The sequence below is a fragment of the Malaclemys terrapin genome, chromosome 19 (genome assembly GCF_027887155.1).
Source record: "Malaclemys terrapin pileata isolate rMalTer1 chromosome 19, rMalTer1.hap1, whole genome shotgun sequence".
NCBI classification, from domain to species: Eukaryota; Metazoa; Chordata; order Testudines; family Emydidae; genus Malaclemys; species Malaclemys terrapin.
In genome coordinates, this window is record NC_071523.1 from 3,409,111 (window position 1) to 3,480,989 (window position 71,879).

The window sequence follows — 71,879 nt, forward strand, 5'->3', positions numbered from 1 at the left end:
GGCAATGGGTGCAGTGGGGTGCCTGGGGGGATGGGGTGAGGCGGCAATAGGTGCGATGGGGCACCCAGGGGGATGGGGAGGTGCCGCGTGCACTGGGCGTTCCCGGACAGACGGGGGGCGGGGCCGAAGGGCGGGGTTGGGGGCGGAGCTACCTCCGCAAGGCGCGCAGGGAGGCGGGGCCAGGAAGTTCCGCTATTCAGCGGACCCAAGCTACAGCCTCTCTTGTGCCGGCCCCTCCGTACGTGCGCGGTGACGTAGCGTGCGTGCCCCTGCTCCCGAGCGCAGGCGAACCCGCACAGAGCTGCCAACGCCCGGCGGAGACTCTGAGGTGAGGGAGTGCGGCGGGGAACGGGACCCAGCGAATCCCGGGGGGGCCCAGCCCCGCGCCCGCCATGGAGGGGGGGTCGCGGGCATTCCCGCGCGAGGCTGGGGGGCCCTTCCCGCGGGGAGCGGGCGGGCCGGGCCCGGGTGTTCGCTCAGCCGCCCCCGGAGCAGCGGGGATCTGGGCCCCCCGGGCGCAGCGGGGCCGGTGGGCCGTGGCCGTTTGTCTGCGGGCGGGGCTGCAGTCTCCGGGCCCCGGGAGCTGGCGGGTGTTTCCGAGGGCAGGGGGCGGATACGGGGGGGCACTCGCTCGCTTCCCCCTCCCCCGCGGCGCCGACTTCCTGCTTGTGCCGAGCCGCCGACATTTTACAGCACTAGGGAGGGATGTGGGACCCGGCCTCTCCGCTCGCCTCGCCCCTCCCCTCCCCGGGCCGGGGCGCTCGCGCCTGCCGTGCGCCCGTGTCCGCTCCCGGCGTGGGGAGGGGCTCCGGCGGCCCCCTGCTATCCCGGTCTGGGGGGGGTAGGGGAGGAACACGCCTTGGTGCCTCAGCCCGCCTTGGGTCTGCACTGCCATCCTGCTGACAACAATCCGCAGGGAGCCAAACGCGCAGGCCTCTGTATTAAACCAGTTATAGTGGGCTCACGGGGCACCCCCAACACGGAAGGCTAATACTGCCACTCTCCTGGGGGCAGAGACTGGGGGCCGAGGGCTCAGCCCCTGGCTATTTCCTGGCATATGCTGCACATACAAGCTTTTGAACTTTAAATTCAGATTTCCAGTACTTCACTGCTATGACCAGCTAGATGTGTAAAAGGGACAGAAACCATCCTGTCTTTCTCTAAGGTAGATGCCACAGATCATGCATCAGCCACCTAATGACACTTGTGCAGAGAAGAGCTGGCTTAATAGTACTTTACCAGCTTTATCTTTTCATTTCCTGCTTCTTGTTCATTGAATATTTTAACTGTAATATGACATTAACTTTTTGGTATACTTGTATGTTATGGGTTTAGCCTTTCTGGTCCATTGTAATGCCCTAGAATATATGAATACTCTTTTGTCTAAAGGGATTGCAGGATTGTTTTTTACTTAAGTAACGAACAAAAGAGAATGAATGAAAGTAGCTTCCTTCCTAGATATTTTAAAGTTGAACCACTTGAGCTGCAACATTAATAGAGTTCCTGTAAAAATAACCAGTAGTTTCATTTAACCTCGTTTCTTAATTCAAAAATAGTCATTGACATCATCTGAGTTATAATTTGTCCGTGGAAGCCGTTTTCTTTGCCTTGTTCTCCCTTGCAGCCCAGTCATGGGCTATCTCATGTAGTGTAAAAGCAGGTGCGCATAGGATAGCATACTTTTCCCTCCAATACAGTGTACATTTTTCGTCCTTTTTTTTAACTCTTTCCATAGTCATGTCATTTTGTTTCTGGCTAGAGCTACAAGAGAATAAGATTCAGTGCTGCTTGGAGGATAGGCTCCTAGATCACTTATAAATCCCCTTTACTCCTCCCAAATCTCAAATGTATTGTGAAAGTGATACATATGAACTACTGTTGTGTGCAGCCCCCCACCCCCTGTTTGTATTATAAGTGTTCTTTTGGCAACTCAGACTGTGCTTGCATTAGCCCTTTTTCGTGTGTGAAAAACTTCATGCTGGTGTATATTTACTAGTAGTACAACAGTGGAAATGCTAGCAAGGGCAAGAGTCCAAGCAGTAGCCACTATTCAAAGTGCTCTATGGTGAAAATTCTTGGAGCAGATCTTCAAAAAAGGATGGTATGAAGTCTGTTGCCTTGTCTACAGTAACACTCGTGAAACTCCACTGGATGTAGTGTTAACAAAGTTGGGAATTTTTTAAGCCAGAAGCATAATGTAAACAAGACCACATTGAGGAAACCATGTTGGCTGACAGTAATACAGTCAGAAATAGTTTAGTTTGGCCATTTGAGTCCTTTGTCTCAGGTTTACCTGTGGGTATGGCTTGCTTCTGGGAAAATGAGGTGCATTTAAACTGTATGGCATTATAGATTGAAGTGCCCAGGAAGTCGTGGGTGGGTGGTTTTTTGGAAAGTGGGTTTGAGAAATGGGTCAAGAAATATCATGGTACTGCTTAGAATAATGCAGTAGATTTATAAATGTTCAGAGCTATCGTTTTCAGTCAGTAAAGGATTAACTTTTTCATAATAAAATAGAAATTATTTTGTTAGTGTCCTAAAATTTCTATCTGAAGCTTTTGGTCACTGGAAATACGTGAATATGGCAAACTTCAAAGTACAATCTTGTAAAATGGCAGCTTATGCTAATCTTTGTTTTCCTTTGAGTGTGGTGAAGGAAAAATTAGCATAGAAAAGTCCATATTGACATGTACAAGATTTATACATGTACGAGCACAGAATTGACTCAGCGTGTTGGAACCAGTAGATCAATATTTCCATTATTACCATTCTTTGTAAAGAGAGCACCTTGTTTTAAAAGTCTCTGCATTGAGTAATTGAACAGAGAATGGTGACAAACATTGCTTCTGATGCAAGATGGAACATGTCCAAGATTTAACTTGCTTATATGGTGAAACTTTGACAGAGCTGTATGTGCATATATGTAATGTCTTATGGTTGTGTTTTTCATGACCTGTAACTGATGCATTTAGTCTGATTACCTTGTAGCTGGGTGTATGGTTGGCATGTTGTTAGAATAAATTTGTTTGCCTTAAAGTGACAGTTTGTTCCAGACAGGTTCCCCAGAATCTTTTTTCCCCCAGAAAATCTGAAACTAGACTTTGATCATGAAATATCCCTGATTTGCTGAGGTTTGAAATTATTTGTAGTAATAAATAATGTAGCTGGCAATATGACAACCAGATCATTTAAAAATGGTCTCTTTTGCAAGATTAGAAGCACAGAGAAAATTAGAAATGAGGAAGGTAAAATGATTAGGAGATCAGAGAAGATATAATCATTGTACAAAATAATGAATAGTATAGAGCAGGTAATCTGGGTGCTTTTTATTTGTCCAGTCTCTTAGTACAAAAACAATGATAAATTGAAAAGGAACTGATATAGAGTCACATGCTTATAGAATTAGTTCTTTAAGTATCCATTATGGAATATTTTGCTCCTTCCAGTAAAATATCTAATATGGGTCACTTTCGGAGACAAATACAAGACCAGATGGATTGCTGGTCTGATTCAGTATAGCAGTCTTTTTTCCTGCTAGACATTTGATCTAGTACCAAAACTAAAATGTCCTAGATCTTGTTAGCCATACCCATAAATATTCTAAATTTAACTTTTTAGCATTTGAATGTGTGCAGATCTACAAATCAGAAAGATGTGCCTTGATCCCTGCTTGGAACCTCCTAACATACATACTAACAGTACTATAAGCCCATAGCTCTCAATTTTTTCCAGACTACTGTACTCCTTTCAGGAGTCTGTCTTGCGTACCCCCAAGTTTTACCTCACTTAAAAACTATTTGTTTACGAAATCAGCCATAAAAATACAGAAGTGTCACAGCACAATATTACTGAAAATTGCTTACTTTCTCATTTTTACCATATAATTATAAAATCAATTTGAACATTAATATTGTACTTACTTTTTCAGTATATAGAACAGTATAAACAAGTCATTGTATGAAATTTTAGTTTATACTGCCTTCATTAGTGCTTTTTATGTAGCTAGGCAAATATCTAGATGAGTTGATGTACCCCTTGGAAGACCTCTGCGTACCCCCAGGGATACGTGTACCCCTGATTGAGAACCACTGCTATAATTAACATTACAATAACAGTAGCCTAGATAGATTTTGTTTAATTAACTTGTAATATCAACAACTTGTCAATGACTTTCTGTTCTTTAGGCACCCACATCCCATTGAAGTTCAAGGAGAGTTGGGAATCTAATTTATTTAAGCTCCTTTGAAAATCCCAGCCATAACATGGCATATAACCCATACAGGGTTATATGCCGTGTTAGCCAAAGGAATCGGTGAGAGGGAATTGCCACCAATTCTGATACTTTAGCAGACTCTAAAACTGAGTGTCACGTGTATTGTCGGGTTTAAATTTGGTGCAGAACTGTGGATGTCTTGAGTTTGCACAGCCATATGGGAATACAGTCCATCTCCTGCTGCTGCTTTATAAGGCCTTCTGTGGCCTATGTTACAGCTTCTTGCACGTCCCTCCCTACAGTAGTGTGGGTATAAATGTCTAAAATCAGTGGGAAGAGCATAGAGGTGTGAAGAACTTAGTTTAAGGCAGGAGATGGTCTGTGGTTTTCTGCTACATATCCTGTAGTTCATTGAATTGCTGGGTGGAAAAAACAAGTCCACACACCTAGTCCCTAGACATACAGTAAAGTTAAACTGATGCAAGCAAGGTGCAGAATTTTAGAGATACCAATATTTAATTGTTTGAACTGCTGCTTCTCTGTCTCTTGCTAATGATTCCCACTTTAAAGAGAAGCAGTTTAAATCTCCAAATTGGACACAGCATCCTCAATTGATGATCAGGTCACCATGCAGATCCTTCTTCTGAATGAAAAGGAATGAGATGGAAGAGGGGGAGAGAGATCTTGATACCATTATTACATTTTTTAGAAAGGTAGAAGAAAGACACACAAAGGTTTTTAAATCAACACTTCTGAATTTCTGATGTTCTGCTGGTACTTTACCTTCTGTTCTATTTAGGCTCTCTTACCACACCATCACTGTGTGAGCATCCAACTTTTTGTACATGGTCCTTTCAACTGTTTAAGGAATAGACAATAAAATTGAAAACTGATCACATACCATTCGTGAAACATCATTTGTTTCATAGTATCTCCAGAGGCATTATTCGGGATCTGGGCCCCATTATGCTAAGTGGCATGGGCCTTTTCTGTGTTTTGAAAACTTACACCACTCTAACTAAATCTAGAAATGCCAGTGTCCTTTTGCTTAATATTGGCAAAGTTATGTTATGACTGCTCCAAAAAGCTTGCAAAAGAAATAAGACCAAATATAACAAATCAATGTAACAAGAAGTGGGAGGGAATAGACAAGGCAAGAGAAGATTAGGAGTGTAGCTGTCCGTGGTTTCAACTTTTTTGTTTCAGTTCAGAACCATATCTACCTTCTATTGCTATATAATATAGCTGTGGCAACAGCTGAAGTTGTCTTAGTTACTTCCTTTTTAACCACCTTTCAAACTGAAATTTACTATGCCCGGTCTCTGTCCAATAGCGAAATTCTGTTTGGAAAAGATAAGCAAAAATACTTCTGTTTTTGTGAAATTAATGGGAAAATTCTTCCCCTGGCCAATCTACTTAAATCTGCAATTTTTTATTTTTAAAACCGTTTCAGGCTGATAGAATTGGGTGAAGGAGATTGAAATTTTGCATGGGAATAGCCCTTAAGAAGTGTCTTCTAGTTGCTTGGTAAAAATCAGTCTTGATTTGGTTGCTTTTTTAAGCCTTTGCTCATGTGCAGTAGAGTTGGTTTGAGTTCAGCAGGTTTGACATTCCAAGTGCAGTGTGTCCATGCTGTGGAAGTGCCTGATCCTCCTGCACTATAAGCTTAACTCCGTTTTCTCCTGACCTTCCGCAGAGGTGGGTTTTAGAGATTTTTAAGCAATTATCAGAAACATGGTCTTGTAAGAATTGCTGTTGCTCTTGGTTGAGAAAAGGCCTCTTTAGCTTATGCAGCAATTCTCAAACTTCATTGCACCTCGACCCTGTTCTGACAACAAAAATTACTGCATGACCCCCGGTGGGGGTATGAGGGTGGAGCCTGAGCTCCGCTGCCCTGGGCAGATTGGGGAGGAGGCAGAGCCTGAGCCCCACCGCCCCAGGCCGAAGCCCTTGGGCTTGGGCTTTAGCCCGGGATGGCGGTGCTCGGGCTTCAGCCCCGTGCCCCAGCGAGTCTAATACTTGCCCTGGCAACCCCATTAAAATGGGGTCGTGACCAACTTTGGCATTCTGACCCACAGTTTGAGAACCGCTGGGTAGTGAGCACAAAACTGGGAGGCAGGAGGTCTCGAGTTCTAAGATTTCCTCTTCCACTTTCTGGCCTCAGTAATTGCTGTTTCTTCCTTAGGGGGGCCTCTGCATATACCTACTCTTGGGATAAGTCACCAACAGCATTGTAAGCTTCTGAATGTTATCAGGTCCATGCTCACCACAGCACTTGAATGGTCAGCACCTGGTGTTGCGCAAGGGAGGTATGACTCTCAACTGCTTCACTTCCTTCCTGCGGTTAGGCTGCATGGAGAGGAACCTCTCTCTTTAGTCTGGCTTTTGGCCAGGTTTCTAGCCCTCTTCAAATTGAGTTGGTTGTCTTTGACAATGTTACAAATTTTTAAGTAGTCTGATGCTTTCAGGATACTTTTTGTGCTATCCTCCTTTCATACACTTGAGTGAAATCTGACACCACAGCTACTCAAAGAAGGAGGCAAATATAATTTGTCATTTTACTGATGGGCCTTTAGTTATCTCACAGATTACAATACTACATTGTGGTGGGATAGAATGCCTAGAAGACACACACACAGAGCACGATATTCTGGGACATCCACTGGACAGAGAGCTGAGAGGAAGGATGATCAGTCAAAACCAATTACATGGGCATGGTCTTATCCATGCTTCAAAAAATGTGTGCTCAGCCAGCGACAGGAAGCCAGTGTGTCAGAGTAGGGCACTGGCAAAAGTTAAACACTGTTAGCTTTCATGGTTACTAATAGTGTTAATCGTGGGGTAGGCAGACCCAAACAATGTCAAGAGCCAGCCAAGCAACTAACCAGTTACAGACTAGCTGAAAAAGTTGTGAATAGGTATTGGAATTGGTGAACAAATAATTACATACACAAACTGTAAAAGGGCACAAAATTAATAAATCTGACATTTTTACCTACTGTTATTGCAAGTAACACTGAATATCACTAAACTTAAGAGGCAAAACATTTTATTTTTCACTTTATATACTTTGTGTTTAACAGCACTTCATTTATGGTCAGTTTCCTCAACCTTTCACACAGCAGTAAGGCAGAAAGAAATCTCTTTAACAAAAGAAAAGGCGGAGGAGGGAGAGACTAAAATTGAGACTGGAGGGAATGTGTACAACCTGAAATTACTTGCTTATTTTTTTGAAAAATAAACAAGTTAATGGGGGTGGTGTGTGTCCCCATCCCTGTAACGTCTTTGGTGGGATGGAAATTAGGAAGATAATATCAGTTTCTTAAGGCATTGTGAACAAGCATTTACATGGGATTGTGTGCCATTTTACTACACATGCTGTTTTGGTGATGAAGATAAACCTTCATTTTTATTTTTTGTAGGTGCTTGTAAGCTGCTGAAATTTTCCATGCTTGGTCTCAATTTAGAAGTCACTTTTGAAAGGGAATTTTGCTCAAATTAGCTCTAAACCAGTTTGAATTAACAGAGGTAAAAAAATGTACTTGTGTTTTTAGGTAGCTTTTTTCCATGCAAAACTGGAAGCAAAACTTCAATATCAGAAGTCTTCAGGTAAGATGAGGGGGAGGGATAGCTCAGTGGTTTGAGCATTGGCCTGTTAAACCCAGGGTTGTGAGTTCAATCCTTGAGGGGGCCACTTGGGGATCTAGGGCAAAAATTGGGGATTGGTCCTGCTTTGAGCAGGGGGTTGGACTAGATGACCTCCTGAGGTCCCTTCCAACCCTGATATTCTATGATTCTATGCTCTTTGGTTACTTTGTGAACTTTCAAAATAAGTACAGAAAGTAACTGAGAGTATAGCTTCACTTCAAAAAGAGGTTGTGTGCTTGTCTCAGGTTAGCTAACTTGACTTTAAATAGCAGTGAAGACATGGCACCTTGGCTTTTAGCTTTCCTTAGCAGCTAAAGTTAAAGCTTATAGGGAATGGGGGGAGAGTTGAACTTGAGCTGCTAACCAGAGTTAAAAGCAGTTGCCTTCACTACTGTTTCACTTCAAGTTAGGAATACAATTTTTTTGTTTTTTTTTGTTTTGTTTTTTTTTTTGGGCGCATTAGAGATGTACTCTGAGTTAAGTGTCTTGCCATCATTGCAATCCAAGTTACTAATTGTGCTACTTAAATACCTAGCTAATAGACATAGGAAAGTCTCATGCTCAGCAGAAATAAGGCAGCTCGAACTTGTAGATTCTACATGTAAATAGCTTTGAATTTTCATTTTTTATTGAAAATGGAAACTAAAATATGAACTTTAGTAATGTTAACAGTGCATTAATTTATTGGAATCTGTCAATTATATAGTTAACACTGTTGGTTAATACTTGCGTTCTGGGAAGGGTCAAAGTGTTCAAGGGAGGTCAGTATGAGTGGAATTGGGATCCATGTGATTCCACAGTGTCCCTGATTCCATGCATTATGAAGCACATTTAGCCTTGGTTTCTAGAAAAGTAATACAAATGCTGTAAATAGGCCATGAAGTCATTTAAAACATAGTTTTGCATCTGAAACCACTTTCAAAAATAGTTTCACTTTGCTCTAATGAGGACTTATTAAATATGAGCATTCAACAAGCAAAATGCCTCACTAAGCAAATTCCTTACTTGAGTAATTTGTGACTTAATCTCAGATCTTGTAATAGAGTTGTGTTGCAAATGAATTTTGATATCCCAAAGAGCTTGATTAAATAAGTTCTCAGTTCCCAACAGGCAGTTATTTACCTGTAGTGAACTTTTAAGTTCAGCCAATCCATGCAATGAAACGGCCGCGGTTACATCCTCCATAAAAGAGGAAGCTGTGATGCAGCTGGTGCTCAACAGGAAACTAATACCGGATGTGTACACAAATTTGACGGCTCAGTTTCCTCAGGCTAGATAGATGTATGTACATTTTAACCTAAAAAAGAGGCATTGATGCAAGTGTAAGTTACCAAACTTAGACTCAAGGCTTGAAATGGAAAAGCTAGGTCTTCCATATAAATTTTAATTGCTTATACTACATATGTGAAGGTAAAAACTTAATAGCTTATAGCTTCTGATTTTAGGGCTAGAAGGGATGTGATTGTCTGTCTGATCTTTTGCTAACAGCCCATAGAATTGCCTTCTAATTCTTGCAATGATCCCAATAACTTGTGGTTGAACTAGAGAATATTTTAACAAGTCTGCAATGTGTGGATGACTACGTTGCCTTAGGAACCTTTTAGCTTTTTTGTTTTAAATTGGGAAGTAAATCAGGAAACTTGCATTTTAATTTAATTACTGATAAGAGACTGTGCTTAAATAAGAAATCAAGGCATCTACTTCTGTAACTCTTTGAGCTGTGCATCAACCTGTTTTGTGTGCTGGTAGAAACTAAGTGACACTTAATATTCCTGACCACTGAAGCTCCTTCTGTAGGAATCTAGTAGTTTTGCTGAGCTAAGGGGACAGACTTTATTTATAATGTGCTATGTACTTCATAGAGCAGATCGAAATGGTCCTTAAGTAAAAAGGAAAGGAATAGAGAGATGGACTGGGTAGAAAACATGGGGAGGAGGCAAACACAGGAAGGAAATGTTACATAAATTTCATCTTAATTATAGTTAATAACACCCAAGGTCCCCATCCTACTAGATATACACACACACGGACACTGTTCCTGCCTTGAAGTACTTACTATCTATAAAAGTATGAACAAGTATTTTCCTGCTTTTCTCAGCAGATGATGCATTTTTTATTCGGTGTGAGGAATTTGCTCGTATCCTGTGTAGGACTAGATTATTTTTTTCCTCTTAATCTGTGTGTGTGTGTGTGTGTGCACTCTTTGTTTTTTTAATCTGAAGATAATGTTTAATTTTCCTTTGTTAGACTTACACTAGGTGTCAGGTAAGACTTTCAGAAATGGAGGTCTAAACTTAAGATCCTAAATCTATATTTGGAAATCGGGCCATTTATTTATTTAGGTGCCTAAATATGGCCTTAAAAGCTGAAATGTATATATGATTTTCAAAAAAAATTGTGGCCCAAGATTTTTTGGACAATAACCAGCATGGATAAATCCTTAAACCTGACTCTTTGGCCTAGTCTTCACTTACCGGCTGGTCCGGCGGCACGCCATCAATGTTCTGGGATCGATTTATCGCGTCTGGTTAAGACGCGATAAATCGATCCCGGATCGATCCCGGAAGTGCTCACAGTCGGCGCCGGTACTCCAGCTCGCCGAGAGGAGTACGCAGCGTCGACGGGGGGAGACTTCCGGCCGCGTCTGGACCGCGGTAAGTTCGGACTAAGGTACTTCGAATTCAGCTACGTTATTAACGTAGCTGAATTTGCGTACCTTAGTCCGAAGTCCGGACTAAGTGGGGACCAGCCCTTACCCTCTTCTCTTCCCCCCCCCCCCCCCCCCCAAAAAAAAAAAAGGACTTTTGAATGTGTCTTTAAAAGGACACCACTGTATTTGGGTATTTGGGAGTATTTTATACATGTTATTGAAAAGGGGTTATTTGGCATGTACTTACTTGGAAAGATTCAGTTACAGGTTTAAATTCCACAAAGGAATTTCCTTTTTTGTGTATCTTTGTTGATGTTCCCTGTTGTATTTAATTATTGCACTTGGTATCTTTTAGAGCAAGTGATTCTGAAACTCTTTGCTATCACACCTCACTCTCCTGTCAAAGGAGATTAGTTCAGGCCCCATGTTCATATTGGCTGAAGCTATAAAGTTTATAATTAAACAATCAGAAGCTCATCCATTTTGTTACAAAGTGTCATTGTGTGTGTTTAGCATTCCTAGTTGTGGAAAAACCTATCCAAACTAAAATTGGGAGTGGCCTTCAGTGAAATTTTGGGGTAATGTTCCAAGGGGAGAACAACAGAGTGGGAGATAAAGGAGATTAAGGCCTGGGAGCTGCTATCTGCTACAGCAGGGGTAGGCAACCGATGGCATGCCTGCTGTCGGCACGCGAGCTGATTTTCAGTGACACTCGCACTGCCCGGGTCCTGGCCACCGGTCCGGGGGGCTCTGCATTTTAATTTAATCTTAAATGAAGCTTCTTAAACATTTTAAAAACTTTATTTACTTTACATATAACAATAGTTTAGTTATATATTATAGACTTATCGAAAGAGACCTTCTAAAAACATTAAAATGCATTACTGGCACACAAAACCTTTAAATTAGAGTGAATAAATGAAGACTCGGCACATCGCTTCTGAAAGGTTGCCGACCCCTGTGCTACAGTTTCCTTCTGATGATTGCAGGCTGGCTGTAGTCACCAATAAGTGGAGCACATAGAGTGGAGAAGAGAGTTATCTTGTTCTCAGTGCTGGTATTGTAGTGACTCCCAAAGATGGCCAAGAAGAATCATTGCAGAGGAATTGTTAGTCTCTAAGGTGCCACAAGTACTCCTGTTCTTCTTATTGCAGAGGAAGTGCTGCTGGGTGGGTGACTGGGTGGGTAACTAAAGCTGGTACAGACGTACAAAAATCTGAGAAGCCCATGCATCAACTTACATTTTTAACTTACCCTCTTGAAAACAGGAAGTGAGTTCCAGGCCTCGCCCAGATACTCTCCACTCCCTACCAGTGCAGCCTGGCCACACAGCTTGAGAGAGCCTACCCTATAGCAAATCCAACCAAAAAATACAGATCAGCCTATCTTCCTGAATGGATCCCATTGGAGAGTTAGTGTGGCATATTCATAATTTAGATCTGTTTTAAATTGGTTTACCCTTAGTATTTGAGCTTGTTAGTTGTGACCTGGTGTCACTTTTGAATATACTGGGTAACTTAGTTGGAGTTCTATACTCCTTCCATTTTCATGTAGAAATTGAATAAAATGAACCAGTAATTCTCACTAAAGCTTAGTCTATGCTCAATTCACTTCTTAACCAACTTTCTTTTGCCCCTTATCTTCTCTGACCTTCAACTTCTTTCTTTTGCCTTATTTTTCCCACAACTAAGCACATGAATATTTAGCTATTTCTTGCATCGGGTATATTATAGTATTGCCAGCAGCTGCAATGGTGTTGCTCTTGCCACCGATGGGGATTGCATCTGAATCCTTATGTCTTTAGTGCAATTCTGCATCCTAGCATGAATGATTCACCATAAATCATTTTAAAAGTAGCGTAGTCTAGCCCCTATCTTCTTATGGATCAGTTTCTCTAAAACAGTGATACTCAGACTGAGGCTCTTTAATGTGTGCTGCAAAGACCTGCAGGAGACATATTAAAACACTGTGCTTTTACTATGTTATTAACCAATTAAGTTATCTACTTGCACTAAATTATTAATTTGCTGTGAGAATTTTATATATTAAAAATATATAGTATTATAGTAAATGAAACAATGAATTCACACTACTGTGGCTCTTTCGGGTAATGCTGATTGCTAATTTGGCTTCTGAACCGCTGAGGTCTGAGTATCACTGCTCTAAAACACTCCCCCCTCCCTTTTTTTAAAATAAGAATCCTGTTTCTTAAATCAGGACTGAGTTGGTCTCCATCTTGTCTGCTTTTCACTGACATGTTTGTTTTTTTTCTCTGAAACATTATTCTTGTCCCTCAGTCATACTATAAGTGATTACAGTCGTTATAGTTGGTATGGCAACACCCATTTTTTATGTTCTCTCTGTGTGTATATATGTGATATATCTTCCTACTGTATTTTCCACTGCATGCATCTGATTAAGTGAGTTGTGGGTTTTAGCCCACAAAAGCTTATGCTTAAATAAATTTGTTAGTCTCTAAGGTGCCACAAGTACTCCTTGTTCTTATAACTAAATGCTAAACTCTGCCTTTGTATGCAAGTGCCATAGAATGTAGTGAAAATATTAAGTGAGATTGTGTAGGTCATTAAATATTTCTCTGATCACTGGTCTTACCTCAAATATGTAGTCAAATTGACCTGAATGAAAGGACTACATTTACCAGTAATCCTTTTGAACAAGAACTTGTCCTTTGAAAATACACTAACCCTGCACTCTCCTGGGGGGCCAGATTATTGAAACGAAGTATTGGGCACATGAATGGAGTGTGTTCCCTAAGATGTGGCATCAGATTAGACGTTGGAATTTTTGCAGCTTACGTATGCTTCTTACTCTACCAAGTCTACATAGGTTAGCAAATTCCTGTTTTTTCTGGTGCTAGCCAAAGTATGACATGGAGTAGAGGATTAATGACATTATCTACCATGCCTACATAAGTCTTCACCATAGTGAAGGGCTTAAGGTGTATGAAAAGAGCAGTATAAATGGCAGTGCTGAAGGAGTGAAATGCCAGATGGTGCTTTATATCTTGTTCTAAGAAATTCTTTGCTACCATTTCCTAAAATTGGCTTAATTCTTATGCACCCATGGCTCAAAAGATAAGGTTGCAGTGAGGATTCTATTGCAAACCTTATTTTTAGCAACCGCTGAAAATGTCTAACAATTTCCAGATTTGTTCTGAAGACAAATAAGCATTTGAAGAAAAACTGGGAATTCTTCACTTCTGTCACATGGATGGAGAATAACTTGTTACAAAAATGCAGATTGCATTAAAATACTTGGGTTGAATTGAAATAATTGACAGAAACTGCCTAAGCAGAAGGTAACATTGACAACCAAATTAGGGCTATGTCTACACTACAGACTTTACAGCAGCACAACTGTACTGCTGAAAGCTCTCCCTGTCAGGAGAGCCTCTGCTGCCGACACAAAGCTGTCCGCACCAGCACTTTTGCCTGTGACACTCATGTCGGTCAGGGTGTGTGTTTCACACCCCGATTGACAAAAGTTTTACCAACAAAAGTGGTCGTGTAGACCAGCCGTTCTCAACCTTTTTCTTTCTGAGGCCCTGCCCAATATGCTATAAAAATTCCATGGCCCACCTGTGCCACAACTGTTTTTCTGCATATCCAGTAGATTAAAAGCCAGGGCCGAAGTAGGTGGTGGCAAGCAGGGCAACTGCTTGGGGACCCATGACATGGGGCACTATGAAGGTAAGTTGCTCAGACTTCAGCCCCAGGCAGTGGGGCTCGGGCTTTAGCTTTCTGCCCTGGGCCCCAGTGAGTCTAACACTGGCCTTGCTCTCTGGATTATTTTGACAGACTCCCTGAAATATGCTTGTAGCCCCCTGGGGACCCGGACCCCTGGTTGAGAACCACTGGTGTAGACAAAGCCTAAGTTAGTTTTGTTGTGGCCCAACCCTGTACTCGTCAGTTAATTTGCATTGCCGCATCTGTAAGTGATATGGACTTCTGGACACCCTTCCCAGAAAGCTGCTTTCTGGACTTTTTTTCTTCATGCTGTTTGTCACCAGTTGGAGGCAAGATGCCAGCTGATACCATAACTTGACCAATAGGTGTGCTGAATAGAAAATATCCACTGGCCTAAGGCTAAAAATTACCTAGTGTATTAACCAGTTTCTTATGACCTATTTGAGGCTTGTGTGAAATTGAGAGTGTGGGGCTACCTTGGCCAGAGGGCTCCAGTGATCGAAGATGCTCATTCTGTAGTTGAGACTGCTCGATGAAACTGGGTTGATAATGACACTTAGTGCTTTTCTGTGAGAAAGTAAGCAAAAAATCTAAATATTTTCTTTTGTTCCCTTAGATTCAAATTGGATTTGATATACTAACGGACTTCAGCTATGCAGACAATTAAATGTGTGGTCGTGGGTGATGGTGCTGTTGGTAAAACATGTCTCTTAATTTCTTACACAACAAACAAATTCCCATCGGAATATGTACCAACGGTGAGTATAAAGGGTGAAAATGTCATTGTTTTTGGGTGTTGGGGGGCGGGCAAAAGGAAAATCATAATTCTGTAGTTTTTATGGTCTATATACTGTTACTTTCTTGTGCTCCTCCCAGATCTTTACTTTTATCACATCTCTCCCTCTCTACTTGGTACCCAGACCTGACGTCTCATGACAAGCTAGGAAGCAACATATTCAAGCCACATTCTGCTTATAATAAGCAAAAGTTATAATAACTTCTGTATTGCTTCTCTTTGTGTGTTTTGAGACATTGGCATAAGTGAATTCTTGTTCATGATTTATCTGTTCCTGCTGCATAGCCTTCATCTGAAGACCTAACCCTCTCATCTGTTGACAGTACAGTTGGGTGCTGTAAGTGGGATTATTTCAAGTTCTTTTAACTTTAAGTGGGGTATGAGCAGCATACATGCTTAAAAGATGTAATTTTAAATAGGGATGATTCCTGACCATTCATTTTTTTCCAGCCTCAAATGCATGTGCTCACGCTGCTTCTCCTGTCTTTGGGGAGTGTTACTGTCCCTCCTCATATTCCATCTGCAAGATCTTGAGCCTGAGGACAAGAAAAAAGGCAGAACTGCCTACAGGCTCTCCTACTGCAAGAGATTTTGGCAATCAAGTCTTATGGTTCGGAGGCTTCCAGTACCTCAGTTTCTATGATGGACCCATGTTTGTCTCATGACCCATCTAGGGACTAAGAGATAGTGGAGGTAGCCATATACTTAAGATTGCAGGAATCAAGGCAAAGGAATTTGACCAGCAAGGATCAGAAGGTCTGTTGGTACAAGGTATCAATATACTTCCCTCTCCAGTTTAAGCTTAGAAGAAGCATGGCAAAGTTGTGGCTGCAGAGGATCTATCTGATAGCTCTAGGAAGCATTACCCCACAGGTCCTAATCCTCTCTGTGGTCTTGAAACAAGAGAGGGAGGTATCTAGAACCCCTTCTTCCTTTCCTTTGGAGGAGGAAAAAAATCACTAAGTGAGAGTGCTCAGGTGGCAGTACAAGCTTTGGTTCTATTGGAACTGATTCCCTAGTTCTCCTTCAAGTGATTGTGCGCACCTACATTTCATTGTAGGGGTGTGTGTGTGTGTGTACGCACGCACGCAATGCACTTGAGTTGGAGACTTTTGCCAGCAGTACCACTAGTCAGCGCATGTGCCCCTGCACTCCTTGTGGTCTCAGGCAAGGGCATAAAAGGGGCATGTTCACCGCCTTCCTCTGACTTTCTTCTCACTGCTTGTGGCAAGAGCTGGAGCTCCATGTAGCCTTAGTTTTGGTCAACCAGCTTTAGAAAACTCTCTATAAAGTTGTTATAGTGATTCAATAAGTGTAGTTTAGCCTATATAGTGTAGAATAGTATAGTTATATATACTTTTTATTACTACCTGGAAGATTTACTATGAAGAAATCCCTGGTTCTAAACAATGTGTCACATGCAAGGCTGTTATCCTGGTCAGGTGGGCACAAGAGAGAGAAACAGGAGAAGGCCACAGATGGGGGGCCCAAAGCCAAAACCTGAGCTCTGTGTGTGTGGGGGGGGGGAGGGGGAGTGCAAAACCGAAACCCAAGGACTTCAGCCCTGACAGCCCCAGGGTGGGGTCTGTAACCTGAGCCCCTGCCACTCAGGGCTGAAGTTCTTGGTCTTTGGCCCTGGCCTTGGGCAGTGGGGCTTGGGATTCAGCCCCAGGCCTCAGCAAGTCTAATGCCACCCTTGGTGACCCCATTAAAATGGGATTGCGATCCACTTTGGGGTCCTGACCCACTGTTTGAGAACTGCTGCACTAGACCCTCTCTCCAATACAGACCTCAATATCCCCCTAAGAAGAGACCAAGATCTCCTAGACGTCAACAGCTGTCTTTAATGTAGTGGGCCCTTCTCATCAGACATCTTCAAAACAGTCATTTTGACATTTTGTTTGAAGACAGTATATCAACAATATCTCCTTTTGAGTCACGTCTATCCTTTTTTTACCGTGCTTGGGAAAACATTACATCAGACAAGTGGGTCATGGTTAAGGAGGGATATGTTATCCAGTTCCTTTTAGCAATCCACGTTCCTCGTCCCTCTTCAGGGCCCCTCTCATGAGACTGTTACTTCAAGTGCTGTGGTCTTTTCTGGAATTGGGAGCAATAGAAGAAGTTCCTTACCAACATGAAGGGAAAGGCTTCTATTCCCCATACTTTCTGGTTTCGAAGAAATCTGGGGGCTTCCATCCTATTCTAGGCTTAAGAAAGCTGAACAGATTCATCAGAAAGATCAAGTTCAGGATGGTCACCCTCGCTTCTTCCCTGGAGATTGGTAGCTGTCCTCGATTTTACAAGATGTATACTTCCACATTGTGATACGTCCCTCCCACATTAATTACCTTCAATTTGTGGTAGGCACCAACCACTACTAGTACATAGTGCTCCCTTTCAGTTTGTCATAAGCTTTAAGGGTCTTCACCATGTGTATGTCAGTGTTAGCAGCACATCTGTCATTTAGGCATTCAAACTTTCATTTACCTGGACAATTGGCTGATGTGGGCAGCATCAAGAGACCAGATTCAACATCAGAGTTATCAGATGCCTGTCATTAAGTCGTCATTTGTCTACATCTGAAACTAAATTTGGAGAGGTCTCAAGTGCAACCCACTCAATGTATATCTTTAAGAGGGGCATACCTCAATAGTCATGGCTTCTCTCCCAGTGTAAAGGTATAGAACTATAGCAGCCTTTCCAATGGCCCTATAACAGTGTATACCTGCCTGCAGCTCCTAGGCCTTTGTTCCATCATAGATGCATTTCTTCTTCCCTGGTCCAATCTGCTCCTATATGCATTCCCTCCAGTTCCTCTCATTCCCAGAATTCTCAGGAAGCTGAAACAGGACAAAGTATTGTTGATCATCATTTCACGAGCATGGCCAAGACATTGTTGGTTCACGGATCTACGTTGCCTCTCCATCTGTTCACTGAGAACTTCACCACTAGTGGCAGATCTTCTGCTTAGAACTAGGGTGAATCTCTGCACTTACCTTACTGCATGGATAATCTCTAGTTGAATATGCAAGAGAAACTGTGATCCCGATAGGTCCAGACCATCTTGGTGAGTAGTAGAAAGGTCCGCTAGAACCCCACACAAATCAAAGTGGAAGAGATTTTCCCCTTTGGGCACAGTCCCACAAAATATTGCCACGTCACAGTCCAGTTCGTGCATAACTGCAGTATCTCCTACATTTGAAATCCTCAGGCCTCTCAGATAGTTCTTTGAGAGTTCACCTGGGTTCTATTTCAGCATATCTGCCAATAGATGGATTTTCCATCTTCTCTGATCCTCTTGTGTTGAGATTTTCAAAGGCCTAGTTAAATACTTACCCTCCTGTGTCTGAGATTTAAATGTAGTTCTCTAGATTCGTGGGTCCCCCTTTGAGCCTATGATGACAACTTCACTGTCTGTGTTGTTTATGAAGATCACATATTTAGTGGCAATCACTTCCATGAGGAGGGTTTCAGAACTTAAAGCTCTTCTTGCTGACCTTCCTTTTACAGTCTTTATTAAGGACAAGGTGTTCCTTAATACACATCCTAAGTTTATGCCTGAGGGAGGTCAGCCTTCCATCTAAATCAAACCATTAACCTTTCAGTTTTTTTCACGAAATCCTATTCCTCTCAGGCCGAGGAAACTCTCCATTGGATGTTCATAGAGCTCTGGCATTTTATTTGGAGTGTACTAGATTCTTTAGATAAGAGGTTCTCAAACTGGGGGTCGTGATCCCTTAAGGGGTCTCGAGGTTATTACATGGGGCGTCACAAGCTGTCTGCCTCCACCCCAAACCCTGCTTTGCCCCCAGCATTTATAATGGTGTTTAATTATATTAAAAAGTGTTTTTTTTATAAGGGGCGTCGCATTCAGAGGCTTGCGGTGTGAAAAGGGTCACCAGTACAAAAGTTTGAGAACCACTGCTTCAGATCTTCTCCAAGACACTTTGTAACCTTTGTTGAAAGATGGAAGGCACCAACATGGTCATAGCTTTTCTACACATTATGCCATCATGCAAGCCTCTCATGATGGCGCCGGCTTTGGCAAATTGGTGCTACAGTCTGTTTAGATCTCAAGTCATTCCACCTGAAAGGGAACTGTTGTTGAGTCACCTACAGTGGAATGTATATGTGCACAATCACTCAGAAAAAAGTTACTTATCTTACAGTAACTTGTGCACAACACATCTCGAAGAACATATACACTCCATGACCCTCCCACCTTCCCCGCTAGTCCTAACTGAGGAAGGAATGGAGAAGGAGACGGCGACTGCGCCTCTTCTATGCCATTGCCTAAGAGAAGGAGCACATGTTCTGCCAGGTGGTACTGCTGGCAAAAATCTCCAGCTTGAGTGCACGGAGTGTGCACACACCTACAGTGGAATGTATATGTGCACAACACGTCTTGAAGAACAACAGTTACTGTAAGATAAATAACCATTTTTTCTGGAGCTCCTTAACAATAGGGCAGTCTCTTCCACAAAAGAAAATTACTCTGATCCACTCCCGTATCTGGGACTATAGGAAGACTCCTACCTTCTTAATCTTGGACTTGGGGGCTATCCAGGTTGGCCTCTAGCATCCAATGTGGACCTGAAGCTGTTGGAGGTTAGGCTCAAAGCCCAAGGACCTATGCATATGCATTGATCTGCAACTCCACCTTCTAGCAAGAGTGAATCTTATTACAGACATTGGAGGGATTGAGTTTGAAGCTTGAATGATGTGCTGGCAATCTCTGTGATTCTACCTATACCACAGGAGGAGGATGGAGAAACTACCCTCTTGCAGATGATACACTGTGCTCAGATCAGGGTTTAAGTCCACTTTTGAACCCAGGGGAGATGGCTCACTGTTTTGTCTCTGAAAACTGCATTCCTTATAGCTGTAACAACTGTAAGAAGTGTCAGTGATCTTAAGGTTCTTATGACTGATCTTTTTATGGTTTTCCATGAGAATGTGGTCCTTTGCAGTCATCCCAAATTTTTTCCTAAATTGATAAGATTAATATAAGATAACAAAATGATTATATCTGTTAGTATCTCTTCCAGCTTTGGGTTCTTAAACCAGTCATTCTCAACCTTTCCAGACTATTCCCCTTTCAGGACTCTGATTTGTCTTGTGTACCCCCAAATTTCACCTCACTTAGGTTAGGGTTACCATACTTAACAAATAAAAAAAGAAGACCCTCCACGGGGTCCTGGCCCCGCCCATTTCCCAGCTCCGCCCTAACTCCGCCCCTTCCCCACCCTAACTCCGCCCACTCCCAGCCACGCAGAAAGGGCTGCCCGAGCACTACCGGCTTCACGGTTTGCCGGGCAGCCCCCAGACCCTGCGCCCCCGGCTGGCGCTTCCCCAGCGCAGCTGGAGCCCGGGAGGGGAAGCGCCCAGCTGGGGGCGCAGGGTCTGGAGGCTGCCTGACAAACCGTGAAGCTGGTAGCGCTTGGGCTTCGGGCAGCCCCCTTGCCTTCGGACCCTGCGCCCCCAGCCAGGCACTTCCCCTCCCGGGCTCCAGCGGCGCAGGGTCCGGAGGCATGGGAGCTGCACAAAGCTGGTAGCGCTCGGCTCTTAAACAGAGCCGAAGAGTCGGGGAGGAGCAGAGCTGCCGCGGGAGGGGAAGTGCCCGGTCGGCATTTTCCTGGACATGTTCGGCTTTTTGGCAATTCCCCCCAGACGGGGGTTTAATTGCCGAAAAGCTGGACATGTCCGGGAAAAAACGGACGTATGGTAACCCTACTTAGGTAGACGTTGCAGGGAGTAGTCAGAAGGCTCCTGCAGGGCCCTCAGTCAGCAGAGGGAAGGCAGCAGCTGAGAAGGTTGAGCTCTGGGTTGGAGGTGCTAGAAGCTGACTGACAGACCCTCTGAGAGGAGAGGCTGTGCCCAGCTAAAGCTGGGTTGAAGACAGAGATTGTGTTCTATTTTTAAAGACTGTTGTTTGAGACTACCAAGAAAGAGACTGAACTAGGGTTGAGACCTGGGGAGCCATTGTGTACCCAGGGGGCTACATAAATCAGACCCCTTTTGGGGGATTGTTTAAAAAAAAAAAAAAGTGTGTGTGTGTGTGGGGGGGGGGGGGGGGGGGGAGGGATAGCTCAGTGGTTTGAGCATTGGCCTGCTAAATCCAGGGTTGTGAGTTCAATCCTTGAGGGGGCCACTTAGGGATCTGGGGCAAAATCAGTACTTGGTCCTGCTAGTGAAGGCAGAGGGCTGGACTCGATTATCTTCAAGGTCCCTTCCAGTTCCAGGAGATGGAGATATCTCCATTAATTTAATTTATTTTATACGACTTGCTTACAAAATCAGGCGTAAAAATGCAAACTATTACTGAAAAATTGCTTTCTCATTTTTACCATACAATTATAAAATAAATTGAATATAACTATTGTACTTATATTTCAGAGTATGGTGTATGTATATAAAGCTGTATTAAACAAGTCATTGTCTGTATGAAATTTTAGTTTGTACTGACTTTGCTAGTGCTTTTTATGTAGCCTGTTGTAAAACTAGGCAAATATCTAGATGAGTTGATGTACCCCTTGGAAGACCTCTGCATACCCCTAGGGGTACATGTACTTGCATGCACAACTACTTGCAGCAGATGTCAAGAGGGCTTTCTACCATAAAAATTCACCGTCTCTTCATTGCATATGGTGATAAGGGAAATTTATTACTGCTCAGTGCGTGTCCAAGTGGATCAGAGTCTGTATTAAAGAGGTCATAAGATAGCCAGCATTCCTGTGCCCGAAGGGCTCATGGCTCATTCCACTAGGGCTAAGACAACTTCAGGGGCTTGACTACAATGTATTCCCATAGTAGGAAATCCATAGGGCTTCTACGTGGAGCTCAATACATACTTTTAATAAGCCTTATGCCTTCCACTAAGCCTCAAGATATTATGCACGTTTGAGAGCAGTATTCAGTCTTTGTTTATCTAGGACTCCTAAGCCCACCTTTCTGGGGAAGGGTAGCACTGCTTGCTAAATTCCCAGCAGTTATTGTAAGGTAAGTGACCTTAAAGAAATAAAAGTTACTTAGCAGTCGCTGGTGGTGGTCAAGATGGGCAGTATGAACATGCGGAAGCCTATCTTCCCTTCTTCCTTGGAGTTCTGTTATTCTCGAGCTTTGAGGTTCAGGGGGAAGGATCCTTGGTTGTTATGTTACATCCCCTTTTCTAGCCTTGCATGCAGCATGTTCAGAGTCTGAAAGTGGGTAGGGTCTGCTTGCAGGAGCCCCAACAAGCACTACTGCTGGAATATTCCATTGGCCTGCAACTCTACAGGCCCATCTCCCTATAGTGTGAATGCACAGAGGCTTATTTCAGACTCCTGTTAATGGACAGTGACTTTCATTTTTCTTGCCAATGCTCATAGTAATAAAAGAACACAGGCAAAAAAATATAGAAATACAACAGCCAGTATTGTTTCTAAAATGAAAACGAGTCATCCATTTGTCGTCAGCCAGCCTTAATGTCTCAAAGGAATTTATAGCTGAAAAAGAAACTTGACTGAGTGCCTGCAGGGCTATTTTCTGCTGTGGTGCCTGCAACAGTGTTAAATGATCAGTTGTGATTCCTGGCAAGGAAACTTTAAAAGCAGCTAAGGGTTCTGTGTGGGATTGCTGAAATATGCTTTCTTACCCCCACTGGTATTTTTTACCTCAGAGGTAGAATCTGGGATGATTGTAGTTATGATGGACAGTAAGTCTCTACCCCTCCCCCCACCCCCCCCCCCCCCAAAAAAAGCATACCAATAAGAGTAGAGAGTAACTGGCTAGACATGACTCATTTAGTCAGTCATATTATTCTAGCAAGAAAAAAAGTGGAGATCCTCTTTTGCTGGTTGTGCTCAAGGAGAAGGAAGTGTAAAGCAAGCTGACAAGAGCTGGGAAAGTCAATTTTTTGTCAAGGTCCAAATTTCTTGATGAAGGTCTAGTGAAGGTTCAGACTCCAGAGGAAAAACAACAATTATAATAAGTAAAAAAAGATTTTGGTGTCCATTCAAAGGCGTCTGGCAGTCCAGATTTGGCCAGTGGTCTGTCTATTGACTACTCTTGGAGTAGAGTGACGGAGAACGGGGATTGCCACTTTTTGCATACACTTGGTTTTTTAGGCACTAGTGTATGCTGTGAACTCAGACTTTCAGCTTACCCCTGTTAGCTACACTGGTGCAAGTAATGGTTTGCACTTCTGCACCGCACGAGCCATTCATGTAGCTACAATAGTGAAAACCCCAGTATAGACAAGGCTTTCATCTGAAACTGATGCATTGTCACTATACCAGTGTGGTGGATCCCCTTTCTCTTTCACTCTATTCCACCTCCTCAGCTTCCATCACTCCCCTCTTCCTAGAGCACGCTCAGCAATAGAAGGAAGGGGAATACTGCAAAGAAATCCAAGATATTCACCGCCTCTGAGAATACCTTTGCAACAAAGGAGCTATAGAGATAGTTCCTCAAGAAGTATCTGTGGGAGAGGGAGTAGTGGGGTATGATTCTACCTTGGGTGCTTGCTGATACCAAAGAAGGTAGAAGGCCTCTCTGAATCCAAGATGAAGCAGATTCATCAGGTCCCTCAAGTTCAGGATGCTGAGCTTGAAGAGTCATCCCTACCCTGTCCTAAGCTGGCTGTGCAGGTCTTCATCTAAACAAAATGCTAGCTTCTACATCAGGGGTGGGCAAACTTTTTAGCCTGAAGGCCACATCTGGGTATGGAGGTTGTATGGCGGGCCATGAATGTTCACAAAATTAACAATTCATGTTCAGACAGGGACAACACAAGTTTGTTTCAAAATCAACACTATTAAAATAATTTTGTTGAACAATACGCTGTTAGAAAATTACATTACTGGGCTGCTTGTTGATTTTTACCACACAATTGTGCTTCTGTCTGAACACAAATTGTATGTTACCCTGGATTCGTTGGGCATCAGCTTCCAGTCATTGGAACTCATTGAGATTCACCAGACCCCTGCTCTCAGAATCTCCTCCCACGTAGGTCTCAGCAGCCCACAATCAAATCGCCTTTGGGTGCTAGGAAAGTCACTTAAGTCAACAAGTAGCAGACACCTGGACTTGCATGTTCCAGGCTCTCTGATGGTGCATGAGGCATGTTTGGGTTGTGTAGCCAGAGTAACATGCGTATTCTCACACACAGGAGCACCGGGCAGCTGGAGCGGGGCAAGCTCCCCACCCCACTCCCCAGCTGGAGTGCTGGGCGGGTGGAGTGGGAGCGCTGGAGAGGGCAGTGGAGCTCGAGGGCCAGCTCAAAAGGTCTGACAGCCTGGACGTGGCTTGTAGCTTGCCCACCCCCGCTCTACGTAGCCATCTGACAGTTGCATTGGAAATATCTGACAAGTTTCAGAGTAACAGCCGTGTTAGTCTGTATCCGCAAAAAGAAGAACAGGAGTACTTGTGGCACCTTAGAGACTAACAAATTTATTAGAGCATAAGCTTTCATGGACTACAGCCCACTTCTTCGGATGCATATAGAATGGAACATATAATGAGGAGATATATATACACACATACAGAGAGCATAAACAGGTGGGAGTTGTCTTACCAACTCTGAGAGGCCAATTAAGAGGGAAAAAAAAAAAAAAACCTTTTGAAGTGATAATCAAGCTAGCCGAGTACAGACAGTGTGATAAGAAGTGTGAGAGTACTTACAAGGGGAGATAGTCAACGTTTGTAATGGCTCAGCCATTCCCAGTCCTTATTCAAACCGGAGTTGATTGTGTCTAGTTTGCATATCAATTCTAGCTCTGCAGTCTCTCTTTGGAGTCTGTTTTTGAAGTTTTTCTGTTGTAATATAGCCACCCGCAGGTCTGTCACTGAATGACCAGACAGGTTAAAGTGTTCTCCCACTGGTTTTTGAGTATTTTGATTCCTGATGTCAGATTTGTGTCCATTAATTCTTTTGCGTAGAGACTGTCCGGTTTGGCCAATGTACATGGCAGAGGGGCATTGCTGGCACATGATGGCATAGATCACATTGGTAGATGTGCAGGTGAACGAGCCCCTGATGGTATGGCTGATGTGATTAGGTCCTATGATGATGTCACTTGAATAGATATGTGGACAGAGTTGGCATCGGGGTTTGTTACAAGGATAGGTTCCTGGATTAGTGGTTTTGTTCAGTGATGTGTGGTTGCTGGTGAGTATTTGCTTTAGGTTGGGGGGTTGTCTGTAAGCGAGGACAGGTCTGTCTCCCAAGATCTGTGAGAGTAAAGGATCATCTTTCAGGATAGGTTGTAGATCTCTGATGATGCGTTGGAGAGGTTTTAGTTGGGGGCTGAAGGTGACAGCTAGTGGTGTTCTGTTATTTTCTTTGTTGGGCCTGTCTTGTAGGAGGTGACTTCTGGGTACTTGTCTGGCTCTGTCAATCTGTTTTTTCACTTCAGCAGGTGGGTATTGTAGTTTTAAGAATGCTTGATAGAGATCTTGTAGGTGCTTGTCTCTATCCGAGGGATTGGAGCAAATGCGGTTATATCTTAGAGCTTGGCTGTAGACAATGGATCGTGTGGTGTGTCTTATGGCTGACTTAGAACAACGCTTCCTTAGCTCTCGTCCCCTAACGCCCCTACTCTACTTGCGCTACATTGATGACATCTTCATCATCTGGACCCATGGAAAAGAAGCCCTTGAGGAATTTCACCATGATTTCAATAATTTCCATCCCACCATCAACCTCAGCCTAGATCAATCCACACAAGCGGTCCATTTCCTGGACACTACTGTGCTAATAAGCGATGGTTGCATAAATACCACCCTATACCGGAAACCTACTGACCGCTACACTTACCTACATGCCTCCAGCTTCCATCCAGGACACACCACACGATCCATTGTCTACAGCCAAGCTCTAATTTCTCTTAATTAATTGGCCTCTCAGAGTTGGTAAGACAACTCCCACCTGTTTATGCTCTCTGTATGTGTGTATATATATCTCCTCATTATATGTTCCACTCTATATGCATCCGAAGAAGTGGGCTGTAGTCCACGAAAGCTTATGCTCTAATAAATTTGTTAGTCTCTAAGGTGCCACAAGTACTCCTGTTCTTCTTTTTTTGGAAATATCTGTAATTGTTGGGGGAAAAGGTACTATTGGTACAGAGGGCAGGCCTTTGAGCTATCCATGGCACCAAAGGTGTTCAAAGTGCTTAGCTATGGTAATTACATATCTTACCCTACCTGACCCTTTGGCTCATTCAAGCATGATTCAGCCAGGCACTTGCATACTTATTTCTAGGTTGACATCCTCTGTTGCAGACTCTTGGTCTGCAAATAAAAAGTATGCTTGTTTTATATTGGAGGATATCTTACAAGGAGGAGCAGTTCTGGCCCCAACTCTGTCAGAAGCCTTTCTGCCAGAAGAAAGATCTGAAAAGCCATGTCTGTCTTAAAGAAACCATGTCAGGGAACAGTGTTTTTCCTCACATTGGTGTCTCTGTTCACATATGACTATAAATACCTACACGTGAGGCCTCTACCACACTGGGTGTCCCTAAATCACACCCTGAAAATGGACACCTTAGAGAGACTGTTCACCAATTCTTCACATACTACAACAGCTCAGATGGCAGGAGCCCAGGGACAATGTAATGAAAGCTTTCTTCAACCCACTAGCTTCCTTAGCAATTATCTCCACAGATGCTTCCAAACTGGGCTAGGAGCCATTTACATGAACAAGAATCATAGAATACCAGGGTTGGAAGGGACCTCAGAAGATCATTTAGTCCAACTCCCTGCTCAAAGCAGGACCAATCCCCAGACAGAATGTCGCCCCAGATCCCTAACTGGCCCCTTCAAGGATTGAACTCACAACCCTAGGTTTAGCATACCAATGCTCAAACCACTGGGCTATCCCTCCCCCCAAGAAGTCCATGGCCACGTAAATGCACTGGAATGCCTCAAGACAGACAAAGATTCCCCATTTCTGGCCTAGAGGCAAGGACTCTATTGCTAAGCACTGTACAAACAAAAAGACAATCCGGGCCCCAAAGAGCTTACTTCTTATCAACTTCCTCTCTTTTAGGATCTCCTATACTCCAGAGGTATGATCAAATTCTCCATTCCATTTTGGAGTTTCCAGACTTGATAGCATGTATCCTAGGAAGCAAGCTTCCACAGAGCTAGCTTACTCTCTTCAATTTCAAGCAGTCTTGCTACAATCTAGGAATTCCACCCAAAATAAAATTACAGTAAGACATGAAAGAAATTTTCAACACGGGCAGGTCACTAATTCAGCTGCAGTACTCCTGTCATCCTTCAATCAATCTGGCTGCCATATCAGGTTATCGTGCTCTAGCATGGAGTTAGCGTTCTTTCATCTCATCACTTTGATGCCTGAAAAGCCTCACACACTTTACTACTGCAAAAGAACCAGTCCCTCTTTTTGGAACTTTTAAACAGTGCTAACAAAACTGATGGAACCACTAGGAAAATGCTCTTTCCTGCCTGTCCTCCAAGGCAGCATTCTTAATAACCATCACTTCTATGAGAAGGTTTGATGAATTTCAAGCCCTGATAACTGACCTACCCTGTAATTCTTGTGTGAAAGGACAAAGTGTTAAACCATACCCAAAGTTTATTCTTGAAGTGGTCACAGATTTATCGTCTACTGAGACATCCAGTAGCAAGTGTTACCCACTGGGCCTTATGACAGCATGCATAATAGTCACAGTGGTGATCAGCAACCTCTGAGTACGGGGAATACTTATCTGTCCACTTCTGGTTCATCTACTTATAAGGTATTTCAACTACTAGAGGATACAGACCATTATGGAGTTCACTCTGAGTGGCACACTGCTTAATTGTTGACCACCCAATGCCTACACATACCATAATTCACTTGGGAGTAGTACTTGACCCCAAAGAAGGAATTATTTGCCTGCCAACACTTCAGATTTCATCAGATTATAGAAGAAAGCCAAAACTGGGGCCACTTCCCCTTTGTCGTAATGAGGGTGCTGCTTACAATTTCCTGGACCTTTATAGAAAATGTGGTGGTTATAGCAGCGTCTTCTGTTCACACAGTAGCCCAAGAAACATTCCTTCCTTTCTTTCAATGGTAGATTTCCCAAAGTTTTGAAAGGATGTAGTAACAGATATCACAGCAGGAGTGCAATTGGGCAGATAGTTGCTGACAAAGGAAGTGGGGGATTCATATGCAGTTCAGACCTTTAGCAGGATGTCTCCTATGATAGACACCATCTTGAGGGGATGGGAAAATCGCTAGGAATCTCTTGACATAAGGCTGGTGGTCAAGAAAAGAAAGTTCAAACTATACATTTTCTGCAGCTGAGGAGACTGGCTATGGTTGCAGCAATGCTAGTCAGTATTGGAGGATCAACAAGGATGAAATTAGATAAACATGAGAACAAAGGTTCACAGGGCAATAATAGTTTTCCAGAGGCCAGAAATGATCAAGTCCCTTGTCATGTGGCTTGAACCCTTAATAGACATAGCTTAATTGATGCTTTCCCCAAATTTTAAAATTTCACTGTCATAGAAGCTCATAGTTGAAAATGTGCAATTACATTGTAGACTTGGGAGAGATGGTGGATATTTTTGGCAGCTGAATAAGGTAATTAATTATTTTGGTGCCCAGAAAGGTAGGGAAGGATGGGTGTGTGGGTAGGGGCAGGGTGGGTGGACACTGGAGCATCTCGTATTAAGAAAGGTGTATATTTCCTTCCCATTTTGGGCAGCAGTGACTCTGTTTGGAAGTGGAGTGCTTTGAATGTCCCACTTCCTTTGTCAGCAACTAGCTGCCCAGTTGTACTCCTGCCCTAATATCTATTACTACATCCAGCAGTAATGGGGGAACACATGAACTTAATTCTGCTAAAATGATCACAAGTGAAATGGTTAATATTGATACTTTACATTGTGTTTCAGAGTTCTTACTCCATTGAGATACTGTTTCAGGTCTGCATGCTCCAGTAGACTTCTCTTTATTAATTTATACTCAGTTCATATTTGGAAGGATTTCTTTGATGTATACGGGTTTAACTTTTTTTAAATGAAAGGTTAGATTATTGACGTACTGTTTTTTCCCAATCCAGGTGTTTGATAACTATGCTGTAACAGTGATGATTGGTGGGGAGCCATATACCCTAGGCTTGTTTGATACTGCAGGTGAGAGTGTTAACTTTTCTGTATTTACACTAACTCTGTAACATTTAGGTACATTCTAGGTCCTAGTTACGCACAATGAGTTCCTTGTAGAGAAAACTGTACTAGTATGCAACAATCTATCTTGCCAGCCATCGTGGCAGACTTATCGCGGTTAATAACAACTTTCCAATTTTTTAAAGGTGACTTGGTAAGTATTTTTTTAAATTTGAGCTTGTGCCTTCTTTATCTTATGATGAATAAAGAGTCTGATAGGCTTTTATTCTCTTTTCTACCTTTTTAAATCTTAAAACACCCCCGAGATGTCAATTCATTCTTCTCTGGTTTTTCTGGAGGAGCTCTGGGAGGCTTGCATAAACTAGGATAAAAAAGGTGTTTTTAATTAATATATTTTTCAAAGTCCTATCTGCATTAGAGTTCTAAAATGTTAGCTGTCACATTTAAAAAACAAAACTCATCTTGGTCTAGGTAAACCCTGAGATGACTGAAAGATATTTGAACAAAAACCTTTATTAGACAGCTGGGAGTGTTGAATCTTGAATTGAGGGTTCTTTTCAAAATGTTAGCCATTGAAGTTAAATAAGAGTCGTTAAAACTTCTTAAAAATCCTGACTAAAATTCCTTCCTATTCGTTGCATAACTTTCATTCTTGAGTCCATGTGGTACAGTAATTTTACTAGTTTTTCCAGTAGCCTGTCTTCTGGCCTAGATAGAACCCGAATTTGTAAGGTCAAAAATTTGCTTGTGTTTAGGCATCAACCTGTCGTGCTGCCTTTATCTGTCATAAAGAAGTAAAATCGGCAGGATACATGCCCAATGTTTGAATTATTCATTAAACGTGACCTTCAAAGAAAGAAATGGGTGTCTGCCTGTTTTTTGCTGGAGCATAAAGGCTAGAAAGCTTTATATTTTAAAACGTGTGGTTTTTTTTTACCTCAGTTTCTATGTATGGTCTCCACTGAAATGCTCTAGGGTGACTGGACAATCGGTGATATTGTATACGGGAGTGACTAAAAATTCCATCCTTCTTGCTCAACTTTCAAACTGTTTAAAACTCTGGGTTTTGTTAGCCCCTGTAATTCCAGTGCCTAAAGAATTCTTGATCTGGAAAAAAGGGTCAATACTGAGGTGTCAAAATTTGCAGATGTTACAAAATTACTCAAGACGGTGAAGTCCAAATCAGACAGTGAAGAGTTACAAAGAGATCTCACTAAACTGGGTGATTGAATTTCATCTTCCATTTTGTTACCCAATGTTGTGGAGGCCAAAAGTATAACTGGGTTCAAAAAAGAATAGGTCCATCAATGGCTATTAGCCAAGATCTTCAGGGATGCAACCCCATCCTCTGGGTGTCCCAAGCCTCTGATTGATTGTCAGAAGCTGGGAGTGGACAACAGGGGATGGATCACTCAATGGCCTGTTTTGTTCATTCCCTCTGAAGTGCCTGGCATTGGACACTGTTGAAAGACAGGACACTGAGCGAGATGAGTCATTGGTCTGACCCAGTGGGGGCATTTTTATGTCATTATGAGGTGAATGAGCGTGAAGATACTTGATGCTATCCAAGACCATGCTTGTCCCAAAGAGATTAGTCGATCTAAAAGACAATGAGCAAATAGGAACAAAACACACACATAGCAAAGACCAACTAACTCTTCCCAGTTCTGTTGTTTGTGAACCTACAATTTCAGCACAGTATGTAGTAGATTTGTTGATTAATCCTTAACTATGTAGCACAAACAGTGTAGATGGGAGCAATGAGAAGTAGTTCCAAAAATACACAATGATTCAGATTAAAATAGTAGGGACATTAATGACCTTTTCAGTTAAGTTACTGTATTGCTAGAAACACTGAAGGAAAATGAGGACTGCTCTTATTTAGATCAGTTTATGGGAAAGGTTTGTTGATGTCATTAATGCTCTACAAATTGTAAAATATTTATAGCAAGTCTTTGACTGCATGTTATGAGGAGTTAATGAGAGAGACTGGAGCTGTTTACCAGCTCAACTCTAAGCTAGGTCAGTTGTACAGAAAATAGTTAACATCAAACAGCAGTTATTTGTCCATGTTGCAAAACCCAGTATAACTGATGTCCTTGTTAAATCTCAGTAATTCAATATTGAATGGGCCTTGGAGACCACTTTTTTTGCCACGAGAGGCAGTTCCATATTAGAACTGATTTGCTGAGGATGCATTAATAGTTAAAGCACAGAAGAGCAGCAATCTAGAGATAAACAGGTGACTTTGCTTTCTAAATCTGTGAATCCAGTACCTTTCAACACTTAACTGTTTCTTAAAACACTTCTTTAAATCTGCACAACACTTTCAAAAGACGAGCCTAGGAGCTTAAATTTGTAATTTTGCTAGACACTAAAAGTAATGATTTTAATAAAGACACTGGATTTATAGCTTATTACAGCAATCTGTAACCCATTAAACCCCCCTTTTTGTCCTGTGACTAAAGGGGTGTTAACAGGCTACCTCACCTTAAATGTTCCCTTAGTTTAGCGTAGGTAGTTAGAACATATTCTGTCTGTTCAACCTTGTATTTAGCTGTGAAACTCTGAGCACCTTTCTCAGTCCTGAGGAAGAGCTCGGTGTAGCTTGGAAACCTGTCTCTCTCACCAGCAGAAGTTGGTCCAATAAAAGATCTTCCCTCACCCACCTTGTCTTTCTAAAAAGAAAAAGCAGAGATGTTGATCACTTAGGATTAAGTACCAAACTATTGAGTTGGGCAAAATCTAACTGTGCCCTGCAGAGAGGGAGGAACCATCTCATAGCCTTGAAGAAGAGAGCCTTGTGGCATCCCTTTAGATCACATCCAGGGCCCTCCTTGAGTCCTCTTAAGGCATTTAAGGTAGTGCTGTCATAGGATTTGGATCCTTCATAATCCGAACTACTCCCCCTTAAATCTGTAGTTTCTGTAACAACACTATTATCAAATAGTCTCCATCTCTGCTTCGCTTTTATCTTTAATTGATAAGGCCTTTATTCTGTAATCTGCATCTGATATTAAAACATTTTCTCACCACTCTGACTTCATTTTTTGTATCATTTCTGTAACTTCATTTTTTACTTAGGCTTTTTACACGGGAGCAATGTGCGTTGGTGACACAAGGCTTTTTAATGAACAAAGATGGCTTCCAGCATGCTGCTATCAAATTTTAAGCACTTCTTGTGTGTGGACTCTGCTGTAGCTAGAATTTGCAGAACTGTACAATCAAGAGTAAAGTATTCTAGAGTTTGAAATACTTATGATTTGAAACTTAGTTATATATGGGGATTCTCTGATTATTTTTTGTAAATGTTGTGCTTGCATCACTCCAAGGGCAGAGTTAAGGTAGTTTTAATGAGTTATTTCCTTTTGAGTATGGTGGTGATGCGCTGTGTTGAACTGGGTGTGAAGATTATGCTTTCTATAAATTGTTGATTTTGGTGCCATGTAACATATTTGATATAACTAGATTTCTGCTCTGTTATGTGGGAGTGGGCGGTGGTATTCTCTAATGGGTAAGGTTAAGCAAAATGTCTTTTTATTGGAATACATATTGGATACGCAACTCTTCACCAATACATCCTATAAACATTTGTAATCTGACTAAAAAAGAATCTTTCTCTAGGACAGACTTCTGAAGGTTCCCCTTCCAATGCTGCTGTTTTTCTTTTTTCTAGGACAGGAAGATTATGACAGATTACGACCCCTCAGCTATCCACAGACAGATGTGTTTCTGGTTTGTTTTTCAGTGGTCTCTCCCTCTTCATTTGAAAATGTGAAAGAAAAGGTTTGTCAGACATTTCTTCCCAAAGCTGGAACTGTAGCAATGCTTTAGGCAATGTCATTTGAAATTGCCTCAGGAGCTTGAATAGTAACAATACATTCTTTGTCCCCTTTAGTGGGTACCTGAAATTACTCACCATTGTCCAAAAACCCCTTTCCTGCTTGTTGGGACCCAAATTGATCTCAGAGATGACCCCTCAACAATTGAGAAGCTTGCCAAGAACAAGCAGAAGCCCATAACTCCAGAGACTGCTGAAAAACTGGCCCGGGACCTGAAGGCTGTCAAATATGTAGAGTGTTCTGCACTTACACAGGTGAGAATCGTCCACTACACATCTTTCATGGTTATGTTCACTACTCATTTTTTTCCTCCTTCACAGCTGTGGAGTACAGCTAAATAGGGCAGTTAAAAGGTGAGAGTGCTCTTTCTGCTGGTATGGATGCAAAATGGCTGAGCAGAAAGGAAGTTTCTGAGGAATGAGGGATTAGAAGTGTCATGAAGAAAATCCGAGCATGGCGAGTAAGCACAGTCTAACTAGAGAGGGATCTCGTGCCTGGGTTTGTTCTGTGTTGGAGGAACTGCAGTGTAGTGTTAATTATTTAAAGAGTACATTTAAATAGGAAGCTGTGATCTGGACGGTCTGTGTGTTAAGACACAGGGTGAAGTTTATCACTGGGGAAAACAGAGACTTTGCCAAGGTCAGTTTTATTCCCTTTAAAGAAGGTTAAATTAACACACTCCTTCCCCCCCAACCCCCCGAAGTCTAATGACCTAACAGTAGTCTTGAAAGTCTTTCCCTTTCTGTGCAGCCTATGGTGAGCTGCGTTTCTTATGTCTGCCTCCCACCAGAAGCCTAATGTGATGCCAACTAACCATGAAATGGCAACTCTAAGACATTACCCCATCCACAGAAATGGAGATCAACAGTGGCAGCTATTTATAAAAAAAATAAACTCCAACTTGTTTAACTTTAAAGCCAGTGGTGATTTAAGGCCAACAAAATTGAAAATCCTGTGGAGGTCCTAGAGAGTAATTGGCTTCTTTAGATAATTACATAGACCCTAGTAATTTAAACTCCTGGCATGCTTGCTCTTAATCACATAATTATGTTAAAATATTATTAATCTGACTTGAATCCACAGATAGCTGAAAACTGAGAGTTGGCTTCTTATGTCCCTGCCTTACATGCATGGGGAACTGTAGAAAGATATGAGATACAAAATGTCATGCATTGTCTTGGCCCAGTATCTGGAGTATGAAGCCTTACCTCAGTTTCCTGTATTCTGTAAATCTTGCCTTAACCCCAATTTGTTATTCGTAGATTCCAAGGCCAGAAGGTAACATTATGATCATCTGATCCGACCTCCTGTATAACGCAAGTCATAAACACCCCTAAAATAATTCCTAGAGCAGATCTTTGAGGAAAACAACCAATCCCTTTATTTAAAAATTCAGTGATAGAGAATCCACCTTGACTCTTTGTAAATTGTTCCAATGTTTTTAATTACCCTCATTGGAAAAAATTAAGCCTTAATTGTCTAGCTTCAACTTCCAGCCTTTGGATCATGTTATACCTTTTTCTGCTAGATTGAAGAGCCCATTATTAAACATTTGTGTCCGGTAAGCAAGGCACCCCTTCACATTCTCTTTGTTTAGCTAAGTAGATAGACTCAGAGCTCAATCACTGTCAGGCATGTTTTCTAATCCTTTAATCATTTTCGTGGCACTTGTCTGAACTCTCTCTAATTTACCAACATCCTCCTTGAATTGTAGGCACCAAAACTGGACACTGTATTCCAGTAGTGGTTGCTTCAGTGCCAAATACAGAGGTAAAATAATCTCTGTGCTCCTACTCAAGGTTCCCCAATTTATGCATCCGAGGATCACGTTCGCTCTTGGCCACAATGTCATATTGGCAGTTCCATGTTCAGCTGATTATTCACCACAACCCCCAGAGTCACTGTTTCCCAGGAAGATTTAAAGCCAGGTTTTCTGCTTGCTGATTTTAAATTGATTTAAATCTGTGATTTGAATCATTCCATCCTGTTTACAACTGTCCACATGCTGTTAACCAGGTTCTTGTGCATTCTTGATGAACAGCGTGTCCGGGGACTTTTTGTTACCCATGGCAGTGAAATTAGAGGCAACTCCCCCGGTAATCCATGGCATGGACTTCAATTCTTTTACTTACATTTTGCAGGCTTCGAGCAAATGCAAGATAAAATCATTTTGTTTTAAATTACATGCAGCACTGACAGTTGTTGGAGTAAGAACTCAGTCAGTCAGTATCAGAAATTCAACATCCATCAATTTTGTTACTTCCAGATATTGAAATAGAAACTACATACTCAAAACTTCGCAGGAGGAGAAATTTCCATATTTCCTGGGGCTCTTTCCTGCTTTCCATATATTCTAGAAATGGTAGTTCAATTTGTAAGAAGCTAATTCTGTCTCAGACAATCTGGAAGCTTTTTTCCTCAGGGGCTCCATCCTCTTCCAAAATTCTACTAATGCACATCTTGAAGCTCTCTGAAGATGACAGCAAACAAGTCTTTACTTGGGAGACCCAAATGCATGCACAGTGGATCCATTGGTAATCTTACTGCTATCCAATATGAGGTTTAAAATTCGTGACCAGTATGAACCAGTGTTGGCTAATCATAGAATCTCAGGGTTGGAAGGGATCTCAGGAGGTCATCTAGTCCAACCCCCTGCTCAAAGCAGGACCAATCCCCAACTAAATCATCTCAGCCAGGGCTTTGTCAAGCCTGACCTTAAAACCCTCTAAGGAAGGAGATTCCACCACCTCCCTAGGTAACCCATTCCAGTGCTTCACCACCATCCTAGTGAAAAAGTTTTTCCTAATAGCCATCCTAAACCTCCCCCACTGCAACTTGAGACCATTACTCCTTGTTCTGTCATCTGGTATGATTGAGAACAGTCTAGATCCATAGAGCACTGGCCTGGAAGATCTGAGTTTCTATTCCTGGCTCCGTCAGTGGCCTGCTGGGTGACCGTGAGCAAGTCTCTCTCCCCCCCATCGTTAAAATAAGGATAATGCGATTGACCTCTTGTAAAGCACTTTGAGATCCACGGATGAGAAGCGCTATGTAAGAGCGAGATGGTGGTATTGTGTTGTGACATTCCCATCAATGGATAAAGATGCCTTTCATGCCTCACCTCTTGTGTCCATGGATTGCTGCTCTTCTGCTATCTACTCCTGTAATATTAAATAGAGTAGTTAGTATTTTTTCCCAGGGCTTTGAGAAAAGGGAATGGATAAATATCTCTTAAATGTAACTACTCCCCTGTGTACTAATACCTTGTTCACCAAAATTACTGTTGGTGGTTAGCTGGAGTAAACAAACTGTTTGCTTATGGTCTTTTGTGTGACCCAAATACACTTTTGTTGTGCATCTCTAAATTTGCCCAAGAATTCTTAATGGAATAAATTGTAGATTCACCAATTTTTTCTTCTCTTCTCCATCTTTTTAATTCCCCGTTCCTTTCAATTTGCCCAGCCCCATCTCTCTTCCCTGTTTTTAATTTGCTACTTACTGTATCTTTTTTTGTTCTGTTTTTTCTTTAACTAAATCAGCCACAGCCAAAAATTTACACACCGGAAGCCTGCAGAGGGAAACTAAAGTTCCTAGTTAGCTTCCACATGCTGATCTATTGTATGTAAGCTAAATGCAGAAGGAACCTGACTTTCCCTGAGTAGGATTAGTCTCTCATTCCTTCCTTCAAAGGAAACTCATCAAATCTGGCATCAGGGAAATGGACTAGAATTGTATCATCCTTGTTGGTTTCCCTTTGCAATGGATTCTATATGTAAAGTGCTTCTCCACTGCGGGCAGTGTGTCATGGCTAGTGACAGACAAATGATTGGGAAACCTGGTGGAGTTGCTTCCATGTGGCAGACAGAGAATGCTTGATGGATGGGATTTACTCTTTTGAGGGGAAAAACAAGTTTCAAGCTCCAGTATTTCCATCAAAATAATAGTTAATCATAGGCAGATAAGTTCTGGGACCTTATGAAGATATAAATATGCACCTATCTGGTATATACCTTGTGTTGGCTGGATGAGTACAGCATTGGAAATTCTGTAGCAGAGTTCCTCATATAGGAGGTACAGGGTCAATTCATGGATGTTTCTCCAGATTTGAGAGGAAGGGTAATCTTGTGGTTAACACTGTTCCTAGCTCTGCTAATAGACTCCCTTTGGTAAATCAGTGCCTCAATCGATCTGTAAAAAGAGTGTAATACTTCCCTACGTCATGAGAGGGTTGTGAGCTGCTCGGATACTACAGTTCTATGTTGCTGAAAAACCTATAATTTTTTTTAAAGCGTGTCTTTAAAAAGTAGGTGTTAGTGACTATGAAGAGGCTACTTAACCTGCTTTTGGTCTGTTGTCTCCTCAGTATATCACTTTTGCAGCCTAATCTTTAAATTGTCCTAGATTTATTGAGCACTGAAAGGCTCAATTTACCCTAGACCATGGAGAGGTTTGGGGGGATGGGGATTTTTTTTTTAAAACTGGTCTCCTTCCTCTCTCCCTGCTAAGTCAGACTTCAGCATTAACTGACCATTTTGACACATCCATATTCAGCCTGAGTCATGTTTTGAATAAGGATTTCAAGCACGATTCTTAATGGACTACCTTTTTTCTCCATGTCAAAGACCCCTTGATTTGAAATCTATTTTCAAAATAGTTCTGTATCTGCCCTGGTGACGTTAGTCATTTTCCTTTCAATTTTTTTTCTCTCTCCTCTGGTGCTTTTGAAAGATCCACAGAAACAAAAGGAGAAACACACTTCCTTTCTAGAAGAAATGAAAATGATTTTACACACAATGTTTGACATATTTATGAAATATAGAGGAGAAACATTCTTTTTCCAGTTATATTTCAGTTGTAACAATCTTAGGTGTTACCTGTAACAATAATAGGCTTAAAAATTTTCAGCTAGAGGTGATTTTTTCCCCCAAAAGGCGACTGTCTCCTTTAATGGATTCTAAGGTCTTTCTCTGCTAGATTGAAGAGCCCATTATTACATATTTGTTCCCCAGGTAGGTACTTACAGACAATCAAGTCACCCCTTAACCTTCTCTTTGCTAAGCTAACTAGATTGAGCTCCTTGAGTCTATCATAGTAAGGCATATTTTCTAATCCTTTAATCATTTTTGTGGCTCTTCTCTGCACCCTCTTTATCAACGTCTTTCTTAGACTGTGGGCACCAGAACTGGACAAAACATTCTACCAGCAATGACAAATAAAATAAAATAAAATCTCTCTACTCCTACTCAAGATACCCCTGTTCATGCATCCCAGGGTTGCATTAGCTCTTTTGGACACAGTCAGACTGGGAGTTTATGTTGGGCTGATTATCCACCACAACCCCCACATTTTTTTCAGAGTTACTGCTGCCCAAGATACTCACAGGATAGGAGACTATGGCCTATATTCTTTTTTTCTAGATGCATACACCTGCATTTTGCTTGTGCCCCTTTTATGAAGTAATTCATATCACTGAATCAGTGACCAGTCCCCTTCATTATTTACTGCTTCCCCAGTTTTTGTCCTCTGCAAGCTCTAAAGCACAACTAGATATATTCCCATATACACACATCTAAAAACATATACTAAAGCGTTTCCTAAAACCAGTATTCAAACCTGAATGCTTTTCCCAATCAAATCAGTGGGGAAGAAACGCTTTTCATCTTGGGTGATTGAATTTCCTCCCTATGCACAGATGGTAGTCTCTGAGGAATGAGTTTTACCTTTTGTTTTCCTTTGTTTCTTACTTTGTGAACCTCTTTCTCTGAATTTGAGTGGTTATAATACTTGCTTTAGTAACAGTATAGTTGACTAACTGGAATATACCATTTCTATAGTTGACTCTCTAAATGTCAAAATAATAGCACTGATGAGGCATTGCCTTATGTTAAATGACTGATCCCTTACATTGGAAGAGTGGTTTACCAGGCACAAGTCCTGCTTCCATCCCAGCGTGAACATGCCCAGCAGTCTGTGCTGTAAATCTTCAGTTATTCAGGGGCTGAATTCACATAGCAATCCAGTAATTTGAAGGTACCACTTAAAACTAACTGCTTCTGCAGTAAGTGGGGAACATCAGCACAAGTTTGAAACGCCACATACCTAAAATGCTAACGTATCTAATGTGGATAGGAAAGATATGTATGTACCTGACCTTTCATCACAGCCACATGGGACAAGCTACTTTTGTATCACATTTGTTTGTATGTAAAACTCATTGGAAATGTTCAGTCTAATAGTTCAGATAGGTGGCAGTGAAGATTCTGTTAAGATTCCAGTGTTCTCGCTAACCTCTGCTATGTTTGTCCTTATGGGTGTACACGTCTGTCTTGTTAGTTTGATCTCCTGATCATCTAAATGGTGAATTATTTTCTCCAGGATCTACTTTGTTACAACAAAGTAAATCTGCTTGCTGCTTCTGTGAATTCAGCCCAACTTATCCTGAATGCTCTTTATCTGCTTGTTTTTCGCTAATCCTCTAACCTGGCTGCTGTTTTTTCTCCTCCCCTCTGTCTTGTAGAGAGGTCTGAAGAATGTGTTTGATGAGGCTATCCTAGCTGCCCTCGAGCCTCCGGAAACTCAGCCCAAAAGGAAGTGCTGTATATTCTAAACTGTTTTCTCCTTCCCCTCTTGCTGCTGCTTCTTCTGTCCCACTACTGTAGAAACTTGATTAAAAATGAATAAAACCATCCTGATTGAAAGCTTCCGTGTTTCTGCTTAACATCTTAGAGCAACCTCTGTATTAGCTTTTGGACTGAAAACAACATATACAGTTCCTTAGTAAAACATTTGTGACTGTGGAACATGAACTGGACTCCTTTAACTCTCTGCTGCTTGGGTTGCCAGATGTGGATAGCTTTACAATTTAGGTTATTGGGGAAAGGGCCTGGGTGTGTCATTTTAAAAACAGAACAAAAAACAAACCCTAATCAAGAAGGAATAAAGACATGTTTTATCTTCCTGAGCTCCAACTGGGAAAAATGCACACTTCATTTTCTACTTGAGTCTCTTGTTAACTGTATTTGCATGATAAACATACATGAAAGTGACCTGCAAGTAATGGTGTAATGTGAAGGATTTTCTGGTTCTCCTTTGTGCAGTGAGACTTTCTGTTGCTATTGCTTTGGTTGTCTGTGCTGTAGTGGAGTATTTGTCAGTCCTTGGGGGAAGGAAATATCCATGTATCTGCTACTGCTTTACAAAGCTGTTAAATTCTTGCTTTCACTAACACCAGTAGACCGCTACATTTTAAAAACTGATTCTTAAAGCTTGTTAATGTAACATGTAAAGTTTGCCTTTTAATTTCTTGCTTCTGATTTTTGTCTTAGGGGAAAAACTTCAATTGTAGTTACCTTAAATTTTGGAATTAAAAATTGCAGTTGTTTGTATAAATGACTGATGAAGCTTTATTTCTGTTTGCATTCACTGGCTTCAATTTAACATTTATACAATGTTATAGTACCCATTTTGTAATTCTCCCATTTGAATTCTGGTACGGATACCATGCACAGCTTCTGAATTCTATCTGGCTGCTGCTAAACATTTGGTGTGGGGAACAGAAGCTTGATTGAAATATACCAGACTGCGATCCATCTTTGCATGCTTGCCTCCTGTATAACACAGGTGTCATTGCAACATGTTCTGGAATCATTACTATTCTGTATTCCAGAGCCAGCTGTTTCATCTGAATGCAGTACTTTCTGCTTTGTCATTAGCATGTGAAATTCGTTACCCGCAAACTAATCATAAAACCGCCATTGATTGAGGCAATTACTTCTGTATTTGTTTTGCTTCTTATGAAATACACTGGTTTGCAGAAAATGGTTTCAAAGGACTACTGTACTATTCTGAATATCAGATACTCTTCTAAAGAACTGCTCCGTACAGCAACACAATTTGGACAAAGCCAAGTTAAGCAAAATGACTTTCTGGAAATTGTAGAGCTCAATACTTTATTCACCATTATTGGGGTTTAATTCTGCCTTGGTTTTATTTGTTTTTTATAACAACCCAGAAAATGAGACCGCCCCTTTCTCTCTTTGCCCCTTTTCAGAAAGGCCTAAAGAATGTATTTGACGAGGCGATATTGGCTGCCCTGGAGCCTCCGGAGCCGAAGAAGAGTCGCAGGTGTGTGCTGCTATGAGCGTCCCTCCACAGCCCCTCTGCAAAGCTGATGTTTGATGTCATACTAAAAGCAATGTTTAAATCAAACTAAAGATACAAATTTTAAATTTGTTTTTGCAATAATGACAAATGCCCTGCACTCCCATCTCCCCCACACTCTCCCTGTGTGAGTTGAGAATGTTAGTGTTCATTCCCAGTGCCCTTCCCAATTCAGTTAAAGACTAGTTAATTTTGAGTAATTATGTATTATCAGAAAATACTGATCAGTACTAGTTTTTTATTTTGTTTACTGTTTCTGATTTTTGTTTAAGATCCAGGCATGCTTGTGATGACTTTCTCTGTAACAGACTAATTCTGGGCTGTGTTACTGAAATCTTGTCCCAAGCTGGCAAGACTCTGTTTCATTGACCTTCTGGGGCTATATTCTGTAATCAGCAGGCAGCCTGGGTATGAGCATGTTTCTGACTCAGTTTTGAGGACTGAAATTAAGATGTCCCCAGCTGGTGCTCCTTCTCTAAAAGTTGCCTTGTTATCTCTCCCCCTCACTTTCCTCTGAGCAGGTCAGAAATTCCTACCCTGTCCTTTTAAGTTATGAAACCATTAAAATGGGAGGTGAATTCTTCCTTTCTCTGTGGATGCACCATCAACTTGTATTTAAGAAAATTAGTTTATTGGCAGTGGAGGTGAGGAATGGGTCATTTTTTTTTTTTTCTCAAATGACATTACAGGCTTTCATCAAATGTGAAGAAATAACTGCACATTTTTAAGCACACTCAACTTATAGTTGGTTTTTAACAAGAAAAAAATAAAAAAAAACCCAAACCACATACTCCTCTCAATTACCGAACTGCTTGGTACGGGCAGGCTTACAAATTGTCAGCGTGGTGTTGCTAAGACACTTCTAAAGAGCCTGGGATGTATTAAGGTGAGTTGGGGAAGTGGTGCTGGTGGATGCGTATCCTACAGAACAGTTCAGCATCCTTTTAGGAGGGGTGGAAAAATAGACCTGCTTCAGTAGGAAAGAACTGCAGGGGAGGGATGTCTAGTGTTTGGTGTGGCACCATAGGGACCAGTTAAGGAGATCCCCTTTATCTACATTGTGCGTGTAAGTAACCCTAAAGCCTGTAAGATGGGTTCCGTCTAATAAGGATCATGTATGAGATCTTTAGACTCCAGTGTTAATAGGGATTTTCCCAAAACTATATTTTGGCTTGCAGATTCAAATTTTTTTAATACATGGGGAATTCTTTCAGTCTTCCCAAATTCCTAATTCTTGTAGACTCATTAATGTTGAACCAATGCTTTTTCATGTCTAAGTTCTTTGTATATGCATTCTTTTCAGATGTATTAAACATAAAATATCTTCACAAGCCCGCCTAAGGGTAATTTTTCCCCCTGACTCTCATTATGATTCTTTAAGGACTTGCAAACACAGCCAATTTCCCCCCTTTGAGCCCTGCTCTCCAGTTGTGAGTAGCTTTCATTCCATTCTTTACACCTAGTTCCAAATATTATCCCTCCCATGCTGTCCTCCCTTGTTAATGGTCTCATTTCTATCAAGCTTACTGTAATGGTCACAAAGTAATCCTTCCACATCAGAAAATTACTGCCATAGCATCAGGGTCTGTAAAGAGATGCATACTGTTCTCTTAAACTTAGGGCTGTTGAGATTTTACCATTTAATATTTCACATGTTCCAGAATCTTTCGTAAATGAAAAGATGACATCTTTAGATCACTTTTTCTGGCGTGAGATGCGATGCTATTACAGAAACTCCATGTTGCTTTCTGTTTGTGCATAGATCTCAGGAAACCAAATATTGTGATGTTCCCCTCGCCAAACATATGTTTTGGTTTTGTTAGCAGTTTCTCTCAACTGTGGAGATCAATGAAGTCTTGCAGTGGAAGCATTATTTTGTATTAATGATTAAAACACGTTCCAAAGAGCTTTGTTGAAGATTACTTTTGTTTGAAGAAGTTGAATAGAATTGTACAACCTATGTAACAACACTTAAAACCCGGGTGGCTTCCAACTTTTAAGCTTTGCTGTTGGTGTTGCCACTCAGCACCGCTTTTGCAGAATTCAACTTCTCTGATTGCGTAGGAAGGCTGTGCTTCAAGGTAAGTTTGTCAATGCTGTTGAAATACTGGCCTTGACATCCAACAAAGGTTGGGGGCTGCAGGTTTCTGACAGCCTATGGCAGGGACAAACAGGGATTTGTATTTCCCATGCTGTTCCTCGGACTCCGGAGCTGACCGTGCTCCTGCACAATGTGCCAGTTTCGCTGTTGGATTTAGATCACAGAGCTTGCTTGGTTAAAGGCAGGCACTAAAGCAGCAGTGCCCAAACTTTTCCTGTTGTGCTCCCCTTCCCCCCTTCCCAGTAATGGAAGCTGTCTGCACAGCCAAGGCGTCCTCATCAGAGAAGCTTGGGCTGGAGGCAGAGCTGGGGGGGAGCAGAACTGGGGACGGGGGAGGAGGTGGGGCTGGGCTGAGGGCAGAGTGCAGCTGTGGCTGGGGTCGGAGCAGGGCTGGGTGGCACTCCCTCCCTGCCCTGTGGGTGTTGGCTTCTGCCCTGCCGGCCACTCACAAAATGTTCCTCTGCGCCCCCCTGGGGAGTGCGCCCCACAGTTTGCGGACCACTCACTAAAGTGACGTACTGAAACAAAGCCTGAAATGGAGGAGACCCATCAATTTCCATTGTTCTTCCTGAAGTAGCCGTTTTACTCTCTAAAGCTGTTGCTCTGGCTCATAAGCGTCTCCTTTTTCACCTGTGTACATCCTCATGGAGGAGCTGTGTATGCAGCTAGTTGGCTGGTTGGTCTCATCGTGTACCTCCTCCCTCTCAAAAAGGGGTATGCCAGTCTTCTACCCAACCCCAGCAACTTAGCTAGTAAGAAAGGCCTGCAGTCAGAATTGGCTGAGTGCCTAACCTCTCTGGATTCATGGAGAAACTTGTGGGTTTTCAATGGACTGTCTTGACTTAGTTGCTGGGTAGGATGAATTATCTAAATTGCAAAACTAGCTTACAAACCTTGTGCAGAGGGCCTCTTTCCCCCTGCTCCTCCCCCCAGTAGCTGTAGCAACATCTAATACATACCTCTAAGCATATTCCTGTTTTAGAAGGGGATGAGATCTTGAATAATGTGGCTTTGATAACATAGCTACTACCTCTTTCTATTACTTAGCTGCAGTGGTGTGCTGCCTTGCCTTGTCACCCGGTTGTGCTACAGGTGCTTCTCTAACTACATTCGGCACTACATTAAAAGGATGCTTGGACCATCTTCCCTTCCTCTGGCAGAGGAAGAGGAAAAAATTGTTCTTCTTCGAGTGCTTGCTCATATCCATTCCATTAGGTGTGTGCGCGCCGCGTGCACGATCGTCGGAAGATTTTCTACCCTAGCAACACCGGCGGGTCGGCTGTGGAGCCCCCTAGAGTGGCGCCTTCATGGCGCTGAATATATACCCCAGCCGACCCGGCGCCCCCTCAGTTCCTTCTTACCGCCCCTGACGGTCGTTGGAACTGTGGAGCGCTGCTTAGCTGTTCTCCACTCTCCCTAGCTTAGTTTGTTGTATCACAGTGATAGTTATAGTTATAGTTCTAGTGTTTATAGTTAAATAGTTAAATAGTTTAAAAGTTGTTTTAGTTGTTCTAAGTAGTTCAGGGGATTAAGGGGGTCGTCTTCCCCTTTCTCCCCCGGCCGCGGGGCCGGGCTCATGCCCAACGCTCCCGGCTTCAAGCAGTGCGCCTCCTGCGCTAAGGCTATGCCCACGAGCGACCCGCACAACTCCTGTCTGAAGTGCCTGGGAGAGTCCCATCAAACAGATAAGTGCAAGATCTGTAAGGCCTTCAGACCAAGGACCAAGAAGGAGCGGGACTTTCGGCTCCGGCAACTCCTGATGGAGGCGGCACTTAGTCCGGACGCTCCATCTACAAGTCAGGCCCCGGCACCTAGCACCTCGGTGCGCAGTGCCCCGGCGGCACCGGCTATGACAACCACGCGAGTGGCGTCAGACAAGCCTCCCCGGCACCGGACCTCGTCGGCACCGCAAGCAGTGCCTCGGCGCTGGTCATTATCCCCGGGGCATAAAAAAGCCCATAAGACGGGGACATCCGTGCCGAAGACGCCGGCTCCCCCAGTGCCGGGGGTAGAGCCGCGTCCGCCGGTGGAGCACCGGAAACAGGTGCCTCCAGCACCGTCGACTCCGGCGCCGAGGCCATTGAGTCCGGTGCAGATAGCGTCTCCACCGAGACCGGCGGTGATACAGTGCCTCCCGTCGACTCCAGAGACCTTCGCGGCGGCGAGAGACTTAATAGCTCTCACGGAGCCGGCACCGCCTCAACCACCGGCACCGACTGCACCGTTGACTCGCCCGGTCCAGTCGAGGGGGAAACCTGCCTTGATGCGCCCTCCATCGCAAGGGCTGGAACCTCGGCACCGATCCAGGTCCCGAAGCAGGTCCCCACGCCGCTCGCAGTCCCGGCACCGAATATCGCCTCGGCACCGGTCGTACTCGCGGCCAAGATCTTCTTCGCGGCACCGCTCTACGTCTCGGCACCGATATGATCGTCGGCACCGATCAACGTCGAGACGTAGTTCTCGGCACCGCTACGGTTGACGCTCGACGTCGAGAGGCCGCTCCCGGCACCGGGCATACTCCAGGTCCTCGTCGAGGTCCAGATCCGGCTCCCGGCACCGACGAGGTCATCGGCACCGATCGCGGTCCCGGCACCGTTCGCCGGCACCGCGCAGAGATAGATCATCTCCGGACCGGTACCGTGCGGCACCACAGCACACGGGGATCGTTTCATCTCTCTCGGCACCGCCATGGCCGTCAAGATCGGTGTCTCGCTCCTCGGAGGACCTGTCGAGATCGGCATACCCCCCTCAAGGGCAAGCCGAGGAACGGAACTTGGGCTATTGGCAGGAGTTGGCAGAGGACCACTCCCATGGACCATCTCACTGGTCATTTTGGACCCCGTGGGCGTACCACCAGGAGCAAGGGGCTCCAATACCATCGACCTCTCGCTCGGGTCACTCGGTTAGAAGGGCCCCAGAATCCACCATCTCTCGACCTCCGCCAGGGGGCATGGAGGCTTCCGTGTCCACGCCACCTGACACCATAGACCCGAGTACAGGTGATGCTCCGGCCCAAGAGCAGGGGGATCAGGACCCCCCCTTGGATCCAGTACCACCGGAGGCGTCTTCCTCCTCCTCTCCGGAATAAGGCAGTGGCGGGCACTTCATGTACGGGTCCCCCTCCGACAGATCTTCGGGCTCACCAGGATCTCCTGCGTAGGATGGCCCGTAATATGGACCTGCAGGCGGAGGAGATAGTGGAAGTACAGGACCCTATCGTGAACATCCTCGGAGCGGATGCCCCATCGAGGGTGGCGCTACCCCTGATCCGCACGATACAAACCAATGCGGATACGATATGGCAAACTCCTGCCTCTATCCCACCCACAGCGAGAGGGGTGGAAAGGAAGTACTTTGTCCCGTCTAAGGACTACGGGTACTTGTATACCCACCCCCAACCGTGTTCATTGGTGGTGGCATCAGTGAACGCACGAGAGCGCCACGGCCAGCAGGCTGCAGCGCCTAAATCAAAAGAGGCTAAGTGGCTCGATTTGTTTGGCCGTAAGGTTTACTCAGCCGGAAGGCTGCAACTTAGAGCGGCGAACCAACAGGCGCTATTGAGCCGTTACAATTTTAACTCCTCGAACTCTATGGGGATGTTTAAGGAGTTGATTCCCCAAGAGTCCAGGGAAGAGTTTGGAGCCATGGTAGAGGAGGGTAAGAAGGTGGCTCGGACCTCCTTGCAGGCCTCCTTGGACATAGCAGACTCAGCTGCGAGGACCCTGGCTTCGGGTATCGCTATGCGGAGGATCTCCTGGCTTCAGGTTTCGGGTTTGCCTCCGGAGCTGCAGCAAACCCTACAGGATCTGCCCTTTGAGGGACATGGATTGTTCTCGGACAAGACGGACTCTCGTCTGCAGAGCCTCAAGGACTCGAGAACAATCATGCGCTCCCTGGGGATGCATGTTGTGGGCCCTCAGCGCAGACCATTTAGGCCGCAGCCTCAGCACTTCTACCCCCCCCCGCCTCGTCAGAGACAGGACTCGACCCGGAGGCGAGGGCGAGGTGGTAGAAGAAGGTGGGCCGGCCCTCAACCCGGCCAGAACCAGGGGCCACCTAGACCACCTTCAGGCCCCAGGCAGAACTTTTGAAGGTGCGGTCGAGGACGGCGCCCCAGTCATCCCCCAGGATCCAGCCCCCTCCTTTCGGGATCGTCTCTCCCACTTCCACCGTGCTTGGTCCCTTATAACTTCGGACCGTTGGGTCCTCCGCACAGTGGAGAGGGGATACACTATCCAGTTTTCTTCTATTCCCCCCTCCCACCCCCTTCCCCGTCCCTCTTCAGGGACCCTTCTCACGAGCAACTTCTTATACAGGAGGTTTCCACGCTCCTTGCTATGGGGGCCATAGAGGAGGTTCCAGTAGAGTTAAGGGGCAGGGGATTTTATTCCCGTTACTTCCTGATCCCCAAGTCCAAAGGAGGCCTGCGGCCCATCTTGGACTTGCGCGGACTCAACAAATTCGTAGTAAAGTTGAAGTTCCGCATGGTCTCTTTGGGGGCCATTATCCCCTCCCTCGATCCTGGAGACTGGTTCGCCGCCCTCGACATGAGACGCATACTTTCACATCTCAATTTACCCACCTCACAGACGCTTCCTGCGATTCGTGGTAAACATGGTGCACTACCAATTTGCAGTCCTTCCCTTCGGCCTATCCTCGGCCCCAAGAGTGTTCACGAAATGTATGGCTGTCGTGGCAGCGTACCTTCGTCGGCAAGGGATACAGGTGTTCCCGTACCTAGACGACTGGCTGGTACGCGGTCGCACCAAAGAGCAAGTTCGAGCTCAAGTCCACATAATAGTGCACACATTCAACGAGTTGGGCATCCTACTCAACAAGGACAAATCCACTCTAGAACCTACCCAGAGAATAGATTTCATCGGCGCAGTTCTAGACTCCAGACGTGCACAAGCCATCCTGCCAGACAACCGCTTTGGCACCATCACGAGCCTCATTCAAGGGCTCCAGGCCTTCCCAACTACCACGGTGAGGTCGTGCCTTACCCTGCTGGGTCACATGGCTTCCTGCACGTACGTAACCAGGCATGCCAGACTTCGGCTTCGCCCACTCCAGACCTGGGTGTCGTCAATATACCGCCCACATCGGGACAGCCTGAACATGGTGGTCACGGTCCCGAACTCGGTCCTGACCTCCCTCACCTGGTGGCTAGATCACAATGTGGTTTGCGAGGGGATGCCATTTCACGCCCCACAACCCTCTCTGCACCTGGTGACAGACGCTTCATCTCTGGGTTGGGGCGCCCATCTCAACGAACACCATACTCAGGGCCTGTGGACTGCACCCCAGCTAGCCCTGCACATCAATGTTCGGGAACTGATGGCGGTGCGCCTGGCGTGCCAGGCATTTCTCAATCTCCTACGTGGCCGCTGTGTGTTAGTTCTCATCGACAACACCACGGCCATGTTTTACATCAACAAGCAAGGAGGAGCACGTTCGTCAATTCTATGCCAAGAGGCCATTCGCCTGTGGGACTTCTGCATCGCCCACTCAATCCATCTCACGGCGTCGTTCCTCCCTGGAGTCCAGAACACTCTAGCGGACCGACTCAGCAGGTCCTTCCAGACGCACGAGTGGTCTATCCGTCCGGACATCATACATTCCATCTTCCAAAAGTGGGGGTTTCCCCAGATAGACCTGTTTGCATCTCGAGACAACAGGAAGTGCCACGTGTTCTGCTCCCTACAAGGTCGAGCTCCGGGCTCCCTCTCGGATGCGTTTCTCCTTCCCTGGAAAGACCACCTGTTTTATGCCTTCCCTCCGTTTCCTCTGGTCCACAAGGTACTGCTCAAATTGCGCAGAGACCAGGCACAGGTAATTCTGGTCGCTCCAGCGTGGCCGAGACAACATTGGTACACCACACTGTTGGAACTCTCGGTTCAGACACCGATCCCGCTTCCGTTGTGTCCGGATCTCATCTCTCAGGACCACGGCCGGCTGCGTCACCCCAACCTGCAATCACTCCACCTCACGGCGTGGCTGCTCCATGGTTCACCCAGGCAGAGCAGCAATGCTCGCACTCTGTCCAACAGATTCTGCTGAGCAGTAGGAAGCCCTCAACATGCACCACGTACCTGGCCAAGTGGAAGCGGTTCTCCTGTTGGTGTGAACAACGAGCCATGTCCCCGTTGCAGGCACCCATTCCTCTCATTTTGGAATATCTCCTCTCCCTAAAACAGCAGGGGTTGGCGATATCTTCAATTAGAGTTCACCTGGCCGCTATATCGGCCTTTCACCCAGGGGAACTCGCGTCCTCGGTATTCTCTAACCCGATGGTCGTTAGATTCCTCAAGGGCTTAGACCGGATGTACCCACAACAACGTCAGCCCGTTCAGACGTGGGACCTCAACCTGGTTCTCTCCAAGCTCACAGGTCCTCCATTCGAGCCACTGGCCACCTGTTCACTTTTGTACCTATCCTGGAAGACAGCCTTCCTTGTAGCCATCACCTCAGCAAGGCGCGTTTCTGAACTCAGGGCGCTTACATCTGAGCCCCCTTACACAGTTTTTCATAAGGATAAAGTGCAGCTTCGTCCACATCCTGCCTTTCTCCCTAAGGTGGTTTCTCCTTTTCATATCAACCAGGACATCTTTCTCCCGGTCTTTCATCCCAAACCACATGCCACTCGCCAGGATCAACGTTTGCATTCTCTGGACGTACGCAGGGCCCTGGCCTTCTATATTGACCGCACAAAGCACTTTAGAAAGACGACACAACTCTTCGTTGCAGTGGCCGACCGAATGAAAGGCTCACCGGTCTCCTCACAACGCCTATCCTCCTGGATTACGTCTTGCATCCGGACTTGCTATGACCTGGCAGGTGTCTCAGCACCGCACCTCACCGCTCACTCCACGAGGGCCCAGGCTTCCTCGATGGCTTTCCTGGCACAAGTTCCGATCCAGGACATTTGTAGAGCAGCGGTTTGGTCATCAGTCCACACATTTGCAGCTCACTATGCACTAGTGCAGCAGTCCAGAGACGATGCTGCTTTCGGATCAGCGGTTTTGCACACAGCAATGTCTCACTCCGACCCCACCACCTAAGTTGGGCTTGGGAGTCACCTAATGGAATGGATATGAGCAAGCACTCGAAGAAGAAAAGACGGTTACTCACCGTTGTAACTGTTGTTCTTCGAGATGTGTTGCTCATATCCATTCCAAACCCGCCCCCCGTCCCCACTGTCGGAGTAGCCGGCAAGAAGGAACTGAGGGGGCGCCGGGTCGGCTGGGGTATATATTCAGCGCCATGAAGGCGCCACTCTAGGGGGCTCCACAGCCGACCCGCCGGTGTTGCTAGGGTAGAAAATCTTCCGACGATCGTGCACGCGGCGCGCACACACCTAATGGAATGGATATGAGCAACACATCTCGAAGAACAACAGTTACAACGGTGAGTAACCGTCTTTTTTGCTTAAATGTAATGACCAGTTTTCTCTTTTGGAACCCATCTGTCCTAAAAATCTACAAGGCTACTGCTAGCAGCTGGCTCCCACACTCAAAAAGTCTTTATACAAGTTGAATGTAGTGTAGTAATCTGTGGACTCTGTTTGTCAGGCTCAAAGTGGTAGTAGGTGAGCTTAATAGAAGCATGTTTACTACATCATGTTGCCTCATTGGCTTAGATTTTAAATAGGAACAAATTGCTAGATCCCTAGCCCCTCCCTCTCTGACAACAAATATCCTCCTATATGAGTGGTTTGTCATTGGTAAAGTGGCAGGAGAGTAATTTTGTGGGAGCACTTTATTAAAACACTACTTTTATATTGCTCCCTCACCTATCTTATCTTTCTCATGTTCTGGGACCAGCATGGCTATACCAATACTGCAGATGCTATAATATAAATTTTAATTATTACTCCAGTGCTGTGAACAGTTCCCACTTCTCAACAGTATTTTTTCTGTTTAGGTCGACCCTAAAAATCTGGTGCCAGTACTAGTTCAGCTTTCCTCACTTTAGCAATATCAGGTGCTCAAATGTAGATAGGCCTCCCATCGTTTTTATACATATCAACTAGACCTGCTCTGAGCAAGGTTACATCAGTGTTAGCTTCCGCTAGCCAGGTAGCCTGCCTGCATTTCCCCTGGGCACTAATATCAGCAGAGCTGAACTGCTATGAGAAATGGTGGAAACATTTTGGAAACTTCTGTGGGTGGAAAGGTCTCTAGCAGGCAATTTGGTGGCTGCAATGGAAAATCTTTAACCTAAGTATTAGGGCTAGAAGCAGAATTTTTGGTTTAATGAAAGCTCCGATTCTGCAAAAATTGATATAGTACCAGAGAAGTGTCATGCTGCACATCCCTCAGCATGGTGCTCCACTTTTAAAGAGGAGGCCAAGCCAAGCAACAAAAAAGTGCTTGATTGGCCATGCATCTTCTAACTAGTAAAACCAAGCCACTTCGGGAAGAAATTCCCTAGCAGGTTTACTTGTACTAACTTCATCCTTCTGGTAGAATAGCACATGTATCCAAAGCTTTTTATTCTGAAAATGGTATCTTTAAGTCCTAAGCAGCAATGTGCTAACTTTTTTTTGGTAGCAGGTACCCAGAGCAATGCTCGTACTATCTCCCTGCTGTTGATTTCTCTGGTAGGCTGCTTATTATTTAGAGATTTTTCCCTATAGCTTTACAAAGCTGTGTCCCAACTAAATCTGCGTCTGGAACACAGCTGCAGTTAAAGTGGAGAAAGGCTTTTAGTGGCTAGGCTGTGGAATTACTCTCTAAACCTAAGCTACTTCTAATCCTTGCCTAGTTGCAGGGAGTTGGCTCCAAATTCACCGTACCTTCCAGCTTTGTGTCTTGGTCATTTTTTGCAAAGATTTTTTGGTAAGAGTGAGGATCAGAGGTGAAAGTAAGCTGGTATGGCCTGGTACGGCGTACCGGCAAGAGCCAGTACGCTTGGCTGGTGATTTAAAGGGCCAGGGGCTCCAGCCCCTGTGGGGAGCCCCGCTGCCAGAGCCCTGGGGTAGCAGTGGCAGGGCTCCCATGGTGATTTAAAGGACCCTGAGCTCCACTGTGGTAGCGGTGGGAGCCCTGGGGCTCCCAGTCACCTCTGCAGCTGGGAGCTCCTGGGGTGATTTAAAGGCCCTGGAGCTTCCAGCCGGAGCCCCAGGGCCTTTAAATCTTGATTTAAAGGGCCTGTGGAATTTAAAGGCCACGACTCTTTTGGTTGAGGCCACGCCCCCTGCTCAGGACTCCGGAGTACCGGTAAGTCCTTTAAGTTACTTTCACCCCTGATGAGGATGGAACAGGGCCCTGTGTATATGCAACAGTTGGCTAGAGCAGGGCATGTAAGACAGTTTTGGCATCATAGTATGGCACATTTTGAGTGCTTTCTGAATCTGTTGTGAAGTAGCTAGAGAGAGCCACCTGGTGTAATCTCCAGGCTCAGTTACAGCTTCTGTCAAGGAATGAAGTCCTAAGCAGTGGAAAAAGCTCCATTTTGTACAAAAGGCAGCAGTCTGTCTTGGCAAATCAAGATTTGTGAACCACATCACCCTGATGCTTTGCAGGGTTTCCCTGTTGAATAGAGTCCAGATCACTATCTGCTCTGATCGTCAAAGCCTTCAGTGCAGTTGGCCCTAGCACTCTGACGGCTGTATTCCACTGTAACAACGAAACCTGTGACCAGTGCAGAGGAGGCTTATGAGTGCTGGAGCCAGAATTTTCACTGGAGCTGGTCCTAGACTATGACTCTCTGGACCTAAACTGTGACCTGGACCGAGACACACTCTGCAAGAGAGAGAGACCACAGGCCTTACCCTACTCAGAACTCAGCTCTTCCACTTACAACTCCCATCATCTTTTTCTTTTTTTAAAAAAAAAGGGGGGGGGGAGTGTGGGGGGGCAACAGGCAGGAAACTACTTATTTCTTCTACAGTCTGGAAATAAGGGGAGAGATGCACTTTCTGTTTTTTAAATGCACAAGGAGCTCACAGATATTATGGTGATTAGGAGAATAGATCTATCTAGGTAGGTAGGTGTTGCACCAGTCATCTTCATTGTTCCATGCTATGGCCCCTAGCATATCCAGTAGTGGAATCCAACTAAAGCAAGTTGGCAATTTTACCTATCTCGGCAGCAACATCTCCAATGATGAATCTCTTGAACAGGATACAGAAAGCTTCTCGGTCATTAGGAAAGCTACGTAGCAAAGTCCTGAAATCCCACAACATAAAGTTTTGTTTTTTGAGAGGGTTATCATGTTTTTATGCTCACATCTCTCCTCTATGGCTGTGTGACCTGGACACCATACAAATGGCATATCAAACAGCTAGAGGCCTTCCATAACCGCACTGCGCGTGCCATTATGGGGATCTGCTGGCAGGACAAAATTACCAACCTGGAGGTTCTCCAAAGGTCAAATGCCATAAGCATCAAGGCTATGCTGATAAAAGCCCAATTTTGCTGGGTTGGACACATCATTAGGATGCCTGAACATTGACTACCCAAAAAATGTTGTATGGAGAATTGGCACAAGGACATTGGAATCAAGGCTTCCCCAGAAAACGCTAGAAGGACAGCATCAAGAACAGCACACACTTTGGTGCAATAAAGCCAGATCTCGAGAAGGCTGCGTTAAATAGATCAGCCTGACAACACCCAGCACTCAGAGCTTTCCAAACCTTTGAAGAGGACAGAAATAATCGATTGTTAGCTGCAAGGGAAAGAAAAGCATCATACTACTGCTATAGTTATCAAGACTCTTACCAATGACTTTGTCAGCCTGATCTGCTCAGGAGCATGTGCGTCACACTTTGGACTTCAGAGTCACTCCAGAATCCACAAAAAGAGAGCATGAAAACATCATAGTCGAACTGATGGCCTACACATCATAATCAGGTAGATACAGTTGTTGACTCACTTGTGATGTTTCTAACCTTTTTAAAGCAAATCTGGCACAGGGGAAACTGCAGTCCAAACTTCAAATGAAGCTTGTGTCATTAGGAGAGATGATCTTGAAGAGCAGAAAAGAAAGAAATGCCATGGAAGTTGCTTCTCCCCCATAATATTTACGCTAACGTGGCAAGTATAGTGGGTGAAATTCTCTGGCCTTCATTAGGCAGGAGCCCTGAATTGATCATTCTGTGACTCTATTGATGTACTACACATGCTGCTTATTTGCTACTTTTAATTTTGTATGTTGAAACAAACAATTGTTGACTACTTCTCCAAGGGCACCTGGTTCCTTTATACCAGTGTAGTACACCCTTTCCTGCACAAGGGCCAAACATACAATGGAAAAATTTCAAGGGGCTACAATATCCTGGGGCAGGTTCTCAGTCTAGTTTTGGCTCAGTCAGCACAAGGGAAGCAGAAATCACATGGAATTTCCCTGTTGGGGATTCCCTAGTATCTCCACAGCTGACCCAATTAGCCTATTTGCTTCTCTTTCTTCAGCTCCTGCTTCAGGGGGCATTGGGAGTGGTGGTGACTACAGCACCTACAAGCTGCTCTATCCTGAGCTGGGGCAGAGAATTAGGGGCCATAGCTATGGTTCCTCAAATAGTGTCCCTGTGGCTGCTCGACTTCAGGTGCACATGCGCTCTAGATGTCTTTTGATTAGTGTTTTTCGTTAGTGGTGCTGTTTTGCCTGTGCATGCACTCTACACACTCTTGTACACAGCACCAAGGCTATAGAGGGCTGCGCAGGCAAACCAGAGTCAGTTCCTTCTCAACCACCTTGGCCTAAGACAACTGTAGCATGTCTGCTACCAGCATGCCTCCTCTTATTAGAATAATTTCCTTTTTATCTTCGTAGTAGTTTAGATTTTAGTTTTAGAGGAGTGCCTCTTTTCCTCTCTTCTCCCATCCAGGAGAGTTGTCTCTTTGGGAGGATATGCTCAGCTCCCTGGGCTTCAAACATTGCCTCACTTGCCAGGAGGCTAATACGAGCTGGGAGCCTCCCACACTGCTGCTGCCTCTGCCCAGTGCTCAGCAGCACCCCCACTGGGCACCTGGATTGGAGGAGAGCACCCATGCCTGACACATGCCATGCTTCGCTGGCCATGTAATGTCTCCTCCCACTGACTGTGGTAATCACCCATCAGCAGTCACAGGTCTCTGTAGTTCCTCTCCAGTAGGGTGACGCAAAATGGCCCCTTGGCCTCACTGCCAGGCTCCAGAAAGCAGCATTCGGCCTGCTCCCAAGTGGCTGCTGAAGCCTGGCTTTCTCTGTAAGGGCAATACCCAGAATGCTTTGTATGCAAAAGACAGGACAGGAGTGGAGTGGGATGGAATACAAGGAGACCACCCTCAAGTGCTAAAAGGCAGAGTAGGGCTGCTCTCCGGTACCTGACCAGTTCTGGTCTCCCATGTTTAAAAAAGATGAACTCAAACTGGAACGGGTGCAGAGAAGGGCCACTAGGATGATCAGAGGAATGGAAAAGCTGTCGTACGAAAGGAGACTAGAGGAGCTTGGGTTGTTTAGTCTGACAAAGCGAAGGCTGAGAGGGGATATGATTGCTATCTTTAAATATATTAGAGGGATTAATACAAGGGAGGGAGAAGAATTATTCCAGCTTAGTACTAACGTGGATACCAGAACGAATGGATACAAACTGGCCGTGGGGAAGTTCAGACTTGAAATTAGACGAAGGTTTCTGACTGTCAGAGGGGTGAAATATTGGAACGGCCTACCGAGGGAAACGGTGGGGGCGACGGACCTGTCTGGTTTTAAGATAAAGTTAGATAAGTTTATGGAGGGAATGGTTTAATGGTAAAACATAGTAGTCAAGGAAAGCCAAGCAATGGTGGGTAAATAGTATAATGGCTAACGGGGTCGGGCTGGAGACTCTTGCCTATATGCTCGGGGTCTTACTGATCGCCACAGTTGGGGTCGGGAAGGAATTTTCCTCCAGGGCAGATTGGCTGAGCCTCTGGAGGTTTTTCGCCTTCCTCCGCAGCATGGGGCAGGGATCTCTAGCAGGAGGGTCTCTGCCGATTGAAGTCACTAAAAACAGGATTGGGGACTTCAACAGCAGAGTCCAGGGAAGGGATAGGGACGGTTTTATGGCCTGCAGCATGCAGGGGGTCAGACCAGATGATCATAGTGTTCCCTTCTGACCTTGAAGTCTATGAGAAAGGGGAACTATGCAAAAAAGAGTTTAACAGAAATTAAAAGGAACAGTGACTAGAGTGAAATCCTTGCAAGCTGCATGGACACTTTTCAAAGACCCCATAAGAGAGACCCAACTGAAATGTATCCCCAAATTAAGAAACACAGTAAAAGAACTAAAAAAGAGCCACCATGGCTTAACAACCACGTGAAAGAAGCAGTGAGATAAAAAGGCATCTTTTAAAAAGTGGAAGTCAAATCTAAGTGAAGTAAATAGAAAGGAGCATAAACACTGCCAAATTAAGTGTAAAATGTAATAAGAAATGCCAAAAAGGACATTGAAGAACAGCTGGGAGTAATAACAAAAACGTTTTTGTTTTTTTTAAGTACATCAGAAGCAGGAAGACTGCTAAACAACCAGGGACTGGAAGATAGCATTTAAAAAGGGCTCTAGAGGTGATCCCAGCAATTACAGACCGATAAGTCTAACGTCACTACTGGGCAAATTAGTTGAAACAATAGTAAAAGAATAAAATTGTCAGATACATAGAAGAACATAACTTGTTGGGCAAAAGTCAACATGGTTTTTGTAAAGGAAAATCATGTCTTACTAATCTATTAGAGTTCTTTGAAGGGGTCAACAAACATGTGGACAATGGGGACCCAGTAGACGTATTGTACTTAGATTTCCAGAAAGCCTTTGGCAAGGTCTCTCACCAAAGGCTCTTACGTAAATTAAGTTGTCATGGGATAAGAGGGAAGATCTTTTCATGGATTAAGAACTGGTTAAAAGACAGGGAACAAAGGGTAGGAATAAATGGTAAATTATCAGAATAGAGAGGGGTAATTAGTGGTGTTCCCCACGGCTCAGTCCTAGGACCAATCCTACTCCACTTATTCATAAATGATCTGGAGAAAGGGGTAAACAGTGAGGTGGCAAAGTTTGCAGCTGATACTAAACTGCTCAAGATAGTTAAGACCAAAGCAGACTGTGAAGAACTTCAGAAAGATCTCACAAAACTAAGTGGGCAACAAAATGGCAAATGAAATTTAATGTGGATAAATGTAAAGTAATGCACATTGGAAAAAATAACTCCAACTATATGTACAATATGATGGGGACTAATTTAGCTACAACTAATCAGGAAAGAGGTCTTGGAGTTATTGTGGATAGTTCTCTCTTTCAATTCAATTAGACTTTTGGGGCATGACAAGTGTTACTAGTGTTGCTTAACTGTAAGAAAGAGACAAACCCCATAGCTGTCAGATGCCCACCTAGGCTAGGCACATCTGTATTTGGGTTTGGGCCCCATGTCCATTTAGCATTTTGGAGCCAGCAATACATTGTTTTAAAAGCAGACTGAGCGGGGAAGCTGGCTACTGGATCAGTACTGCCAGAAGTCCAGGAAGCCCTTGGCTATCTAGGACTCCTGTTTGGGTCAGCCTTTCCTAGATAGCCTACCTGTAGCTGCTTATGTTATAGCCAGCTTGCCTCCTGAGGTCTCTCCTGTCTTCTGGGTGACCCTGCAGCAGTGTCTAGCAGCACGTGGGAATGGTATCCTCAGGACTCTAGCCTCATTCAGCAAGTCTCCCATACTTCCCATTGACATGTACAGGGTCAAGTCCTACTTGTCTGTCTCACACCCTTCCTCTTCCCACAGTGCGGGTCTGGCTGGGAATGCTGATTTCTGATTGACTTGGTGGGCCTTTGATGTTACAGATGTGTGGTAACACTGCTGGGTGAGACCTCAGTGCTTCGACACAAAGGTGGATCCCGCTGCCCCTTCTGTTAACGGAAAGGGCAAAAAATTAACAGGAGAAAATCCCGTTTAAAACAGAGCAGGGGGAGAGATGTTTTAAAGCGATTGAACAAAAAACCACGGGTTTTAGCGCAGTCACCTCCTTCTCTCGCCCTCCCCTGTTAAGGAACAGCCGTGTCATGAAGCCCTGATGATTCAGTGGAAATGTAAAGTCTTTAATTACCCCAATGCACAGTCACCTCAAGGCCTTGAGTTGCACTTTGATTCCTGGGCAGGAAGGGCTGTTCCAAGACAGAGGTGGAAAGGGGCCCTTAACAAGCCCCTCTCAGTTCGTTCTCAGAAAGCTACAGAGCACCAGAAAAAAATCTGAATTTCAACAAGCCCCACTCACCAGCATCTCCCAGCCCTGGAGCCCCCTGGCCTAAGGGAGCCTCTCCTCTGTCCTAGCACTATCTATTACCTGAGGCAGTTAGCTGGTCCCACTGCCACAGTAGCTGAGCACCTCACAATCTGGGAGACATTTACCCCCAGGACCTCTGTGGGTAGAGCAGTGCTGTGTCCCCATTTTACAGATGGGGAAGCTGAGGTCACACAACAAGTCACTGACCAAGCAGGAGTTGAGTCCAGGTCTCAAGTCCCAGAGGAGCCTGGACCATCCTTCCCCTCATAAATGTGCTGAGCAGGCCAGGAAGTCTCTCTCTCCTCCTCCCCCACCCCCACCCTCATCCTCATGCAACCTCTCTAACCTGACACTGAAACACCATCCTTTCAGGTCCTCACACGCCTAGGCCCATGTGAGGAGAGAGAAACCAGCTGAGCATCACTGCCTCCCTTTGTGGGACATGTGCCCTGCGGCTGGGACCTGGACAACACCCACCTCCTAAGGGGAGGAATTCTGCAACACATGCCTGCCCCGCACTCAGCAACCTCATGGTTGCTGGTGCAGCAGTTCCCATCCATGTACACTCAATGGGACTTGGCACAGAGCTGATCCCAGCCTCTCCACCCTTCATCCTGGCTGGAGCTCAGCAGCTTGGGGCACACACCTGGCTCTGTGGGCTGCCCAGGTAACAGAACCAATCTGCCGAACGAACCCTTAGGAGTGCAGTTGTTACTGGGAGGGTTAGTTATGTTGAGCCACTCCCCACCCCCTGTGTGTTCTAGGTACTTTCCAGAAACAAGCCAAGTCTGCTTCCTGCCCCAAGCAGCTTTCAGTCTCAATTTAGCCCCATTCGATCCTGTCTGCACTAGGAGCATAACGGGGACCAGGGGACCTGGTTACAATAGTTCCTGTGTGAGTCACAGAGGACCTAGACCCTAGAACTGGGTGAAAGCACCACATGCAAATGTGCAACTCCCTTGTAACACTCGTGGGCCCATTGCGGAACAGGGAGAAATATTTCACTTTACAGCAGAGAATACTACTGGGAACAGAGCTGAGCTGCCCAGGACTGAGTCAGCAGCAGCTGGTTCCACCTTGGCTTAGCAAGAGGGTGTGAAGAGCTGACAGTGCTCAGTGGTTTCCTTTCAACTCCTGCTGGGTAGCAGCTGTAAAGCCCAAGGAGAAGGGCAGGTTTCAACTCTGAAATGAATCATTCTGGCAGCCTCGGCGTTGATAAATGCATTTCAAGGTGCCCTCTGGGGGTTTCACAAGAAATGACGGCTTTCCAAAGAAGGGATGTTTTTCACCTGTATTATTGCTGTCGTGTGTGCAAGGGCACCCACAGTAAATCAGGCAGTAGAGTCTCTGAGCACTTCCCGAGCCCAGTAACGGGAGCTGAGCGAGGGATCCAGCTTGGTGGGGCAGGTGCAGACTCTCTTCCAGAAGTGCAGAGGCCATGCTACGAATATATCCGCCGAGCATCCTTGCTGGGGGCAGTCGTGCTTGGAGGGTAACCTAGGAATGGCCAGACTGGCTCAGAGCCAAAGGTCACCTTCCCACTGTGCTATCTGCATGGGTGGCCAGAACCAGATGCTTCATTCACCCCCTCAACAGTAGGAGACAGTCTCTTTATCCAACGTCCATTAGCACTCAAAACACAGACCCCGTGGAGCTGGGCTGCAGGCTGGCTGCTAAGCAGACCTCTCAGCCCTGGATAGTCAGACTCCCCAGCTGCCATTGTGGCTGCAGGTCTCGCTGCCCTAGAAACATCTACAGATTGTTATCACAGGCCAAAGCTTATCCTAGGATAAACCTCCACATCTTGACTCTCCCCCGCCCCCTGCCACCATTGCCAGCTGGGTGTGGAGCTGTCTCCTGCACAGAGCTCATGGACAGCAGCTCAGCAGGTGAGGGTCTGCTCCTTTCCTCTTGGTTTTCGCAGACTGCGCTGGCTACATGTAAGGAGCCACATGTAAGGAGTCTGCACAAAGTGAATGGGGCTTCCATGTGGGAATCTCTTCCCCACCCCTTCCCATCACAGCAGAGAGAAGGGTGGTGCTCCTGAACCTCTCTTCTAAGCCCCCCTCAAACTGATGCACTTACTACCCAGCCAGCCAGTGGGAGAGAGAAGGTGCCCAAGATGCCAATAATGCACCTTCTTCCCCTGCAGGAGCGCAGCAGAAGACAACAGTGTGGTCTCGTGTATCCTTGCACCTGTTGATCCTCCCAAGACTCCCAATAGGGAGACTCTCCTTGCATGCCTCCCTGCACTGCCAGTCCAGAACTGCTCTGCCACACAGACCTCTCTTGCCTGTCCCAATCGCAGAATGTGTCCCTCTCTTACATGGGGGGTGGGGGTATAGGAGGAGATGCCTCTCCCCAGCGAGGGGGCGACCATGCACAGGCCTGGTTACAGGAGAATGAGACTGACAATGGGCCATTTACCAGTGCGGAGGCAGAGATCCTGACTGTCCACTTGAAGCTGTGCTGGGAGGAACACTCTACTCGCTGAACAAGGGTAAATGTCACCTGGGGGCTCAACACGCTCAAGCAGAACAAACAACAGGCCCTGCCTGGTGCTGATGCTGCAGGTTCATCCCTCTGCTCCTTCCACACCTTCAGCTCAGCTCTGGTCCAGTCATCAATGTGGGGAACCGTGCAGCTGTCTCCTCCCTTCCCTCCTGTTCCCAAGACACGTCCACCCCTTGAGATCCGACTCAAATGCAAACACCACCTATGGAGACCCATGGCCCACAGCTCAGCCAGGAGGAGGCTTTTCCTCAACGAAGCCCCATTTCAAGCCCCTCTGCTGCCCCTGTCCCAGGGTTTTCTGTCCTCCACTGGCCCCACGTTCCGTCCCGAGCTGTCATCCAGCTTCGGGCTGGAGGATCTGGGCTATGCTGGAACTCAAGGGAGCCAGTCCTACGTAGGAGCAAAAGGAATAGGAAGCATCCTGGGTTCTAAGAGCGCCTCCGCAGCCAAAGCAAGTGATGCTGCCTGCTCCCTGCCTGGGGCTCTCGCTGGGTTCCAGAGCTGGACGGTGTATTTTTCTGTTTGCAGATGGGATGCCAGCAGAACCAAGTAAACCACAACTGCTTTATCAGCTGCCTCCAGGGGTGTCTGTTATTGCCAGACTGGTCTGCCACCCCCTCTCCCGAGTGGGCTTCCCCCAGCAGTCTAGGCTTGGACAAGGGCTAGCACTGCCTGCTGGGAGCTTGTGTTCTCCCTGCCCTCGCCTCCCACCTCCTGTGTAAAAGCAGGAGCCTGATGGCCAGCTCTACTGTTGGTGCTGGCCTGTGCTGCATTTCCCTTGGGGAAGTGATTTCCTCTTCAGCGCCCCTCTTACGCCCTCCAAGCCTGCCCCTCTCCACCCCTTGCCCTGCCCAGCCCCCCCAGAGTCCGTAGGCCATGCTCCTGCTGTGTGCACTGCAGGGGTTCCTGTCTCCTTGGGCAGCACGGACCCTGCAGACTGTGGAGTCAGAACCGGTGTGCAGTGGGGGCTGCGTCTGCCTGAGCCAAGCAGAGGCTGGGAGGTGTGTGCTAATTGTGCCTGCTGAGTCAGTGCCTCGTGATCCAGCAGCACCTGGCTAGGAATGGGAAGGGCCATGTGGCTTGTGTCAGAAAATCCCAAATGAGCAGCATGCCCTTAGCCAGGCACTCTGCTCTGCCCCCTTCTCCCGACTCTCACATGGGTAATTAGGAACCTTTTGGATCCACTTTCACCCCTTTAAAGAAAATGCTTCATGCACCTAGAAGCCCCTTTAGCTGCCCAAACTGCCAGTCCTGGGCATGCAGGCCTGTGGATGTTCAAACTCATGCATGACTGGAGAGGTCACAGAAAACTGGCGAAGGGCCCATCTTTCAAAAGGGGAGAAAGGAGGAACCAGGGAACTACAGACCAGTCAGCCTGACCTCAGTACCTGGGAAGCTACTAAAGCAATGTCTCAAACATTCAATTTACGAATACCTGGAGGATGAAGGGGTGATCATTAGCAGCCAGCATGGATTTACCAAGAACAACTCCTGCCAAACCAGCTTGATTTCCTTCTTTGATAGGGTAACTAATCTGGCAGATGGAGGAATGTGGTGGACTAAATATATCTGGACTTCAACAAGGCTTTTGACACAGTCTCACATGACTTTCTGAAGAGTAAGCTGGAGAAATGTGTAAAAGCAGCAAAGAGTCCTGTGGCACCTTATAGACTAACAGACGTATTGGAGCATGAGCTTTCGTGGGTGAATACCCACTTCTTCGGATGCATGACACCCCGAAAGCTCATGCTCCAATATGTCTGTTAGTCTATAAGGTGCCACAGGACTCTTTGCTGCTTTTACAGATCCAGACTAACACGGCTACCCCTCTGATACTGGAGAAATGTGGGCTCAGCAGAACTACCATTAGGTGGATACATAATTGGTTAAACAATTGGAGGGAGGTCTCAAGTGGGGTTCCACAGGGATCTATTCTGGGTCCGGTGTTGTTTAATATCTTTATTAATGACCTGGATGTAGGACTAGAGAGCACCCTGATCAAGTTTGCAGATGACACAAAGCTGAGGGGGTTGCCAACACTTTGGAGGATAGAGCTAAAATTCAGAGGGATCTGGATAAATTGGAGAACTGGGCTATAGACAACACAATGGAATTCAACAAAGACAAATGTAAGTTGCTACACTTAGGGAAGAAAAATCAACTGCACAAATACACAATGGGGGATAACTGGCTTGGCAGCAGCCCTGCTGAGAAGGATCTGGGAGTTGTGGTGGATCACAACCTCAACATGAGTCAGCAATGTGCTGCTGTTGCAAAAAAAGCCAATGCAATGTTAGGTTGCGTTAACAGAGGCATCGCATGCAAGTCACGGGAGGTGATAGTACCGCTCTAATCGGCGCTGGGTAGGCCTCAGCTGCAGTACTGTGTCCAATTTTGGTCACTAATGCATAGAAAGGATGTAGAGAAACTGGAAAGGATCCAGAGGCAAGTGACAGGTGATCAAAGGGCTGGAATGCAAACCAAACGAGCAAAGGCTGAAGGAACTGGGTATTTTAGTTTGGAAAAGAGGAGAATAATGGGGACATGATAACAGTCTTCAGATACTTGAAAGGTTGCCAAAAAAAGATGGAGAAAAGTTGTTCTGTCTTGCCACAGAGGGCAGGACAAGAGGACATGGGCGCAAACTCCAGCAGAGCAGATTTAGATTAAATCTCAGGAAAATCTTTCTAAACTGTAAGACCAGCCGGCCAATGGAGCAGACGCCTCGGGAGGTCGTGGAAGCTCCTTCACTGGAGGTTTTCAAAAGGAGGCTGGATAGTCACCGGCCTTGGATGGGTTAAAACCACAAATCCTGCATCTGGACAGGGGGTTAGAGTAGATGGCCCTTGCGGTCCCTTCCAACCCTCTGGGTCTCTGAGTCCTCCTGGCTGCAGCATGCATGAGTGATGAGATCGACCTCAACTCCTGCCAGGAAAAGCTGTACCGCACCACAGCGTCACCTATTCCACATGGATACAGTGTGTGTGTGTGTGTGAGTGTGGTGCAGCGCCATGTGAGGGGGAATGTGTGAACCGACAACCAATAGGTGAAGGATTTGACTCACAAAGTGCCTTCACTTGCTCACAGCATCTGATTCAGTTGCTTGTTTCTGACTCTGGTGAGGAATCACCTCGGGGATTGTTGCTAGTTTAACAAACCTAGGTATGACCAGTGCTCAAATTACAGGGCACTCGGGGGGAGGGGCTGGACCCCCTGACTCCTTTTAGGGGCTATTCAGGCCCCACTAGCTTCCCCCCATAATTTTACCATGGTGTGAGTCTTCAAACCCTCAAGGCCTTGCCTAATTCCCCCCCTGGGCCAAGCAGCAAGAGAGAGACAGCCTGGCTCCGGTCACCCCAGAGAGAGCCTGCCCCAGCCGGAAAGCAGCTCTCTTCGCTCCATACATTCCTGCCTTTATTGCTGTCTAATGCCAACACAAGCAGGAAAACAACTTGGCACCAGCCCTCCCCCGGGTAAGTGGTGTTTTAAAAATACATAGGCTCGGTTGGGCTGCCAGAGCTGAGGGGAGGAAAAGGAGGGGCAGGAGAAGGGCTGGCAGAGAAGGTGGGGGCAGAGAGAGGAGGGATGAATGCAGCTGGTGGTGCACGTGGCCGGGGAGCAGAAGAGACTCGGAAGATGCACTGAAATAAATAAAAACGACACAAGTTTGGCGCTATCCCAACTCCACGCAGCTCTGAGATCCCTGCCCTGCGCGAGGGGCCCTGTGTGCAGCATCAGGTACAAGACTGAAGAAAGACCAGGTGAGGCCACGCAGCCTGAGGGAGTGGGCAGGACGCTTTCCTGGACAGCCGTTCCTGTGAACTTTCTCTCGGCTCCGTTCCCTGCCCCGGAAGGTCAGAGGAGAGTTGTTGGAGCGACTCACTGGCCTCCTCTTCCCTGTCACGGCCACAGGAAGGTGCATTTCCACTAGCACTCGCTTGGATTTGTCAGTGATAAACGGTGCTGGCTCAACGAGTCTTATCCGCAGGCAGCGACAGCCCAGGCAGCAGCCCAGCTCTGTGGGTGAGAGGAGGGGTCAGTGTTCATGGCACATGGGAGCGGCGGCGAGTGCCAGTTAGAGGGGCTGACTCACCCGTTTTGGTCTCTTGAGGTTGGCAGTCGTGAGCCATCCAGAACCACCGCAGGAGCAGTCGCCCCACAGGGAGCCAGAGCCAGCGGGCGCAGCCAGGTGGCAGCAGGGAGGGGTAGAGAAAGCAACAGCCCAGACTTGCTGGACCAGCTGAGCTGCAGGCCGGCCTGTCCCCCCAGGCTGGGATTGCAGAGCAGAGGAGCCTGTTCTGGGCAGGCCTGGGGCTGAGCCAGCTGCAGAGAGGTGACAGAGCTTGGGCTCCTGCACAGCCGCACCAGACCCTGGTCCTCCTCCTGTTCCCTCCCCCAGGAAGGCAGTTGAACAGGGAGGCACAGTGTCGGGGGAAGACAGGCCTAGAGTGGGGAAGAGATTGGGAATTGGGAAGGAGAAATGGAAGCGTTTGGGGAGCAGGATGCTTTGAGCCTTATGCACCATGGGGATGTCGAAGGAACTTACACTGCTGGGGAGCACAGTCGTATGTACGGGGGTGGCAAAGCTCTGTGGCATCACTGTCGCATCTGCCTGATCCAAGGACAGATGCACTGAGCGTCGCTGGGCGCTTCCTTCCAAGAACACATGGAGCCGGCTGGGTTTTTTAAATGGCAGTTTCCCTATAATGAATCACAAGGCCAGTGACGCCTGTCTCGGGGGCGGGTTCGGAAGGGGCTGGCAATGATTAGGTGCTTCCTGGAGGTGGTTTCGTAATGGAATTGGACCAGGACTGTACTTATTTTGTTCAAGGATACTTTGGGTCTTCAGACAGGAGGTTACTTAGCAACCTGTTTGCCTTTTACAGGTACGGCAGTAGGAACAGCTGTGGCTGTATTTGCTGCACACGTAATGATTTCAGCCGACACACACAGGGAACTTGTCTACACAATGAGGAGTTAGCCTTTCTCTGCTGTAATCAGCACCGCGCGGTTGATGTCAGTGGAGCCCTCGCGAAGAGCTGGCTCTGAGAGTAAGAACAGGATATTTTTGTAATTGAACACGTCTTTGTCTAGCAGCTTTCTGTGTGGTAATCAGTGGTGGGAAAGTGAATGGGAAATGCACACTGTACACACGCGTTCCTACAGAGTCACAGGGCAAGACGGGCAACGGTTACGTGAGTTTTAGAAGGAGAAAAGGAAAGGCACCAAGAAATCCCTTCAGAGGGCTGGAAGGCTATAATGGAACCATTGGGAAACAGCTGCCAGGAGGATGCCAACAGAAAATGGAGTCGGTCCTGGGGCCGGTTTTGTTCAATATCTTCATTAATGATCTGGAGGATGGCGTGGACTGCACTCTCAGCAAGTTTGCAGATGACATTAAACTGGGAGGAGTGGTAGATACGCTGGAAGGTAGGGACAGGATACAGAGGGACCTAGACAAATTAGAGGACTGGGCCAAAAGAAACCTGATGAGGTTCAACAAGGACAAGTGCAGAGTCCTGCACTTAGGATGGAAGAATCCCATGCACTGCCACAGACTAGGGACCGAGTGGCTAGGTAGCAGTTCTGCAGAGAAGGGCCTAGGGGTTACAGAGGACAAGAAGCTGGATATGAGTCCACAGTGTGCTCTTGTTGCCAAGAAGGCTAATGGCATTCTGGGCTGTATAAGTAGGGGCATTGCCAGCAGATCGAGGGACGTGATCGTTCCCCTCTATTCGACATTGGTGAGGCCTCATCTGGAGTACTGTGTCCAGTTTTGGGCCCCACACTACAAGAAGGATGTGGAAAAATTGGAAAGAGTCCAGCGGAGGGCAACAAAAATGATTAGGGGGCTGGAGCACATGACTTATGAGGAGAGGCTGAGGGAATTGGGATTGTTTAGTCTGCAGAAGAGAAGAATGAGCGGGGATTTGATAGCTGCTTTCAGCTACCTGAAAGGGGGTTCCAAAGAGGATGGATCTAGATTGTTCTCAGTGGTTCCTGATGACAGAACAAGGAGTAATGGTCTCAAGTTGCAGTGGGGGAGGTCTAGGTTGGATATTAGGAAACACTATTTCACTAGGAGGGTGGTGAAACACTGGAATGGGTTACCTAGGGAGGTGGTGGAGTCTCCTTCCTTGGAGGTTTTTAAGGCCCGGCTTGACAAAGCCCTGGCTGGGATGATTTAGTTGGGAATTGGTCCTGCTTTGAGCAGGGGGTTGGACTAGATGACCTCCTGAGGTCCCTTCCAACCCTGATATTCTATGATTAGCTATTTTCACAATGCAGACACAGAAAGCACAAGAAAAATCTGGAGGGAACGCAGGCGAATAACGAGCCACCTCCATTACTTTTGGAAGTGTCCCAAACTGAGGGACGGATTCGCTGATGTCTCAGTCCTTGTTCTGCAGTCAGGGAAATGCCCGCATTTTAATGAAACGATGCCTGCTAAGTATAGCTGCAATGGCTGCCGATGGGAGCATTTCACTGCTAGGGCTGCAAGGCCACAGTGCACGTCACAAGGGTAACAGGCTTAAGAGACGTAAAGACTTAGGGACAGCGATGCAAGGCGCTAGATTTTAGCGTTCCCCTGGCAGGGGGATGGATTCAGCTGGCGGAAAGTCGGCTATTGTGCCAAGTGTATGGGGCATGTTGAGGGAAAGGGGGCAGAGTGAGGTGGACCACAGCACCGCTCCACACCGGTTCTCTGATAAGAACGGCCACACTGGCACAGACCAATGGGCCATCTAGCCCAGTAGCCTGTCTGCAACAGTGGCCAGTACCGGGGCTGCTTCTCTGAAGTGTCCCTGTGGGCGCCCCACTCGCCTCTGAGCAGAGATTTTCCTTAGCAATGTCTGCTCAGACCACGTATGCTCCCTGCACACCCGCGTGCCCCGCACTGAGGTGAGATAGGGCTGTGTGGGCAAACTGCTCAGTGGACAGAACAGGGCAATTCTGGAGAGATCCACCCATCTTCCCCTCCTATCTTCTGGCAGTTGGAGGCTTAGGGTTTACCCCGAGGATGGAGTTAGATCCCTGAGCATCTTGGGTAATAGCCATTGATGGTCCTATCCTCCAGGAACTTCTTCCGTTCTTTTTTGAACCCAGTTATCACAACATCCTATGGCAATGAGTTCCACAGGCTAATCGTGCATTGTGTAACACTTGCTGGCATAGATGAGAACAGGACATGCCACTGCTGGGGCCAGTTGCATTGCAGCTTGAGAATCAAGGAGCTGTAACCAACCCTGTCCCATTCCCTGCTGCCTGGCACAGGAGAGATTCTAGCTTGTGCTGTTTCTGTCAGGTTCACACTGAGCTCAGGCGAAATGGTGTAAGTGGAATGGACTGAATACAAGTAAATCATTGCTAAAACTTTTCTAATAGCATGGAAACTCACCGTACACCAGGACCAGCAGTGCCTTAGTTCGGCATGGTTCCCTGCTCATATGCAGATAGCTGCTGTCTTGTTCTTACTGACCATGTAAGAAAATGATCCAAACTGGCAACAATTCTGTTTACCATAAATTAAAAACCCGAGTAAGTGAAATAGGATTCTGTTCCTGTGAGTATGTAACAGCTGGCCCAGGGAGCAGGCCGGGAGCCTGACGTTGATTGATTTTTAAAGCCCTGTTCAAATAAACTTCGAAAGGTTTTGCACAATTTATTTTCCTTTATTATTTCATAAATTCTGATCACCATGATTTGGTATGTGGTCGAATAACAGAGACAGTGATTTGTCTCACCCACACAGGAGAGTGGCAACATGCAGGGATGGAATTGGCTATAAGGAACAATCTGGAATTTATCATTTCTGTTTGGCACATCTGCTAGTTAACACCCATGTCACTTGTCTTGCCACAGAGTTGTTTCAAAACTTGCTATACGATCCCCTCTGGTGAATTTATGCCACTTTTCCATGGGCTCATTGCTCAAGTCCAGATCCTGCATCTGTTACAGCAGATGCCTCATCTCCCTTCCTGCGAGACTGTAGTTCCTGACAGTGAGAGTCAAAGCTCAGTGAGCCTTGTACCCAAGGCTTGGGTCGTTTTGTTAAAACTGATGACATCTGATTACAGTCCGGCAGCAAGTCTGCTACTTACATGGAAACCTTTCTGCTGACCAGCAGGGGGCACAGGCCACCTTCCTTCTGCCAGTCTGGGCTTGTTCTCCAGAGTACAGGTCTGTCTCATCTTACGCTGGGGTTACATTCCGCGGTCAGCGCGTAAAGCGAAAACCGCGTATCGTCAAAATTACGTTGAGTGTAATGGCGGGCGGAATCACCCGCACTACAGGAACAGTATTTAAATTGGGTTTTTTTTGTCTTTTTGTGTGTGTTTTTTTTGTTTTTGCCGACTGCGTAAAGCTGAATTTGCGCATGTTAAATGCGTGTAAGATGCGACAGACCTGTAGTTCCTTGGTGTCTGGGCTGAAAAGGAGCAGCACCTCCCAAGCCAACTGTGGGCATGGCACAGGTGTTGTAGGCTGCAGGGTCCTAGCGTGCCAACGTCAGGGGGTGAATCCTGTCTACCTGGGAGAGTGCCACTGCTGGAACCTAAGGTGCTTGGATCCTGCGGTAAGAGGTTTACTGCAGGTTAGCAGAAGGTACCTAGGAGCAGGTTTATGCTGCACTGAAACGAGCTTCTCAAACGGGGAGCAGAGCGTCTGGGGCAGGGGATGGGGGTTTTGCACCTGTCTGTGTGGACAAGCCCCTGCCTCACCTTGAGGAGCTCAGGCCCAAGCCAGAATGAATCACCCACATTTGCAAGGGCCACTAACCTCATGGGGGGAGGGCCTTGCTCGCTCCCTTCATTCCCTTCTCTCTCTCTTTCCTTCTCCCCCCATCCCGCATTTCTATTCCATCCATTGCCTTACCCCCCGTTCCATCCCCAGCCCCTTTTCTCTGCTGTAGCTCACAATCTCCCCCGTCCCCCAGGGCCCATGGACCCCGCTCGTGTCCGGCCCCTCCTGTGCCACAATCACTTTTCTTCCATCCTTCCCAGAGGTGACCCCCAGATGTCCCCCTCCAAGCTCACCTCCTCTCCCCAGCCAGAGCACCCCCATTTAGCCCAGACGCCCCTGCTGCTGCTAGCCCAGCATGGCGCTAGGCCCGGCCTGCTTGTGATGTTCCCACCACTAGAAGTAGGGAGAAGACCCATGGTGGCAGCAGACCCATGGTGGCAGCGGCTGCTGCTGCACCCTAGTGCGGCTCACAACCCTGCCAGCAGGGGGCAGCGGCTGCATTTCTGCTCCCTGCCCCTGCAGGGAGACAGGCAAAGGGCCAACGGGGAGCAGGAACAGTGCTGTGCATAGCCTGCTGGGGTAATGGGAGGCTGGGGATGGGATGCTGCGTCCTGCAGGGGCACCGAGCAGGCCTGTGTATTCCTGCAAGCGGCTGGGCGTGGTGGTGCTGTTTGCGTAAATTTGGGGGGGGGGGGAAAAGCATAAATTAGCAAAAATTGCAACCAAAAAATGCCCCCTGTCTTAAGACACTTCCAGCTCCTTTCTGGGGACAGGTGTTGGCCGTTCCCAGAGCCCTTATTGGGGTCATGAAAATGTGCTCAACCAAAAGCCATTCAGGGAAAATCCTTAATCCAAACCTGTCCCAGGTTCCAAAGCAGGCCCGAAGGAGCAGCAGGGCGGGCAATGGGAGGCGGGCAGTGACACAGGGCAGAGACTGGGTTGTAACCACTGGAATTCCATGCTTTTAAGCTGGGTTTGTTTTAAATGGAATTTTCTCTTTGGATTTGCAGGCTTCCCAAAGGCTAGTAGTTGTTACTGGTATTTTTTATGTCTTAAACTGCAACATTGTTATAAGGCGTTTTCCCAAAAAAAAGATTAGTGTTATGTTTATTCAACCTTAACTGCAGCTGAACAAACTTATTTTTCTGGGAATTATTATTATTAGGGTGAAAATTAAAACAGTTTACTTGTTATTGCAATTATGTGATCTAATTTATTTTTCTTTCTCCTCTTTTGACATTCTTTGTTTTACAATTCTAGAGCTGCTCTAACGAGCTAACAATAAGCAATAGGTCAGCAACGCTTTGCATGGGGGAGAAGTTGCCAGAGAACACAACCCAAATTATCATTAATTTACAGCGCATCCAAGTGTGCTGGGCACGATTCTGGAATAAAGACCCTGCCCAGCATAACTTACGAGCTACGTAGACAAACAAACCCACCAAAATATTGTTTATAAGCATCATACTTAACAATTAACATCTTCTGCAACACACACGCTCATAGGTGTTATCCTCATTTTACAGATGGGGACACTGAGGCCGAGGAGAGACGGGGTTTGCCGAAGGCATCCCTGTTAAGGCTGAAGATCCAGGAATCTAGAATTTTTATGCAAATAATTTACTGTCCTTATCTGCACGTTTGATGAAGATGAATTAGTAACCCATGCAGCGGGTGCCAGCGGCAGCAGCACGGGCCAGGGTCTGTGGGTCCTGTCTGTGGGTCCTGTCCTATAGTAAATTAAACAACAGGCAGTTTCCCCCCACCCCTCCGACTCCTTCTTCCAGCTGCAATTCTACTTCTCCTACTTCTGGCTCTGGGAAATTAAAATAAATCAGTCCTTCCAGGTCACCTGTGCAGGTGGTTCTCCACTTCTCCCATCGCCAGCGCTCAGAGGCCTTGGGAACGTGGAACAAGAGGAGCTTTTTATTTGGGGGGAAAAGTCAAAAGAACCATGAAAACCCAGTACAAAAAACCGGAACAATCCAAATCAACCCACCCAAATGAGAGCTGTCCCGCTCCCGGAGGGTCAGAACTTAGCTCACCTATTGGTTTATTGGTAGCCAAGGGCATCCGAGAGTGGCTCTCCTCTGCTGGTCGTCTCCTGTTCAGAGAAAGAACCACTTGCTCAAATGAACCCAGATC

The 71,879-nt window shown here is 45.7% G+C and overlaps 1 protein-coding gene across 2 annotated transcripts; it reads left to right on the forward strand.

Moving 5' to 3' along the window:
* The first annotated feature begins 240 nt into the window (after positions 1-240).
* Positions 241-42,477, forward strand: CDC42 (cell division cycle 42). 2 transcript variants are annotated; one of them, XM_054009019.1, is made up of 6 exons: positions 241-328; positions 14,835-14,976; positions 29,078-29,150; positions 32,821-32,930; positions 33,043-33,240; positions 41,037-42,477. In XM_054009019.1, exons 2-6 carry the CDS (start codon positions 14,872-14,874, stop codon positions 41,124-41,126), a joined length of 576 nt encoding a protein of 191 aa, XP_053864994.1. In that variant the 5' UTR covers positions 241-328; positions 14,835-14,871; the 3' UTR covers positions 41,127-42,477. The 2 variants fall into 2 exon arrangements, with proteins under 2 accessions (XP_053864994.1, XP_053864995.1); XM_054009020.1 differs by lacking the exon at positions 41,037-42,477 and adding an exon at positions 39,504-40,375.
* The last annotated feature ends 29,402 nt before the right edge of the window (positions 42,478-71,879 follow it).

Bases quoted from the DNA above. Each gene is read 5' to 3' on its own strand.
- CDC42 (XM_054009019.1), top strand. From the start codon at position 14,872: ATGCAGACAATTAAATGTGTGGTCGTGGGTGATGGTGCTGTTGGTAAA. The intron at 32,931-33,042 runs GTTTGTCAGACA...TGTCCCCTTTAG, and splicing joins TTGAAAATGTGAAAGAAAAG to TGGGTACCTGAAATTACTCA. The intron at 33,241-41,036 runs GTGAGAATCGTC...GCCCCTTTTCAG, and splicing joins AGTGTTCTGCACTTACACAG to AAAGGCCTAAAGAATGTATT.